Below are 72089 nucleotides of genomic sequence, written 5' to 3'. Positions count from 1 at the left end.
CAGATGACACCACCTTTATGGCAGAAAGTGAAGAAGAACTAAAGAGCCTCTTGATGAAAGTGAAAGAGGAGAATGAAAAAGTTGGCTTAAAACTCAACATTCAGAAAAATAAGATACTGGCATCTGGTCCCATCACTTCATGGCAAATAGATGAGAAAACAGTGGAAACAGTGGCAGAATTTTTTGGGGGGGGCTCCAAAATCACTGCAGATGGTGACTGCAGCCATGAAATTAAAAGACACTTACTCCTTGGAAGGAAAGTTATGACTAACCTAGGCAGCATATTCAAAAGCAGAGACATTACTTTGCCAACAAAGGTCCCTCTAGTCAAGGCTATGGTTTCCCTAGTGGTTGTGTATGGATGTGAGAGTTGGGCTATAAAGAAAGCTGAGCGGTGAAGAATTGATGCTTTTGGAGTGTGGTGTTGGAGAATACTCATGAGAGTCCCTTGGACTGCAAAGAAATTCAATCATTCCATCCTAAAGTAGATCAGTTGTGGGTATTCATTGGAAGGACTGATGTTGAAGCTGAAACTCCAATACTTTGGCCACATGATGTGAAGACCTGATGCATTGGAAAAAACCCTGATGCAGGGAGGGATTGGGGGCAGGAGGAGAAGGGGACAACAGAAAATGAGATGGTTGGATGGCGTCACCGACTAGAAGGACATGGGTTTGGGTGAACTCCGAGAGTTGGTGATGGACAGGGAGTCCTGTTGTGCTGCGATTCATGGGGTCACTAAGAGTCAGACATGACTGAGCAACTGAACTGAACTGAACCCCCAAAGTTACAATTTCTTCTTAATTTAAGATTCAGTATTTGCCTTCCAATTTAAATCAGGCAAAAATATAACCAAATATTTCACCATGGCAGGTTTACCATTTTTTTTTTTTTATTTTTTAGGATAACCATTCTTCGAGACTCACTATTATTATCCTTGCTGCCAAACATTCATCTGTGCAGTGAATTAAACACTTTCTTCTGACATCATGCCACTGCACACAAGAAGGTGAAATAGACGTAACCAGGTAGTAAGATATGGGGATAGTATAAGCTGGATACAAGGGAAGCTTGAGTTAAACAAAGAACAAACGTGGTGATAAGACACCCCCATATGAAAAGGTTCCAACAGGATTTGTTAATTAATTAAATTGTAGGAAAAGGAAAGAGAGATGTTAAGTGACTTTTGGGTTTTTCTTTGGCACCTCAAAGGACTGTCAATTACAATAATGGGGAAGATTGGAAGAACAGTGAGAGCTAAAGGTGTGGAAAAATACAGAGAGCTTTCTGGAGTTCTCAATTTTGGCAACTGAACAGATAGTTCAATTAAGTAAAGATAGAAGTTGAGATCTCAAGAGAGAATTGAAATGTAGGCACATAAATTTGAAAGTTATGACCAATAGGGATCTCTTTAAGGCCATGTGCCTTTATGAGACCTTGAAGGAAAAGAAGTATAGGTGGAGGAGGGTAGTAAACCAATTCTCAAACCTAGTCCTTCAAAATTATTAGTTCTATCAGAGAAAAATGATATATGAAAAAAGAAGCTATAATAAATTGTCATTGGAATAGTAGGAAAATAGAGTGTTGAGAAATGTTATTATCTTTGTTTTATTTTCTCAGCATAGCTGTACCAGAATATACAATGAAGAGGAAAATCCCTTTCTTATTCAGCACAATAAGGTATTTTCCAGTAGTTGTGAGATTTTAAATTTGTCATAATTCTCCTGTAACAAAAAATTTGCAATTCCTGTAAAAGACTAATTGCTATCCATTTCTACTAAATAGAAAATTATTTGAAAATGAATTGTGGGACTTCCTTGGTGGGCTAGTGGTGCAAAGTACACCTTGCAGGGAACCTGGGCTCCATCCATGGTCCCCATCCATGGTCCGGGAAGACCACACATGCCACTGCACAACTGAGCTCAGGTAGCATGACTACTGAGCCCTTGCTCTAGAGCCTGTGAGCCACAACAACTGAAGCCCGAGTGCCCAAAAACCCGTGCTCCACAACTAAAGAGTAGCCTTAGCTTCTCTCACCTAGAGAAAGACTGTGGACAGCAACAAAGACCGAGCGCATCTAACAGATAAATAAATAAACATTTTTAAAAACTGAATTGAGGAATATGTAGGAGTACATTTGACCAGAATGAAAAGCTTCACTAAATTTAAATTTTGGAAAGATAAAACAATAGAGGCAATCAAGGGAAATTTTATAAGGTAAAATTTGTTTTTATAGTTATGTATAATTTCATGATAAATTTTTCAATTATGATGTAGTGTGATGTCTGAAGTAAAGGGTTAGCTACTCAGTCGTGTCCAACTCTGCGATCCATGACTCCTCTGTCCATGAAATTCTCCAGGCTAGAATACTGGAATGGGTTGTCATTCTCTTATCCAGAGGATATTTCCAACCTAGGGCTCGAGCCTGGATCTCTCAGATTGCAGGAGACTTCTTTACTGTTTGAGCCATGATGATATAGCATAGAGCTTCTAAATACTCAAAAATTGCAATGTGCATACGTACTCAGAAACTACAAGGCTTTAGGTAAATACCGATATCATAAGGGTTTATAATATGTTGGGAGAATAAATCCAATGGTATTACAGTACACACAATATGCAAGTATTAATAACAAATATATATGTGTGAAGGTTTCCCTGGTGGCTCAGTGGTAAAAAATCTGCCTATCAATGCAGAAGATGAGGGTTGAATCCCTGGGTTGGGAAGATCCCCTGGGGGAAGAAATGGCAACCCACTCCAGTATTCTTGCCTGGGAAATCCCATGGACAGAGGACCCTGGCGGGCTGCCACCCATGGGGTCACAAAAAGAGTCAGACGTGACTGAGTGACTAACCAAAACAAAGCACACCACATGTATGTACACATACATGTATGTGTACACATATATATACACATACATATATAAGCGTATGTGTGCACATCCATTTGTGCATACATGCACATGCATACACCCGGAGTTTCACTTCTCTTTGTGTGATCTGTCTTGCCACAACTTCAAAACCCAGATGAAAAGTCCTGTCTTAGTTTTATGACTTTCCTTCCTCTGCTGATGATGCACATTTTTTTTCTTTCCTGTTCCCTTTAGAATCCGGCTATCTATGGTACAAATATGCTTCGAGGTAGTAAATGCAACCGATTGTTCTCTATTAATTCATTAGCTAGATAATGTGTTACATCTCCAAGGAAATGTAATGCCTAGCTCTCTATATACATCTCCTGTAAAAAGCCCACAGGGAGAAGCACTAATGCTGGAAATTTAGAAAGATCCAACTGGGAGTTAATTTATTCAGGGGAGACTTTCTTAGAGTCCTTAAATCTCATTAATAGAGCAGCTGCCTACCCTAATAATGCATAAATCAATCCCATATGCTAAAAGTTGCTCAAGGAATGGGAATATTTTCAGTTCAATTTCTTCTAAGAGTGATAGCAAACAAAATGCCTCTTGTCATTTGGGTGATAGCACTTTTTCCACTACTAAAGTTTTAATAAATAGAATTAGGCTTGAAATTTAAATGATTAGGCAAATTTGTAAATAAGATCACTACTTTTATAGTTATGCACAATAATCTATGCATAATGTTTTATGTGGGAAATATTAAATGAAAAATAAAAACATACTTAATTCATTTTTGTTTAATAGATAATGTGTGACCAGTCTCATGGTCACAAGATTTACATATAGTAATTACTTTCCATGAAAAATGGCTGGATCCCAGGAAGATAGCTATATTAATATTCTTGTTTGGCTGTTTAAATTCTCTATTGCCAGAATTTCAAAACTTATTAATCATCACTATGCAAATGACCACTCATCTGAGTTCAGTGTATTTTTTTCAAATTGTGGCTGGACCATCTATTTATGTTGCTCACCAGGAACTTTACACAATATGGATAAAACGTATCATGTTTATTAAATTCATTTTAAAATCAGTTTTGTTCTTTTGCTATACCAGTCAAAGTTATTCATTGTTAATTTTTTATTCTACTTTCTTGGTCATGTTCTATACCCAGGCTGTTCTTAAATCAGATTGAAATTATGGTTCAAATACTTATTATCCATCTTTCCTCTCCCTTCTATTTCAATTACAATTTTCTATGTACTCTACATGCATATTCCCTACTGGCATGTTTTGTCAATCAGGTCTGCCTTTCATACTGTAGTCTGTAACATAATCAAATGTGAGCTATTAGATCAACATTTTCCAAATCTAAAAATAGAAGTGTATATGTAAATCCTGTTTAATAATTAAGATAATTAACACAGTACTAGAAGGAAAAGATGTATGAAGTCACTTGGATATGCATCATGAAGGGGCATCTATCTTGGCCACTACTTTATACCATATAAAAAATTAATTCAAGATGGATTTAGATCTAGATGTGAAAAGTAAACAACAATAACTTAGATAAAAATAGATTTTTGGGGCCTTGGAGTGGGCCAAGCTTTCTTAGAAAACAAAAAGTACTAACCTAAAGAGAAAAAATATGATAATGTGGATTGTGTTAAGATTAAAGCTTCTATTTCTGAAAAGACATAATTAAAAGAGTACAAACCAAGTCATGATATTAGAGATAATGATACTGTGCATAACTTCAATAAAGTATGTTCATTCTGTACAAAGAATTTCAACACATGGGTATGAAAAAAGAAAGGATAATATGTACTTGGACAAAAGACGAGGGATTGACAACTTTATGAAGAAAAGACAAACTGATATACTACTACCCACTCAATTGAATAGCAAAATGAAAAAGAAATGCCAAGTTTGGTGAGGTGGTGGGAGAGCTGGAATCCCCTGTGATGGTGGGAGAGTACACTGATACAAGTACATTGGGAAGGTCATTGCATGTACCTAATGAAACAGAATATATGATCAGAAATTTCACACTGAAGTTTACATCTTCCAGAAAAAAAAAAAAAGATATGTTTACCATAAGACATAGCATAATAGTCATGCTGCTGCTAAGTCGCTTCAGTCATGTCCGACTCTGTGCGACCCCATAGATGGAAGCCCACCAGGCTCCCCCGTCCCTGGGATTCTCTAGGCAAGAACACTGGAGTGGGCCGCCATTTCCTTTTCCAATGCTTGAAAGGGAAAAGTGAAAGTGAAGTCACTCAGTCGTGTCCGACTCTTAGCGACCCCATGGACTGCAGCCTCCCAGGCTCCGCCATCCATGGGATTTTCCAGGCAAGAGTACTGGAGCGGGGTGCCATTGCCTTCTCCATATAATAGTCATAGTGGTCCAAATAAGTAATTTGCCCAAATGCTCAACAGTGAAATAAGAAAGTATGCTATTTCCATGAGGGAATACTTTATGGCAATCAAAATAAATTCTACTAATGATATAGAAATACAGCCAGATATCTCAAATATAATACTGAACAAAAGAACCAGACACATAAGAGAAAATTAATATGATTTCATTTAGGTAAATAACAAAATCAATATATGCATACAGTGGAGCATTAATCAGCCATGAAAGGGTATGAAATTCTGAGACATGCCCTGAAATATGGATGAGCCCTGAAAATATTAGACTAAGTGCAATGAACCAGACAGAAAAGGACAGATATTGTATGACTGTACCTATATGAAATATCTAAACTAATAAAATACATAGAGATAGCAAATAGATTAGAAGCTACCAGAGGCTGAGGGGAAATGCAGAATGAAAAGTATTTGCTAAATGGCACAGAGTTCTATCTGGTGTGATGAAAACTTTTGGGAAATGAACATGAGTGATGGTTGCACAACATTGCAAATACATTTAGCACCATTCAATTGTATTTTGTAATGTAGTTAAAATAGCAAATCTCATGCCATATATATATATATAAATATCATTCAGTATTTATATATATACACATGTATATTTTACAATAAAATAATTTAAAAAGAAAAGAATAATTAAAAAAATATTGATGCTTTTGAACTGTGACATTGGAGAAGACTCTTGAGAGTCCCTTGGACTGTAAGGAGATCAAACCAGTCAATCGTTAAGGAAATAAGTCCTGAATATTCATAGGAAGGACTGATGCTGAAGCTGAAGCTCCAATACTTTAGCCACCTGATGTGAAGAACTGAATCATGGAAAAAAAACCTGATGCTGGGAAAGATTGAAGGCAGGAGGAGAAGGGGATGACAGAGGATGAGATGTTGGATGGCAGCACAGACTCGATGGATATGAGTTTGAGCAAGCTCTAGGAGTTGGTGATGGACAGGGAAGCCTGGCCTGCCGCAGTCCAGGGGTCCCAAATAGTCGGACACGACTGAGTAACTGAACTGATGCTAAGATTTAACTACCAAATGTTCATTATGAAATGTTGTTAAAAGTAATACCACTGTTTTGTTTTACAAATTAGATGCACATCTTAATAACAGAAAGATTTATACCAGAATATTTCTCAGGGAGTGAATTTTATTTCCTTTGATCATTTATCATATTTTCTCCATTTTCTACAACGCAAAGGTGTATTACTTTTCTATGCAAAAAATAACAAAAGTTTTAGAGTCAAACAAGTAAACAAATTTTATGCCCATAAATGTGTGCCTAGTTTATCCATGGAACTAGATAATGAGCGAAAGAAAGCATAAGAAGTGATATATTAAAAAAAAAAGTGTTATATTGATTTTGCTTTTTGATGGGTATTGGTCATGCAGGGATATTTATTTCGAACCATACACTTATGTATTTTTATGTATGCAGACTGCACTTAAATAATATTTTTAAAATAAGTAGGTTATTCTCTGTTAATTTAATAAGGGACATTCATAAATAATGAAATGGTTCTAATTACATTTTAGATATATTGTTTCCTTTTGTAATAAGCAGCCTTTTCATTTTTCAAAGGAAATACTCTCTAAAAGCATCTTTGCTCATCTTTCTGAACTTATTTTCATGGCAGCAAGGGAGACGCAGACTCAGAGAACAGAATTGTGAACACATGGGGGAATGAGAGGAAGAGACAAATTAAAAGAATAATATTGAAACATATATATTACCATGTACAAAATAGAAAGCCAGTGGAAATTTTCTATATGGTGCAGAGAGCTCAAAACCAGTGCTCTATGACAACCTAGGGGAGTGGATTGGGGTGGGAAGTCAAGTGAGGTTCAAGAGGGAGGGGTCATGCATACGCCTATGGCTGATCCATGTTGATATATGGCAGACTAACACAATACTGTAAAGCAATTATCCTTCAATTAAAAATTTTTTAAATGGTAATATTTATGTATATTTTGCAGAATGTTAAGTATCGTCAATAACCTGACTTTTGTGGTCATTCAATAAATACTGATTGAATGAGAAAAATCTTTTTTCATCTTTTAAACAGAAAGTTCTCTTAAATACTGTGTGTCTCATTTTACTCCCTTCTCTCTGCTTGTCTATATAATTTAAAAAGTTCTGACATATGATGGGCAGATACTGCATCAGTTTCAAGATATAAAGGCTGAAGATTTGCTCCCATTACTGGACTCTCACATAAAAAAAAAAAAGAAGTTAGAGCTTAACCTCCAATAGCAGAAAGAGACAAAAATTCAGGTTAGTTATAAAAAAGCAAAGCTTTGTATGTTAAGAGAGATGACAGAGGCAAAGTGTATTGGTACATTAGCAGGAAAGCTTTTCTAAAAAGTACTAAGCTACAGTTTGAAAGTTAATAATTAGATGTCATGCAAAGAGTATGATGAGAGTGGGGTGGGAACATCTGGATAAAGATACTTCACATGGTCAAGTGTGACAAGAAAAGAAAATCAGCTAGAAGACAGTTACATAAGAGGTGGGTCAAGGGTAAGGCAGGAAACCAGTTTAGGTCTCATTGAAGAGTGTGATTTGTCTGGAAGATCTTTAAGATTTTAAGAAAGATTAATAATAATAATAATTAAGACATATTATTAATAGAGGAGGGCATGGCAACCCACTCCAGTATTCTGCCTGGAGAATCCCATGAACAGAAGAGCCTGGTAGGCTACAGTCCATTGGGTCCGACAAAGGGTTGGACATGACTGAAGTGACTTGTCATGCACCATTCACATATTAATAATAATAGTAATACACACACTAACATTTTTAGAAGATGTCTCAGAATAATGTATTGAGAACAGATGTAAATGGACAAGTGCAGATCATGGAGAATTAATCAGAAAACATTGTGCCTATGTAGTTTTAAAAACGACAAAAAAAAAGAAAACATTGTGCCTATGTAGCTAACACTGATTGATGTCATTGACTTTGGTAGTGTGGATCAGAGAAATATGTATGCTCTTAACGTATTCTTAAGTATATATGTGTTTAAGGTATTTGGGGTGAGGTTAAATGAATAGAAATTAGTAACAAAATAGATGTTTGATAAATTGTAAGTTGATGGCATGGGAAGATAGCTGATAATGGAAGACCAAGGAAGGAACAGATGTGACGGTCAAAAGTTTAATAATAATTAAAAAAAAAATCGTAGTTAAATCAGCACCTCTCTAAAGACTTGTGAATGCTTGTCATGCATCTAAACAGAGATGTCAAATATGAAGTTGGCTGTATACATAGGATATGCAGAAAAATATTGAGTTTATATCTACATCTATCTATCTATGGAATTATACACAATTTTAAAGAACATGGTCTGGATGATATAATCTAAGAAAGACAGCAGAGAGATAAAAGTAGAGGGCTCACAAGCCAAAGTGTATAAACAGCAAAACAAAAATACAAACAAACCAGAAACTAAAAACATTCATTGGTCAAGGAGAGACAGGAAAACAAGAAAAAGAGAAGTGACTAGAGAGGTAAAACTCACATTGAAGAGTACTGTTGTCATAGAAACTAAAAAAAAAAAAAAAACAAAAAAAACACTGTGGTTCAAGATAGAGCTAATGGCCCTCTGCTGTGAAAACTCTAAAGAAGTCAAGGAAAAGGACTATGAAAAGCAAAACAGAAACTTCCTCTGCTGTTTTCATGGATGGTTAAGTGTGCACATTACATCTCAGAGACAGCAACCCCAAATCCATACCTAAAACAAACAAAACACATGGTCCCCTTGTCTAGTTATGTGTAGTCGTTCAATCAATGCAACTCAGAGTCTTCTGTCATACTTCACAAACCAACTTTACTATGACTTTTGTAATGCTGATCTCCAAAGATATGTGACCACTTATGCACACTTGAAAGGGCTTCCCAGGTGGCTCAGTGAATAAAGAATTTGCTTGCAATGCAGGAGATGCAGGTTTGATCCCCGGATTGGGAAGATGACCTGGAGGAGGGCATGTCAACCCACTCCAATATTCTTGCAGGGAGAATAGCATGAATAGAGGAACCTGTCAGACTACAGTCCATAGGGTCACAAAGAATTGGACCCAACTGAAGTGATTAAGCACACACAAGCATGCAGATATAATAATAATGTGAATATTTTCTTTTTTAAAAAATCATGAACAGAATTCTTATAAATCTGGTAATTTCAGTAGCCTTACCACTGCTACTTTAAATAAAGACTGTATTTGGTACCAGGTTGTTACTATGCTAAAGCCTTTGACTGTGTGGGTCACAAGAAACTGTAGAAAATTCTTTTTTTTTTTTTTATTTTTAAACATTACATAATTGTGGAATACCAGATCATCTTACCTGCCTTCTGAGAAACCAGTATACAGGTCAAGAAGCAACAGTTAGAACTGGACAGGAAAGAATGGACTGGTTCCAAACTGGGAAAAGAGTATGTCAAGACTGTATATTGTCACCCTGCTTATTTAACTTATATGCAGAGTACATCATGTTAAATGCCAGGCTGGATGAAGCACAAGCTGGAATCAAGACTGCCAGGAGAAATATCAATAACCTCAGATATGCAGATGACCACCCTTATGGCAAAAAGTGAAGAAGAACTGAAGAGCCTCTAATGTAAGTGAGAGAGTGAAAAAGTTGGCTTAAAGCTCAATATTCAAGAAAACTAATATGCGATCCGGTCATCTCACTTCATAGCAAGTAGAAGGGGAAACAATGGAAAGAGTGACAAACTTTATATTCTTGGTTTCCAAAATCACTGCAGATGGTGACTGCAGCCATGAAATTAAAAGACACTTGCTCCTTGGGAGAAAAGCTATAACAAACTTAGATAGCACGCTATAAAGCAGAGATATGACTTTGCCAACAAAGGTCCGTCTAGGTAAAGCTATGGTTTTTCTGGTAGTCTTGTATGGTTGTGCGAGTCAGACTGTAAAGAAAGCTGTGCACTGAAGAACTGATGCTTTTGAACTGTGGTGTTGGAGAAGACTCTTGAGAATCCTTTTGACTGCAAGGAGATCAAGTCAGTCAATCCTAAAGAAAATCAACCCAGAATTTTCACTGGAAAGACTGATACTGAAGCTGAAACTCTAATACTTTGGCCACATGATATGAAGAGCTGACTCACTGAAAAAGACTCTGCTTCTGGGAAAGGTTGAAAACAGGAGAAAAAGGGAACGACAGAGGATGAGATTATTGGATGCCATCACCAACTCAATGGACATGAGTCTGAGCAAACTCTGGGAGATGATGATGGAAAGGGAAGCCTAGCATACTGCAATCCATGGGGGCATAAAGAGTTGACATGACTGAGTGACTGAACAAGTCTTATTACTATTCTGATCTTTCTCTGTAAGTAAATCTGCCTGGTGTCCTTTCTGCCAATAATTTTTCATCTTCATTGACAGTTATGCAGAGTCTTCCAAAATGCCCAGGTGGACTCATCTATCAGAGTTGATTAAACTCTGCTTTTTCAGCAAGGCCACTTAAGGTGGCTTGCTCCAGGACTGTGTGATTCAGGTGGACTTCTTGGGAGAGCATAGCTATGAACTGGCTATGGAACTATTCTAATGTGACCCCTTCTTTAAATTGAGCCATTCTATTTAGAATTAATGTGAATATTTATATCCAAGAAGCACTAAGCTAATATTTAGTGATTGCAAACTGAAAACATACAACAATACAGTTTTACAGAATGCCTTTGACTGGCTTTCAAATAATTTGAAGTATAATAATTGGCAAAATTGAACATTTTCATATTCATTGGCATAAAACATTTTATTGAATAAACATTTCATTATGTGCCAAAAATATTAATAAGAGAAATCTGCTTTTAATTTTTTTTAATTTTAGTAATGGTACTTTGCTCTGTTGGGTTAAAAATATTGTGACACTTTCTTCTACAAAAATTACTATTCACTGCTCCTAAATATTTTTTGCTTTCCGTTATGTATTTAAAAAATTCAGTCTTAAAATTAATATTCAAAAACATATTGCAGACTGTGAGGCAATAGTTTCTGTTCTCTCTTGCAAAAATATATGCTGCATTTTGGGTTTTAAAGGTGTGAAAATAAAAATAGTCTAAAATCTTCTCTAAGAAGTGAATATGTAGCAAGTAATAGTCTTGAAGTTAAATAGATATTTTCTAACCATCATGTAAACATCGTTGTTTGTGATGGGAAGTCTTTTTCCAACTTTCAAACGTAAAAAGAAAACAATATTCTCTGATAATAATTTATTGTTATTTCCTTCCGTGTTTCAAAGTATTTTCGGAAAGTAGTCCCTTTCTTCCTCTCTTTTTGCTAAACTGCAAAATAACTCCCAGAAAAACAAAATAAATGCCAATTACCCAACATTATCAGTGGTCTAGAACCCTAAGCCTGCTAAATAAAGTGTTTTTTCTCTGGCTATGCTGATCCTAGTCTAATTATAAATACATACATACATTTATACACACACTTACATACATATATACATACACATATACATAATGTTTTAGTCATTATTCCCAAAATATTGTATTAAAGAAACATCATCCTCATCTTGATAGGAGAAAAAGCCCCTTAAAATATCCCCTTAAAATGGATTTAATATATTTTGAGATGAAAAGTGTCCTTAAGTTTCAAGCATGATCTGCATGGGAATCTACTTACTGTTACTGAAATTTCATAATAATAGACTATGAGATTTAGTACATCACACTTCTTTCTTGTAAAATATAAAATGAAATTGTACAATATAAATGAGAAATATCAGATTTCATTGGTTATAAAGCTTTGCTTGTATAAGGCAATACTAATATTAACTTTAAAAATAATAATAAAGTATTCAGATGGAGGAAAATCTGTGGGAGAGGAAGATGATACATAAAACATTATTCTCTTTTCTTTAAATGATTCTTCAATATAAGAAAATTATTTTCTGAGACATTTTTAATAGATCTGTGCACCTACTTTTAAGAAATGCTATTTGCGTGTTATTGGGTAGATTTTAGAAGACACCAAGCTTATATTAATCTTAAACCTAACTTTTTAATCTAAGAACACCAGCATCACAAAACAAATGTGGCTTCTCATTTACTAATTTCAAGAAATGACCCTCCTCATACAGTGAGCACGTTATGGCTGCATATATTTCTATGTACATGTGCAAAAGGAGGAGAAAACATTCAAACTTTTGAAACACAAGCAGTAGCAACAAAAGCTTCAGCTACTTCTACTTTCAGGTATATGGATTATGAGCTGCAGCATGTCATTTGAAACACCCTGTGTGATTTGTTAGGGCCATCATGGCTTGTAACTACCAGAAAGTTAATGTTCCAATTTCCTGTGGTTTAAAACCACCTTAAAGTTGTCAGATATCAAATGGTTCACCTGATTCAGTGAGTTACTGGCATTTAAAACCTTCACTGTGAGTTCAAAACTAGTCTTGTACTTAACATTGATGTCTTTTTAAAATTTTACTCTGAATTGAACACCACAGAAGCAACTAATCTCGCTATTTAATAGTTAATTTATTTCTATCTATTACACCAGGAATACGAGATAAATTTGTCTTGTGAAGGCTGTACATCCATTAAAAATTGTATAAAGTGCAAACGTCTAATAGTGGCTGATGATGACAAGCGCATTATTGCACTGCTGGTCAGAGAAATTACGAAACAGGATTTCATACATGAGTTCTGTGTGAGCTGCTTAGAGATTCAGATGTCTCTGCTTGATGACTCTGCACTGCAGAATTTTCTCTGTCCAAAACTACAGAGCGCTAATGTGTGAACTTAAGATTTTTAATGAAAATGTATTTGGGAGGCTCCAGCTTCCATGAGAAAGAATTCAAAGACCTCACTTATTGATCAGAGCAATTGTCAGTACTGGTGACTCGACCAATACTAGTGATAAACATGGGCTCCCCTGATGTTTCAGTGGTAAAGAATTTGACTACCAATGCATGAGACATGGGTTCAATCTCTAGGCCAGGAAGATCCCTCAGAGTAGGAAATGGCACCCCACTCCAGTATTCCTGCCAGGAAAATTCTGTGGACAGAGGAGCCTGGTGGGTTACACTCTCTGGGGTCAAAAAGAGTCTGACATGAGTAAGTGACTGAGCACAACATAGCTATAATAATTCGATATTTCCTTACTAACATGCCAGGCATTATACAGCTTAAAAACATTATCTCATTCAATTCTTCATACAGTTCTACAGATAGGTTTTATTATGTTATCACTTTATAGATAAGGAAAATAAGGCTTAAAAATTAAGTAGCATTCCAGTGGTCACACATCTGATAAATTGTGTTTTCGTATTACAGTTACACTTTGTTTCCTCTAAAATAAATTGACTGTGCTTGCTGTACTTCTCAGAACACCATATTAAGATCTAATCTATTTATCTATTTTATTAATTACCAGACAGACTTCTATAGCATGTATCTTCAAACACAGCAAGTGACTTAGTCATAAAAGATTTAAGGCTATTTTTATATTGGAGTAAAACTCAGTAATAAAATATTATATAGAAAAAAGCTTGGATTTAAACATTACAAAGTTGAATGAACAGAATACCTGAATATGCATAGTAGAATGTTTAGGTAGAATGTGTACATACATCAACTACCCTATTTTTTTTTAGTCTACCCTGAATTTGAAACATATATGCACTCGGATGGACATTTATAAATTCTTCCACACTTATTGTACCTCTAATATGTTATAATCATATTCTGTGATTTTTTGATACATTTGAGGCATAAATATCGTATAATAAAAATTTAGACCACTTAAGAATGTTACAGCATCCTAGAGAGGATAGGTTTCATGTACACTCTATAGAAACCACATGTGTAGCAATTATCTTTAGATCTATATGTATATTTATAGATCATGCAAATTATCTGAACTGAATGAGTCTTTCAAAAATCATATATTGAACTGTTACTGCCCAAGGTGATGGTGTTAGAAAGTGGAGCCGTTGGGGGTTAATGAGGTCATGAGGATGGAGGCTTCATGAATGGAATTGTAAAAGACACCCCAGAGAGCTCCCTCATCCCTTCCCTATGTGAGGATATGATAAGAAAATGGCAGCATGTAACCAGAAAGAGGGCATTCACCAGAAACTGACCACACTGGTATCTGGAGTTTGCACTTTAAGCCTCCAGAATTATGAGAAGCAAATTTCTGCTCTTTACAAGTGATCCAGACAATGGTACTTTGCACCCAGAATGGCCAAAGTTGATGTCTATGTATACACAGATATACTACTTCCACAGTAACCTATTTACTGAGTTTCAGTTCAAGACATGAGACCCCATGGAATATACATTCCTTGGGATTTTCCAGGCCAGAATACTGAAGTGGGTAACCTTTCCCTTCTCCAGGTGATCTTCCCAACCCAGGGATAAAACCTAGGTCTCCGGCATTGCAGGCAGATTCTTTACCAGCTGAGCCACAGAGGAAGCCCAAGACATGTGCTAGTGATGCATTATTTACAGTTAAATCACATGATTCAACTTGGTTCAACCATACTCTGTCTTTTCCTTCTGGGAATTTTGAGTTGATCTTGACATGAATGGGAAGCATTTGAAGATGAGCCAGTACCTAGAAGAATACAGACATGAATTTCTTTCCCACAGAGTTTTTAATGTCCTTTCTGAAAAGTGTATCTAATAAAATGCATCTATATTATTTGAAGGCTTTCCTATTCTCTATCATTCTACTACTTTCTTTTCTTTTCTGGAAGCCATATTTTCTGCTATTTAAACCCCAAATATTCCACTGACACAACATACCGTAGAACACAATTTTACTGTTTTCACTTAAATATTCCTCAAATTCCTTTAATTAACATTTATTAAACACTCATATAGGCAAAACTACCAAATAGAAATCCATTAATTAAATCCATTAATTGAGCTTAAATCCATTCATTGAGAGACCTGAGACTAAAATGAAAGAAGCTTATACCAACAAACATGTTAATTAGGTTAACAGGCAATTACTAAGCCCCTATTTTGTGCCAGTTGTATATTTAACCTATACTTTTGTGATAAAGCAATTTATTTATAGAATAGATACTTTGCATTAAGGGATGTTCTGGAGATCAATGATTATGAAGTTAGTTTATGCAGGTATAAATTTATTAAGCTTTCAGTTAAAAAATACATTATTTCAACAGGTATTCATTATCTATTGTATAGCCCAGAATTTTAAATGTAGCTTATGAGAAAAGCAGACTGCAACTCATTTATTAAAGTATGCATTTAGTGTTTTATGGAAAAGAACATTTCTTCCATAATTCTATATAATGTACACCACAGCAAAGTATAGAAACTGTATATCTATTACTTTTTATCTCTATAATTATATACATTTTGACTTTGTTGTTTTGCATGATCAGAGTTAAAGGGAAGTGAGGTCTGCTTGCAGCATTGAGACAAATCTTAAAGTGGGAGCAAATAAAAAGCAGCATGCACAGTTAAACAAACCTCATTTTGAGGTTATCATGGTACTTCCCTGTCCCTGAAGTCCTGAAATCCACACTTCTAGGGGGAAGGGAATGCGAGGCAGCCACCAGGCACCACTTTTCCATTCAAGGATTTGCTCTGAGGAAGACGGGAAGCTGAGAAGCTGAGCAATAACCTTAAGTTGAGAGACTGACACACTTAGCAGAGTGTTAGAAGTCGCCAAGGAGTGATGACAGGGTACAAAGTAGAACTCAAGGCCAACCTGGGAGGAGGGTGCAGGATTACACATCAAAATAGAGGCTGGGACACTGAACCGGAAATAGGCCAGCACTCATAGTTATTAAAACTGACTTTAGACCAAGGTAGTCTCACTTCAGGTTATCCACTACTGCTTAATTCTCTCAGAGCAGACATTTTTGGAGAAAAGTAAATCAGAGTTTTAAACTGTCATGCAATGTTTCACACATAATTTCTGGATCTTATGCAAAAATAATCAGGCACGCAAAAAGAAAATAACTAAAAGGAAACCAAAGGGAGGAAAAAAAACAGAAACAGAAATATCATAGTAAAACTGCCAAAAACCAAGACAAAGCAGAAAATTATAAAGGCAGCCAGAAAATAATTTAAAAGAAGCCAGAAAAAAAGGTGTATTGGCTTCAAAGAAAGACTTGCCAAAGAAACAATAGTAGCCAGCAGACAATGGACTGACATCTTTGAAATGCCTACCTAGAATTCAATATTCTGTGAAAATGTCATTCATAAATGAAGACAAAGTAAATTTTCAGAAAGACACAATTGGGAGAACGCAGCTGTGTATGATTGTGATTAAAAGAAATGCTACAGGAATATTTTCTTGTACTGAAAACACTCAAAGAAAGAACCATGGAGATAAAAGAGAAATGTCATAAGTAAATATGAAGGTAGATCAAATGAATTTTAGCTAAAGAAGTATTTATGTTTTGTGTAACTTTATATATACTATATATGCATATAATACATTAAATACATATACATGTGTGCATCAAGAGAGAGAAAAAAGATTAAAGTGTATGTACACAATAAAACAAAAGGTATGGGGAAATAATTGGATACAAATATTCTACCAATTCTAAGAATCTTACATTTTTATGGTGTGGAAACATTCTAATTTCATTTTATGTTTAATGAGTCAAGGGTAACTAAAATTTTAGATGAACAATCAATTAAAACAAAACAAACAATAACTCAAATTATTAACATCTATTTTTATCATATGCCATGGTAGCACTTGCGATTTTATCTGGATTTCTTTTTCATTCTCTACCTTTTACAATGTTAATCATTTTCCCACATTGCTTATTCCAGAATATTCTCATTCTAGAACTATCTGACACTGATGTAAAAGTTGACATTTTTTTTAGACTTCTACAATGATATGTTTCACAAGAAACCCCACATTTCAATGGCTTACAAAAATAAGTATTTATTTTTCCTACTTACAGGTAAATAGTGGCTTAAGGTATACCTCATAAGTCACATATTCTGCAATTTACAGCTACATGGGTTACAGTCTTTTCAAGGTACATGGCAGAAAGGTAAAAGATGAAAGAGTAAAATTAGAGCTACAAAAGCACATTGTAAGTAGAGGCACCTGTCACATCTCCTAACATCTTATTATTTGCCACACTAAGCATGTGGCCATGCCCTCTTCAATGTGGTTCTGCTTTAAGATCTGCATTATCTTCAGGAGGCACTTTAAAGTCCCAGGGAAAGGATGCAAATATATAATGTTATTTTAAAAAGGGAGTAGTTGATTCAGTTTGCTATACGGCAGAAACTAACACAAGATTGTAAAGCAACTCTACTCCAATAAAAATTAATGAAAAAAGAAAGGAGCGAAGAGACAATAATACAATCAATCATACAGTTCAAACTCGCATGTACACTTGATTCCTTGTTACTTTATTGAGAAATCATACCCAGGATTTCACAGTCTAGGTACTATAACTCAATATATTCAAGTAGTTAGCATTTTATCTTCCATTAAAGCCACATACCATTTTATCACAGCTGTTTTCTTGTTCCCTTTGCCCGTTAATATATGCTTGTTCAGGACAAGCTCTCAACATATGTATATGTGTATAATTTATATATAAATTTGTATAAGGTGCATACATTCAAAAACTGAGTTGAATATGTGACTCACAATAAGTATTAATTTAATATTTGCTGAAGGAAGGAATGTAAAAATCCTGGGTTTCTACCTCAATATGAACATCTGTAGAAACCTGCACTCTAATGTAACATTTTCCTTTTCTTAACTTACAGAAATATCTATACTATGAGACACATTTGCTATCTTAAATTTAGGTGAAAACACTGAAAGTCTGAGCAGGCAATCCAAACATATAAAATAAAAAAAATAACATCCAAAATTAGGAAGATATAGATTTTCTTATAATGAATTATCTCATTATACTTATCATAGCTTATAGGGATGTTTGAAGAAAATTATAATATACTATTATGAACATACAGGCTTCCCAGGTGGTGCAGTGGTAAAGAATCACCTGCCAATGCAGGAGACACAAGAAATGTGGGTTCAATCCCTGCCTTGGAAAGATTCCCTGGAGCAGGAAATACCCGACTCCAATATTCTTGCCTGGAAAATTCCATGGGGAGAGGAGACTGGTAGACTACTGTCCATGGGGCCAAAAAGAGTCAGACATGACTGAGTGACTGAGCACACACACCCAGAGAAAGTAAATAGTTAAGAAACAAATAGTTAACGTTTTAAACTGTGTCTTTAAATACTTTGTCATAATGACTGAATGAAGTTCACAAAAGAAGACTGGAGAAGGAAATGGCAACCCACTCCAGTATTTTTGCTTGGGAAATCCCATGAACAGAGAATTGTGAGCTGCAGTCATGGGGTTGCAGAGTCAGAAACAACTGAACAACTAAGCGCACACACACACACACACACACACACAAATGTCATGTACATATAGTTTCCCTGCGTTACAAATAAAAGCCTAAAAGCTCTCATTAGAAGACTAACAATATAAAGTAATAAAATTAACATGTCTGCGGTTAGAAAAGTAAAAATTTTGAAATATTTTGTAATCTGCTGGAATTGCTTTAGCATATCTATGAACCCAGAATTTTTTAATTAAGGAGTGAAATTCTTTACAAATGAAACTTTATTTACCACAATAATCTAATCCTGTACATTGCATTTTTTAGGTAAAATATTTTCTTTATCTTTTAGCTTATTTTCTTCTGTTGTCATTACCATTTGACCCAGAGAGTACCTAGATACATGTTTACATACAATTGATTATTTCTCTCAAAGATCTATATGCTTTAAGAAGTGAAGTCTGTGTCAACGTTCAATAATTTATTTCTTTATATTTGAGTAACTTTCAAATTTAATAATTGTCTTGAAAACATGGTGAATATAAACAAAATCAAATCAGATCAGATCAGTCGCTCAGTTGTGTCTGACTCTTTGCGACCCCATGAATCGCAGCACGCCAGGCCTCCCTGTCCATCACCAACTTCCAGAGTTCACTCACACTCACGTCCATCGAGTCAGTGATGCCATCCAGCCATCTCATCCTCTGTCATCCCCTTCTCCTCCTGCCCCCAATCCCTCCCAGCATCAGAGTCTTTTCCAATGAGTCAACTCTTCACATGAGGTGGCCAAAATACTGGAGTTTCAGCTTTAGCATCATTCCTTCCAAAGAAATCCCAGGGCTGATCTCCTTCAGAATGGACTGGTTGGATCTCCTTGCATCATATTTCTTTAAGGAATGTATAGAACCTTCAGTTTATATTTATATACTTCTGAGATTGATAATTAACATCCAACTCTTATGCTATTAGGCTCTCCTTTAGACTCCTACTCTCATTAGAGCAGGGAATAGTTATGTTTGGTGCATCCTTAAAGACTAGCACTGAGAAAGGGGCATAGCAGGGACCCAATAAATATTTCAAAGAGGATTACATTTGGCTGCTTTTCCAACATGAATTTTAAAAATTCCTGAAACTACATATTGGGAATTCTTAGGTGTCAAATGAATTTTATAATTCATAGAATTAACAACATAAAACTATTACACATATCTTCCTTACCTATTTTCATTTTATGAAAAATTTGAATATATTTTTGAATTTTTACCATATGCATATTTTGTTGCAGCTGCCAATGATGTGGCAGATCATTTTTGAGTTTGGTGGTAGTGAGGTCACTGAATGACCAATCAGAATAGTCCTGAACTTGACACCCTAATTACAGAAATCAGATCTGAATAAGAGCAAACAGATATTTTTAACACATATAACTAGAAAAAGCTGAGCTTTCATGATTCATAAATAGCTCTTCAAATTGATTAGAACAGTAAAAACTGTCTAACACAAAATGAGAAAAGAGTGTGAAAAATAAGTTTATATACATGGAAACCTGAAATTTTAATAAACAAATAAAATTTTTTCATCAGTAATCATCAAAATGTCAACTAAATGAGATATCATCCCATATCAGATACACAAAAACTTCAAGTCAGTCAAAAGAATATCTTTGTGAGCTGTAGCAATGTCAACTCTCATATACTGATTGAAGCATAAATGTATATAATTTTGGTGGCCATCAGCAATATGTAGTAAAGATGAATTTCTGCAGAATTTTTATATAGAAAATCCATATATATATATATAAAAACATGGATTTCTGATATTCAAATTGTCCATGTATCAAATTCTGCAATAATTAAAATGTGGAAAAAACTTAAAATTCATCACCTACAGAATTGAAGAGTGTGTTGAACTTTTTATACAAAGGTGACATAAAGCCATTCAAAGGAATAAACAAAAGCTCTTTATATGAACATGGATACATAAAACATGATAAAGAGAGAAAGGAAATTGATCAATGAACACACTTTTTATATCAAGTTGAAACTTTTTTGTGGATAAGCTCACATAAATGATCTATATTAAAACACTCATGAAAACCATACATCAGACACTGAGAATCGTTCTTGAGTTCTGTGTTCTATGAGAGGTGAAAGGCATTGGAAAGAATAGGAGAAGCCTACTGTCTCTATAATTGTTCAACAATCAGTTGAATAATCAGTAGGACATATGTTGAGAGCTTCAATTCAATAAAGTTATGTTGGATAGTCAGTATTACATACTTTTGTCAGATAATTTGAATAATAATCCTTTCCCGATTTGGAACCAGTCAGTTGTCCCAGATCCAGTTCTAACTGTTGCTTCTTGACAGGCAAACAGATTTCTCAGGAGAAATAGAGGGAATAGAGGAAAGAAATAGAGAATAACAATAGAATGGGAAAGACTAGACAGCTCTTCAAGAAAATTAGAGATACCAAGGGAACATTTCATGCAAAGGTGGGCACAATAAAGGAACAACATGGTATGGATCTAACAGAAGCATAAGATATTAAGAAGAAGTGGCAAAAATACACTGAACTATACAAAAAAGATCTCATGACCCAGATAACCATGATGGTGTGATCACTCACCTAGAGCCAGACATCCTGGACTAAGAAGTCAAGTGGGCCTTAAGAAGCATCACTATGAACAAAGCTAGTGGAGGTGATGGAATTCCAGTTGGGCTATTTCAAATCCTAAAAGATGATGCTGTGAAAGTGCTGCACTCAATATGACAGCCAGTTTGTAAAACTCAGCAGTGATCACAAGATTGGAAAAAGTCAGCTTTCATTCCAATCCCAAAGAAAGGCAATGCCAAAGAATGTTCAGACTACCACACTATTGCACTCATCTCACACACGCTAGCAAAGTAATACTCAAAATTCTCCAAGCCAGGCTTCAACAGTACATGAACTGTGAGCTTCCAGATGTTCAAGCTTGTTTTAGAAAAGGCAGAGGAACCAGAGATCAAATTTCCATCTGTTAGATCATTGAAAAAGCAAGAGAGTTCCAGAAAAACATCTACTTCTGCTTTATTGACTATGCAACCACCTTTGACTGTGTGGATCACAACAAACTGTGAGAAAGCATCCATACATGCCTACTGGGAAAAACATAGCTTTGACTATATGGACCTTTGCCAGCAAAGTGATATCTCTGAATATAACCATATAATACCATCATACCCACAATCACCACCATCACCAGCAACAAACAACAGCAACAAAGGTTTCAATAATTTCAAGATAAAAGCTACAAGAAATTTTAAAATGCAGCCCCAGGACCCATAAGTGGGGTTCGAGGGGTGGAGTGAGGTCAACAACACGGAAACCTCTTGGCCTCAACAGTATGAAATGAAAAGCAGTGACAAAGGGGAGGATGGAGAAGATGGTAAAAATCCGACGCTGGTGCTCCATAGTGCAGGTACAAGCACAGAAATTCCCAGTGAGCCCCGACAGCTAACTCAAGATTTTATCTTCACTTCATCCTTCTTGCCACCAGCTGAGTAGTTCCCAGTTCCCTTGAAAACAGTTTTTTTCTGCCTGTGCTTTCTAGTTCTAATCTCTGTCTCTCTTTGTCTCTCTTTCTTTCCCAAGACTTCAATATTGTCTATCCTCTATCAACTGAACTTTAATAGGAACTTATAATTCATGTACAAGACTTATCATCCTCTCTCCAACTACAATTTTCAAGAATTTAAAGCAACTATTTCATTACCTTTATGTGGCAGAGTAAAAACATTCATAATCTATCAATCCTTATATTTTCATGTTGTATAGCATTATAAATTGTATTTATTCATATCTATAATTCAATAATTAGCAGATTTTCACTTTTGCTACTGAGAATTTGGAAATGTTATATTAGTTTTTCTGTGTTTGAGCAATATTAAATATAAACATGTTTTCTTTTAATTTCTTAGCTCAGTGCTTAACAAAAGTGCCCCATGGTGTTTCTTCGAGAGTGTTTTGACTTTTAACCTTCCCACTAGCTGTATAAGTGGTTGATCAGAAACGTCTGCTGTTTACTTGAGACTTGTAATTTCATAATGAGATTTCTTGGACCTCATGCTAGAGTGTGTAAATCAGAATCTTTGAAGAATACATTTTCTTTTGCTGCATTTTAAAGCGGCATCCTCAAAGATCCCTGTGCACACTGAGGTGTGAGACAATTGTTTTAAGTCTTGAATTTAAATTTTTATTATATCCTATTTATACCATCAAAATTATATTCACAAACTTGTATTGATTATGCACCTTGCCAGTCTGCCACATTCACTGAGATAGTCACATAATTTGCTATTACTAGGACTATAAATGTAATTTTCTCAACATTTTGAAGAGATAATATTTTCAAGCAGATTGCTCTTTCCTGGGCTTCCTCAATTTTCATAATATTCTTATTATACTAAGGTGGCAAGAATTTCAAATAGCTTTTCAGATGTGACTTCAATTACTTGTCACCTATGTGGCTTTCAGTAACTTTTCAACAAAGTAGATTTACTGTTGCACTTTTTAAAAATCTGTCATCAAATGAGTTTGATTATATTTATTGTTTTTTTAAAGAAAATAAAGACGACAGTGGCCTTTAACTAGTATTATGTCAATACTACTTTATACATACAATTCCTAAACAGCCTATTAGAATCATAGCAGAGAAGATGCAGTATTTAGAAAATAATTGCTCTAAATAGCTTGCAAAAAGAGCAAGGGAAATTGTAAAATAATATGTAAACATTAACTCTATCGTACTGTGTGTGTATGTGTTTTAATTATTTGTACAAATCTTTTAAATATTCAGAAGGTAATAACAAAATGTTATGACAATAACTAACAAAAATATGCAAAGCTTCTACCAAATGAAAAATATTTAAGTATTAAAAAGTATCTATTTTTTCAGTATTGAAATATATATATATTAAATTTATATGAATTTTACAGTTATTCTCTTCAGGCAATATAATAATTTTGTTTCCGAGCATATAATATCAATATACCAAATGATATTTCAAATTTGAACGCCTAAAGAAGTCATTTAAAGTTTGTGTCCTTGTGGTAGTCAGGTGAGGTACATTTTGCTTCACTGGTCCATCCTTGGCTAGAGTGCCCGTCTTGGTATTAAATCCCTTCTCTTCTCTAATTACACACTTTACCATGTTTCTCATCCACTTATAATTAAAACATGATCCAGATAACACTCTTTTGTTTAAAGCCATTCCAATAATTTTCACACATGCCCAGAATAACATAAAATGGACTCCTTGTCTCAGTTTAAAAATTCCCACATGAATCTAAAAATCACTGACTTATCTAATTCATCTTTCTTCACTTACTCACTTATTGTGATATTAGTCTCACAGAAAATTTTCCTATTCTCTTCTCAAAATTCATTTATTTCTGCCTTAGAGCTTCCACATTAGATTTTCTTCTTTAAAAGGTATTAGTGCATTCCATGAACTGACTTTCACATCACTATCTTCCTTATCATTCACGTATCAGGTTAAATGACATCTCTGTTATGAAGGCTTCCTTCCCCATCTTTTACTTGTTACTTCCTACTCCATTATTAGCATACCATCTAATGATTTTTGCTGCTGTCATTTCTCAGTCACTAATTTATGTCCAACTCTATGAGACCCCATGGACTCCAGCTTGCCAGGCTTCCCTGTCCTCTACCATCTCCAGGAGTCTGGTCAAATTCATATCCCTTAACTTGGAAATGCTATTGAATCATTTCATCCTCTGCTGCCCCTTCTTCCCTTTTCCTTCAATCTTTCCCAGAAGTTCAAGGAACCCTCAAGAGTCTTCACCAGCACCATGGTTTAAAAGCATCAATTCTTTGGCTTCAACCTTTTTTTTGGTCAAACTTTCATATCTGCACATGACTACTGGAAAAATATATAGATTTTACTATACAGACCTTTGTTGACAAAGTGATGTTCCTGTTTTTAATACAAGTCTAGTTTTGTCATGAATTTTCTGCAAGGAGCAAGGGTCTTTTAATTTTGTGGCTGCAGTCACCATCCACGAACCCAAGAAAATAAAATATGACACTGCTTCCACTTTTTTCCACTTCTATCTGCCATGAAGTGATGGAACCGGATGCCACGATCTTACTTTTTTTTTTTTAAATGTTGAGTTTCAAGCCACCATTTTCATTCTCCTCTTTCACCCTCATCAAGAGGCTTTTTAGTTCCTCTTCACTTATGACATTAGAGTGATATCATCTGCATATCTGAGGTTATTGATATTTCTCCCCACAATCTTAATTCCAGCTTGTGATTTATCCAGCCTGACAATTCACATAATGTAATTAGTTAAATACCTTACCTTAATTAGTTAAGTTAAATAGTTACCCTGCTATTTAACTTTTCACATAAGTTAAATAGCAGGGTAACATTATCAGTTTTGATGTACTCCTTTTCCAATTTGGAATCAGTTCCTTGGTCCATGTCCAGTTCTAACTGTTACTCCTTCACCTACATACAGGTTTCTCAGTAGACAGGTAAAATTGTCTGGTATTCCCATTTGTCTAAGAATTTTCCATGGTTTGTTGTGATCTACAAAGTCAAAGGCTTTAGCATAGTCAATGAAGCAGAAGTAGGTTTTTTTCTGGAATTCTCTTACTTTTTCTATGATCCAACGGATGTTGGCAATTTGATCTCTGATTCCTTTGCCTTTTCTAAATCCAGCTTGAACATCTAGAAGTTCTCAATTCACATAGTTTTGAAACCTAGCTTGGAGAATTTTCAGCATTACCTTGCTAGCATGTGAATCTATAAGTCTATCACTGCAGAAAGTAAGATCTATTAAAAAATAAAAAAAAAAAAAAACACTCCACCTGTCTCCTTGACCTTCATATTCCTGGACCCTTCAATAATGTAGGATTAATAAAGATTCTGAATAAATAAACAATTATTTAGATTTCCATTCTCACCTCAAATATTCATAAATAGTCATAATATAAATATTTATAAGCACAGACATGTATATATTAATTGAGCTATCAATAGATACACAGGTTTGTTAAGAAATTGATCCATTTCAATGCCAAAAAGCATGAACTGCTTTTGTGGGTACATGTAAAATATCATGTATGAAACGAGTTGCCAGTCCAGGTTCTATGCATGATACTGGATGCTTGGGGCTGGTGCACTGGGACTACCCAGAGGGATGGAATGGGGAGGGAGGAGGGAGGGGGGTTCGGGATGGGGAACACATGTATACCTGTGCTGGATTCATTTTGATATTTGGCAAAACTAATACAGTTATGTAAAGTTTAAAAATAAAATAAAATTAAAAAAAAAAAAAGAATCTTTGGAAGTCAGAATACACAGGAGGTTAGTGTGGTAGGACAAATTTCTAAATGGGTCATTCAAAGATCCCCCATCCTAATCCCCATAATGTGTGAATGTGGTATTACTCCTATGATCATGTTTTTGATGTTATATTACATAGCCCATCACAAAACAGGAAGATATGCAGGGTGGGCCCATTGTCATAATCTGAGCCCTTAAAAAGAGTAACTTTCTTCTGATGGGGCAGAAGACAGTATTAGAGAAACTGGAAACACAGGAGAATTTCCAGGTACCATTACTGGGTATGAAGATGGAGAGGGCCAATTCAATGAATGTGAGTGACCTCTCAAAGTTGAGAATAACCACTGCTGATATCCTAAGAGGCAATGGGGGCCTCAGTCCTAAATCTCACAGAGCATCATTCTGCCAACCACCTGTGTGAGTGTGGAAGCTGATTCTCACTCAGAGCTCTCAGAAAGAACATGATGTAGCCACTACTTTAGACTTGTGAGACCCTAGACTGAGCACCCAGTCAAATCTACTCAGACTTCTGAATTAGAGAAATGTCAGTGGATCGAGAGATGTTTTCTAAGTGACTAGAAATGCTCCTTGGAATAGACCACTAGAAAATAATACAGTCAAATCTAAGGAAGAAACCACTCTCCAGGAGAATCAGCCTCCACACTCATACAGGTGGTTGGCAGTTGTTCATATAGGATCACGAGGGTGCCCTGGGGAAACTATCAGTATTTATCTAGGGCATTGAATATGGAGCATCAAAGATGTTTGGCCTTATTTTATTAAAAAAAAAATTTTGTTTGGGTATAGCTGATTTACAATGTTGAGTTAGTTTCTGTTGTACAGGAATGTTAGTCAGTTATACATATACATATATTCACTCTTTTTAGATCCTTTTACCATGCAAGTCATTATAGTTCCTATGAGTTCCTTGTGCTATACAGTAGCCCTGACTATTTATTTTATATATTGTAATGTGTATATGTCAAGCACTGTCTGACTTTATTTTAGCCCCTATTACTATTGCTAAAGCAGCAGACTCCAGATAACACATGCCCTGTTCTTGAGAAACCAATATAAAATTGAGATAAAAAGGGAATCTGGGCCTTTAAATAGCTGAAAACTAGCAAGAAAATTAATGTACCCATATCAAAAGAACAATTAGTCACACAGATATTCCTCTCGTGAACATGGCGTACCTCTGCTTTTGTAAATGGAAAACAGACAGTAAGTTGAACAATGTAAAAGTCAGTGACACATATAAAACCATGAATCAGTAAGGAAGCAATCACCTTGAAAGAGAAGCAGTGATTCCCCCTTTGCATGCTCAGAGAACTAAGATTAAAGGAAACATCAATTGTGTGCTTGTCTTTAATAAATTATATCTTTAGAAGCATACTAAAGAGTATTGCATCCATGAAAGTGTAACAGGTTGTAAGAAAGATAACTAATTAGAAATAACACATCACAAATGATTGCCAGGATCAAAGAGAAAAAAAAAAAAAAAAGACAGCATATAGACTGACAGGCAGACTGTTCTCAGAGACAAGATGAAGCAACGATAATGTGATGCCAAGCCAAATTATGCTAAAACCACAAGATAGCACATAAAAGCAGCAGATGGAGAGAATTCACAGGAGAGCTAGGAAGGAGAGGGGTGAAGTGGGGTGTATTGCCTTGTGGGAGACTTTGTGGGTGCAGTCTTGGAGACTGCGTGATCAAACTTTGATAATTGCATGGTAGTACCCACCCACAGAAGCTTCTCCATGCATGTATCTGGAAAATGCTTCACTTGGCATGGATACAAGTCACTAAGAGCCAGTATCATTCTCCTGAAATACCTTATTTCCCTAGAGCTGGAAAAGTTGCAAGGTGAAGTTTCTTTGAAATTTTACAGTGAGGATGAGGAGCAGCTAAATCATTATCACTTCCCAATTAGTCTAGAAAAATTCCTTGGCCACTATGTAATTCTTTTCACAATTATCCTTCGCATGATGGGTATTTGGTCACTGCAGAATGTGCTAGAAGACATCAATGCCTTTCCCTTAGTTTTGAGAGGAGTCTTCCTGGGTGAGCATTCTTACCAATGGCCTCCCACACAAATTGATATCTTCTCCATGATGAATGGGCTTCCCAGATGGCTCAGTAGTAAAGAATCTGTCTGCCAAAGCAGGAGATGCAGGAGACGTGGGTTCAATCCCTGTGTTGGGAAGATCTCCTCGAGTAAGAAATGGCAACCCGCTCCAGGATTCTTATCTGGAAAATTCCATGGACAGAGGACTCTGTCATGCTACAGTCCTTGGGGCTTCAAAGAGTCAAACATGACTAAGCATACATGCTGTGATGAATATTGGGTATGTTTGATATAAAATTTTGTTTTCTGAAATTTATTTTCAGGTGTCAGTTCAGTCACTCAGTCACGTTTGACTCTTCACAAACCCAAGGACTACGGCATGCCAGGCTTCCCTGTCCATCACCAGCTCCCTAAGCTTGCTCAAACTCATGCATTGTCAGTGATCCCATCCAAACATTTCATCCTGTGTCATCCCCTTCTCCTTCTGCCTTCAATCTTTCCCAGCATCAGGGTCTTTCCAATGAGTCAATTCTTTGCATTAGGTGACCAAAGTGTTGGAGCTTCAGCTTCTGCATCGGTTCTTCCAATGAATATTCAGTACTGATTTCCTTTAGAATTGAATGGTTTGATATTTTTGCTGTCTAAGGGACTCTCAAAAGTCTTCTCCAACAAAACAGTTTGAAATCATAAATTTTTCTATATATTTTCAGATATACCCTAGTAAAAACTTTGAGGTAGCTGTTTTAGTTTTAACTGCGATGTAATAAAATTTAATGCATTTCCAGTCAACTCAGCTATTAAGCTTGTCATGTATCTATCAATCCCTTTTCTTGTATGAACTAAATTAACTGAAGACTAAAAGGCCCATTGTAGGTAAGAGTATCCTGCTAAAGCCTTTTTTTTTTTTTTTTGGTAATAGATGAACATCTCTTCGAACAAACATAACTATAACCTGTGATTAAAAATATAATAGAGAGAAGTAAGGATTTAAATTTACCAAATACAGATCTCTGAAAAAATTATTACAGGACATACTCCAGGAAAATAAGATAAAACATGTGAAAGATAAATCAGGGGAATTCATGAAATATAGGGAATGGCTTTGAACAGACCAATTAAATTCAGTTCAGTCACTTAGTCATGTTCAACTCTTTGTGACCCCATGGACTGCAGCATACAAGAATTTTCCTCCATCACCAAATCCCAGAGCTTGCTCAAACTCCTGTTCATCGTGTCCATGATGCCATCCAATCTTCTCATCCTCTGTCATTCCGTTCTCCTCCTGCCTTCAATCTTTCCCAACATCAAGATCTTTTCCAATAAGTCAGTTCTTTGCATCACTGGGACAAAGTATTGGAGCTTCAGCTTCAACATCAGTCCTTCCAATGAATATTCAGGACTGATTTCCTTAGAATTGACTTGTATGATTTCCTTGCAGTCCAAGGGACTCTAAAGAGTCTTCTCCAACACCACAGTTCAAAAGCATCAAAATCTTTGGCACTTGGCTTTATTTATAGTCCAAATCTCACATCCATACATGACTACTGGAAAGACCATAGCTTTGAGTAGATGGACTTTTGTCGGCAAAGTAATATCTCTGTTTTTAGTATGTTATCTAGGTTGGCCAGCTTTTCTTTCAAGGAGTAAGAATCTTTTAATTTCATGACTGTAGTTACCATCTGCAGTGATTTTGGAACCCAAGAAAATAAAGTCTGTCACTGTTTCCATTGTTTCTCCATCTATTTTCCATGGAGTGATGGGACTGGATGCCATGATCTTAGATTTTGAATGCTGAGTTTTAAGCCAGCTTTTTCACTCTCCTCTTTCACTTTCATCAAGAGGCTCTTTAGTTCGTTTTCACTTTCTGCCATAAGTGTTGTATCATCTGGGTATCTGAGGTTATTTATATTTCTCCTGCCAATCTTGACAGAAGCTTGTGCTTCACCCAGCCTGGCATTTCACATGATGTACTCTGCATATAAGTTGAATAACCAGGTTGACAATACACAGCCTTGATGTACTCCTTTCCCAATTTGGAACCAGTCTGTTATTCTATGTCCAATTCTAACTGCTGCTTCTTGACCTCCATACAGATTTCTCAGGAGGCAGGTCAGGTGGTCTGGTATTCACATCTCTTGAAGAATTTTCCACAGTTTGTTATGATCCACAGCACTAAATATTCCCTTGATATGTCTAATTTTCTTGAAGAGATCTCTAGCCTTTCCCATTCTATTGTTTTCCTCTATTTTTTATTTCTTTCATTGATTACTGAGGAAGGCTTTCTTATCTCTCCTTGTTATTCTTTGGAACGCTGAATTCAAGTGGGTATATATTTCCTTTTCTCCTTTGCCTTTAGCTTCTCTTATTTTCTCAGATATTTGTAAGGCTTCCTCAGACAACCATTTTGCCTTTTTGCATTTCTTTTTCTTGGGATGTTCTTGATCACTGCCTCCTTAAAATGCCACGAACCTCTGTCCATAGTTCTTCGAGCACTCTGTTTATCTGATCTAGTCCCTTGAATCCATTTGTCACTTCAACTGTATAATTGTAAGGGATTTGATTTAGGTCATATCTGAATGGTCTGTTAGCCTTTGCCCTGCTTTGTTTTGTACTCCAAGGCCGAATTGCTTCTTACTCCACATATCTCTTGACTTCCTACTTTTGCATTCCAGTCCCTATGATTAAAATGACATCTTTTTGGTGTGTTAGTTCTAGAAGGTCTTATAGGTCTTCATTGAACAGTTCAATTTTAGCTTCTTCAGCATTACTGGTAGGGGCATAAACTTGAATTACTGTGATATTGAATAGTTTGCCTTGGAAGCTAACAAAGATCATTCTGAACTTTTTTATATTGCATCCAAGTACTGCATTTTGAACTCTTATTGACTATAATGGCTAATCTTTTTCTTCTAAGGGATTCTTGCCCATCTAAGGGATTCTTGCCCATGGTAGTAGATATAATGGTCATCTGAGTTAAATTCACCCATTTCAGTCCATTTTAGTTCACTGATTCCTAAAATGTCACTCTTGCCATCTCCTGTTTGACCATTTCTAATTTACCTTGATTCAGGGACCTAACTTTCCAGGTTCCTATGCAATATTGCTGTTTACAGCATCAGATTTTACTTCCATCACCAGTCACATCCACAACTGGGTGTTATTTTTGCTTTGGCTCCGTGTTTTCATTCTTTCTGGAGTTATTTCTCCACTCTTCTCTGATAGGCAGCATATTAGGCACCTACCAATATGGGGAGTTCATGTTTCAGTGTCATATCTTTTTGCCTTTTCATACTGTTCATGGGATTCTCAAGGCAAGAATATTGAAGTGGGTACATGATTCCCTGGAGAAGGGATAGGTTACCCACTCCAGTATTTCTGGGCTTCCCTGGTGGCTCAGATGGTAAAGAATCTACCTCCAATGAGGGAGCTCTAGGTTTGATCACTGGTTGGGAAGATCCCCTGGAGGATGGCATGGCAACCCACTCCATGATTCTTGCCTGGAGAATCCCTATGAACAGAGGAGCCTGGTGGAGTTGCAAAGTGTTGGACATAACTGAGTGACTAAGCACAAAACAGCATGTATTGTTCAGTGAATTAAAAAATCTTCATAAACATATAAATAACATGACCATATTATTATTATAATTCTGTAATATATGTGTGTCTGTATGTGTAGATATAGGTGCTTACAGATAGGTTCATTGATATAGGAAAAAAATCTAGACATGTATGTAGCAAATTATGATCTGTGGATGTCATTGACCATAAAATTAAATATTAAAGAGTGCTTAGGTACATATTTTAAAATTTTTAATTTTATGCATTATAAAAAGTTATAGCTCAATTTTTATGTAATATATTTTAATTTTATTATTCTACTATAGTTAATATTTTTAAAAATGTGGAGAGCAATTCTTTAAAAATACATATCAGATTATATGGCTTATAACAAAAAGAATTATATCTCTGCTTGTTTCATCTGCTTCTCCACTTGGAAGAGAAAAATAAAGTTTTGTATGGTGATTGTCTGTTGTGGCTGTTTAAACTATGTAGAAGTTTAGAGAAGAAAGTTATAATGAGGAAAAAGAAAAAAGAGAAAAGGAGTAGATTTGGCTAACAAAGGATAATATTTTCTTTAAAAGAAAATTTAATTTAGGAGTTTAAAGCTTCACATCAAATATAGAACTTAAAGTATAAAACACTAAGTATCCACTAACTTGGAGAAAAATACATATATACCTTAGTTAGATCAGACAGTAGCCCATGAATCTCTTGGGATCAGAAGAAACTCTAAAATGAGTTAAAGATTATATTTAAGTTGCACATAGAGTTATTGAATAAAGCAGGCCATATGCAAAATATATACATATTTTGAAACATATTTTTCAATTACTTAGCATAATAGCATTTGAGAATAAAATATAAATTGAAATGAATAAAAAAACTAAATGTTGGCCAAATTAGCCTTTCACTAGTTCAAAGAATCTATTCACTTTGTATTTTAAGTAAAATAATTAAATTAGCTTGTTTCAAAAACTGACCTTCCAATATGCTAAGGTTGACTTTGTGTGTGTTTACACTTCCTAAATCACTAAAACTATAATTTATTGCAAGATATTTATGTATAAAGAGCCAAATTGTTATGGGATTCCTTCATTTGATGCCAAGCAAAATACTTAGCCAGCATACAAATGTAGGTAATTTGTAGTGCTCTGATGAAAGCTTTCACCACCACTCTACAGAGAATTGTTTTCCTGTTTTAGAGGAGAAAACTTAATTCCTGCTTCTTACTGGAATACCTTTCAGAAATGAAAATTTTTTTTGAGATGTACTATAGATTTTTTCTTGATTTAACATAAAAAGTATTAGATTAATACACTTGACTGAAATATATATATATCTTTACATATCATATATAATATATATTAATATTATGTGAATAATCTCTCCTATATACATTATATATAAAATATGTACTTATATGAGAGAGAAGGATTTTGTCAAATCAAATAACTGACACCTGGACATAGCTTGTTAAAAAATGTTTTAGCAGGAAGACCATTACGACTATCTATCCTCATAACTTACACATTTATTTAGAAACAGTGCAAAATTTAGTTTATTCTTTTTAGTGCTGTTCCTTTAGTTGATCACTGTAATCTCACCTTCATTTCTGAGTCTGCTTCTGGAACTTCCAGATCACTTTGAGAGTTCACCTCAGAGTTTGATGTCATCCGTTCTCACAAACCAAACTGTCCTGCCACTCTCCTCTGATGTCTGTAAGTCTTATGTTTAATGGATTTTGATACTAAGCTTGTTATTATATCTCTGAGAGGAACCACATATTCCTATTTATTCTATTCATTTTTATTTTGAATAATAGTCATACTAGTTATAGCATATAGTTATAGTTGTTGCTTTAGCTTACTCACTATAAGATTTATTTATTTATTTTTTCTAACTGAATCTTGATTTTCTTTAAAGCACTCATCAGACATGTATTGTTTTTACTTGCTGTAGCATCTCATTCAGTAGAAACAGAAGGATATATAAATGCCTTTTAAAATTGCAATTCAGATTTCTTTAGTTGCAATTCAGATTCTTTTATTATGACTTTACTGTGGGTGCCATAATCCCCCCAGAAGAAGAAGTAACTAATTTCATATTTTTAAGTAATGATTTTAATAATGAATTTTGTTTTTGCTAGTATTGCCAGTTGAATTTAAACAGTCTAATGTCTGTCACTAGTTTTTGTGTCATCGATACTCATTTATTTAAGTTTTGATTTTGAAATTAATTCAGATTTACAAAAGAAGCAAAAATATTACAAAGAGTCTCCCCTATTCTTTGTCCATGTTCTTCAAAGTTTAACATGCTATACAACCAATTATGAACTCTTGGAAAATAAATTAATACAGTATCACCTGAGAATTGATGCTTTTGAACTGTGGTGTTGGAGAAGACTCTTGAGAGTTCCTTGGACTGCAAGGAGATCAAACCAGTCAATCCTAAAGGAAATAAATCCTGAATACTTTGGGATTAGAAAAGACACTGATGTTGGTAAAGATTGAAGGCAGGAGGAGAAGGGGACAACAGAGGATGAGATGGTTGAATGGAATCACTGACTCAATGGATATGAGTTTGCTCAAGCTAGGGGAGATGGTGAAGGATAGGGAAAACTGGCAGTGCTGCAGTCCATGGGGTGGCAAAGAGTCAGACATGACTGTGTGACTGAACAATATCTAATCTTCCAAGATTAATTTAATTGACCAATACTTTCCCTTTGAGACAGCTCGGGAGTTGGTGATGGACAAGGAAGCCTGGCTTGCTTCAGTCCATGGGGTCGCAAAGAGTCTGACATGACTGAGTGACCAAACTGAACTGAACTGAATTTCTCTTTTCTGCTTCTGTATCTGCTTCAGGATCAAATAAAGCATTTAGTTATTATGTCTCCTTAAGAGAATTCCACTGCAATCCCTTATCATTTCTTTGCTCTTCATGACCTTACATCTTTTGAATAGTATTGGTCAGGTATGTTGCAAAATGCTTTCTAAACTTTATGTTATGTATTTTTAGTAAGAATAACAGAAGATAGAAGTAATGGTGTACCTTTCTTTCATAAACTATATCAACAAAGAGATAATGTCAATATGAGCCATTACTAGTTATATTTATCTTGTATGCATGGTTAAGTTGATATAGGACAGATTTTGCAATGGCGAAGTTACATTTTACCTTTATAATTAATAAATACCCTATGGCAAACAACTTTTAAGAGTATACAAGCATACTGTTTTTTGTTATACTTGTGATAACTAATTTTGGAAACCATTGATCTCATGCTGTTTTTTTTTTTTTTCCTATTTTATTAAACAAAATAGTATTTTATCTTTCTTCACTGGATCACTTGAAAATAAGACTATCACTTTGGCATGTTTATATCTGTACATTTGTATCATCTGATAAAAAATCAATAGACTGGACCAATATGTCCAAGATCAATGAGACAGAGGGTACAGCTTATGATTTTAGACAACTGCATACAGCATGTCTTATAGGGACATGTTGAGAACTTGCTTAAAATATACAATGAAGAATCTTAATGAGAAAGAAAAATGAAGGTTAGTATCCATATGTTATGAAAGAAAAAAATAATAGTTTACTATATTATTTCTATTATTTTTTTCTTTCATACCAAGAGATGGCAGGAGTGAATATTGACATTCTAGGAATCAGCGAACTGAAATGGACTGGAAAGGGTGAATTTAACTCAGATAACCATTATATCTACTACTGTGGGCAGGAATCCCTCAGAAGAAATGGAGTAGCCATCATGGTCAACAAAAGAGTCCGAAATGCAGTACTTGGATGCAATCTCAAAAACGACAGAATGATCTCTGTTTGTTTCCAAGGCAAACCATTCAATATCACAGTAATCCAAGTCTATGCCCCAACCAGTAATGATGAAGAAGCTGAAGTTGAATGGTTCTATGAAGACCTACAAGATCTTTTGGAAGTAACACCCCAAAAAGATATCTTTTTCATTATAGGGGACTGGAATGCAAAAGTAGGAAGTCAAGAAACACCTGGATTAACAGGCAAATTTGGCCTTGGAATACAGAATGAAGCAGGGCAAAGACTAATAGAGTTTTGCCAAGAAAGTGCACTGATCATAACAAACACCCTCTTCCAACAACACAAGAGAAGACTCTATACATGGACATGACCAGATGGTCAACACCGAAATGAGATTGATTATATTCTTTGCAGCCAAAGATGGAGAAGCTCTATACAGTCAGCAAAAACAAGACCAGGAGCTGACTGTGGCTCAGACCATGAACTCCTTATTGCCAAATTCAGACTTAAATTGAAGAAAGTAGAGAAAACCACTAGACCATGCAGGTATGACCTAAATCAAATCCCTTATGATTATACACTGGAAGTGAGCAATAGATTTAAGGGCCTAGATCTGATAGATAGAGTGCCTGATGAACTATGGAATGAGGTTCGTGACATTGTACAGGAGACAGGGATCAAGACTATCCCCATGGAAAATAAATGCAAAAAAGCAAAATGGCTGTCTGGGGAGGCCTTACAAATAGCTGTGAAAAGAAGAGAAGCGAAAAGCAAAGGAGCAAAGGAAAGATATAAGCATCTGAATGCAGAGTTCCAAAGAATAGCAAGAAGAGATAAGAAAGCCTTCCTCAGCGATCAATGCAAAGAAATAGAGGAAAACAACAGAATGGGAAAGACTAGAGATCTCTTCAAGAAAATTAGAGATACCAAGGGAATATTTCATGCAAAGATGGGCTCAATAAAGGACAGAAATGGTATGGACCTAACAGAAGCAGAAGATATTAAGAAGAAGTGGCAAGAATACACAGAAGAACTGTACAAAAAAGATCTTCATGACCCAGATAATTACGATGGTGTGATCACTCACATTCAGCTAGAGCCAGACATCCTGGAATATGAAGTCACGTGGGCCTTAGAAAGCATCACTATGAACAAAGCTAGTGGAGGTGATGGAATTCCAGTTGAGCTATTCCAAATCCTGAAAGATGATGCTGTGAAAGTGCTGCACTCAATATGCCAGCAAATTTTGAAAACTCAGTAGTGGCCACAGGACTGGAAAAGGTCAGTTTTCATTCCAATCCTAAAGAAAGGCAATGCCAAAGAATGCTCAAACTACCTCACAATTGCAGTCATCTCACATGCTAGTAAAGTAATGCTCAAAATTCTCCAAGCCAGGCTTCAGCAATATGTGAACTGAACTTTCTGATTTTCAAGCTGGTTTTAGAAAAGGCAGAGGAACCAGAGATCAAATTGCCAACATCCTCTGGATCATGGGAAAAGCAAGAGAGTCCCAGAAAAACATCTATTTCTGCTTTATTGACTATGCCAAAGCCTTTGACTGTGTGGATCACAATAAACTGTGTAAAATTCTGAAAGAGATGGGAATACCAGACCACCTGACCTGCCTCTTGAGAAATTTGTATGCAGGTCAGGAAGCAATAGTTAGAACTGGACATGGAACAACAGACTGGTTCCAAGTAGGAAAAGGAGTTCGTCAAGGCTGTATATTGTCACCCTGTTTATTTAACTTATATGCAGAGTACATCATGAGAAACACTGGACTGGAAGAAACACAGGCTGGAATCAAGATTGCCAGGAGAAATATCAATAACCTCAGATATGCAGATGACACCACCCTTATGGAAGAAAGTGAAGAGGAACTCAAAAACCTCTTGATGAAAGTGAAAGAGGAGAGTGAAAAAGTTGGCTTAAAGCTCAGCATTCAGAAAATGAAGATCATGGCATCCACTCCCATCACTTCATGGGAAATAGATGGGGAAACAATGGAAACAGTGTCAGACTTTATTTTTCTGGCCTCCAAAATCACTGCAGATGGTGACTGCAGCCATGAAATTAAAAGACACTTACTCCTTGGAAAGAAAGTTATGACCAACCTAGATAGCATATTCAAAAGCAGAGACATTACTTTGCCAACAAATGTCCATCTAGTCAAGGCTATGGTTTTTCCAGTGGTCATGTATGGATGTGAGAGTTGGACTGTGAAGAAAGCTGAGTGCCGAAGAATTGATGCTTTTGAACTGTGGTGTTGGAGAAGACTCTCGAGAGTCCTTTGGACTGAAAGGAGATCCAACCAGTCCATTCTGAAGGAGATCAGCCCTGGGATTTCTTTGGAAGGAATGATGCTAAATCTGAAACTCCAGTACTTTGGCCACCTCGTGCAAAGAGTTGACTCATTGGAAAAGACTCTGATGCTGGGAGGGATTGGGCACAAGAGAAGAAGGGGACGAGAGAGGATGAGATGGCTGGATGGCATCACTGACTCGATGGGCATGAGTCTGAGTGAACTCCGGGAGTTGGTGATGGACAGGGAGGCCTGGCGTGCTGTGATTCATGGGGTCGAAAAGAGTCGGACATGACTAAGCGACTGATCTGATCTGATCTGATATTATTTCTGGGGCTTCTAAATGGCTCAGTGGTAAAGAATCTGCCTGCCCTTGTAGGCAACACAGGAGACATGGGTTGTTCCCTTGGCTGGTAAGATTCCCAAGAAGAGAATATGGCAATACCACTCCTGTATTCTTGCAGGGATAATCCCATGGACAGAATAGCCTGCTGGATTACAGTTCACTGGGTCAAGAAGTTGGCCATGACTGAAAAACTCAGCATGCATGCACATTATTTCTCCTGCCCTATGGAACATTAAAAAAACAAATTACCTTATAAAGAGAATAATGACTTAGAAATGTCTATGGAAAATAAGATGTTCCATAGTTTTTATTCCAGAATTTGTTTCTAATAATGAATATAAAATTTATCTATTTTTATATTTAAAATGACAAGATGCCAAATTCTGTGTATAGTTCAACAATATTATAAAACAAAAAGTTTTTAAATTGATCTGAAATGTTAAGTTCTGGAATTATGTTTATGGCTATAATCAAACATTAAAGAAGTATGACAATATAGCTGAAACTTAGTAGAGCAGCTGAAAATTACCCAGTACACATATACCCTCAGTAATAATGATATTCTTCTAGACAGTAATTCAAATTGCAGATGTTAAATTTCTCATACTCATGAAATGAATATCAACATACAATTTGGTCATTTTAATTACCATTAATTTTTTCATTAATATTCCATCTTATTGAAAGCAACTAAGGAAGTTAAGATGCACTTGGCTCCCTTATGCTCATTGGGAATATGATCCATATTTTGCCCTTTTACTCAAAACTTAAGGAAATTATTGGGGTCATTTCCTAAATGATTCAAGTCGAGAAAAGTAAAAGAGGAGACATCAGAAGCAGTGTACAAGGAATGCCTAGCTTTTACAAATTATTCATATCTCTGTTTTCAAGCCGGAAGAACTCTTGGCATCTCATTTCATGTCAGTGGCTTGAAGCAACAGCATAGACACACATGAGGGACATACTTTTCAATAAGTTGTGTTTCATCACGCAGTTAAAGCCTGCTTTGCCAGCATAGACAGGTGGTTCTTGGCCACACCCTGACTGTGTTTTCTCTGTGAAGGGTTAGGACTTAGTGTTGTAAAGTAAGTTCATCTATTCTGTAAGACAGCAAATCCCATAGATAACAGACTAAATAAAGGTTGCATATGGAACAGAATTAAGATGGATTAGAATAAAATGGATAATGGATGAAATTCATATAAGAGAGAATAGATAATTAATTATGTTATTTTAAACATTTGACATTTTGAAACAAGGAATTTCACAGGTTGTGTCCATGAAATATATTTCTATAATTGTGTAGTAGGTTGAATAGTGTCCCCCCCAAACTCATGTCCACCCAGAACTCCATAATGTCACTTTATTTGGAAATAGATTCTTTGCAGAGGTATTTAGTTAAGGATTTTGAGGTGAAATCATCTTGGATTTAATATGGGCCCTAAGTCCAAAGAGTTGGACATGATTTAGTGAATGAACAACAACAACAGCAGCAACTAAATCCAATGATGGGTGTCCCTACAAGAAGAAAAAAGTACAAAACATGACAAACAGAAGACAATTTGAAAAAGGAGACAGAGATTGGGTATTGGAGCTATGTTACCACAAGCCAAGGAATACCTGGGATCACCACAAGCTAGGAGAGGCAAAGATTCTTCCCTAGAGGCTTGAGAAGTAGCATGGGACTGCTGATATCTTAATTTTGGACCTACAGCCTCCAGTGATGTGAGAGAAGAAATTCATTTTATTTTAGACCACTCAGATCTTGGTGCTTTTTTACAAAGAAACTGATGCTGAATTTGGTACTGAATGTGGGGCACTGCTGTAACAAATGCCTGAAAATGTGGAAATAACTTTGTATTTGAGCAAAGAGTAGAAGCCGGACAAACTTGGAGGCATTTGAGAGAAATAACTTAGATTGCTTACCAAAGTCAATTAGCAGAAATATGAATGTTAAAGGTGATATTGACAAGAGTTTGTTTGTTGTGGGAAACGTGGTAGAAAATACCTCTATTATCTTAGAGAATATATATCTCTCTCACCCCATGAAGAGAAAACAGAATGCTCATGGAAAATAAATGAGCTTCTGCTGAGATCTCAAAAGAAAGTGAGAATCATGTTATTTGAAACTTGAGGAAAGGAGATACTTATTATTACAAAATGGCAGACAACTTGGCTGAAGTGGGTTCTACTATTGGATGGAACACAGAAATTGTAAGCAATGAACCTAGAAATATAGTTAAGGAGATTTCCAAGCAAAATGTTAGAGATATGGCTTGATTTCCTTTTGCTGTCATATGTTTGTGGTCTTGGGACCCTAGGTGGAGGTTTTAATAATTTTAATGTAAATTGATAAAAAGATGTATAAAGGCCAAGTCTATGGTGACTAATAAAGACAATAATATAACTATTTAAAATATAGACAGCCAAGTTATTAGAATTTAGAATAGGTTTTCTTTACTCTTAGATGAATGCTAAATGAATTAACAGATAAAAAATTTCTGAAAATTACTTTTTACTTTGTCATGAAGAAAGGATTTTGTTAGTGTGAGTTTTGTTAATAAGATTTACAAACCTTCAGCATGAATTGTAAAGATTCTTTTTTCTTCAATACACTACATATAGCACTTGCTTCAGCACCACATATACTAAAATACACTACATATTTAAGAGGCTGAAGAAATTATTTGAGAGATAGTTATCCATATGTAGAATGTGAGTTGGAGTTCATTTGCAATATTCTCACCTGTTTGGGTACCATAATGCTGGAATAAAGATATGCCCATGCCCTTAACTAAAACAAATACGTGTGAACATGGAATTCACAACTATTATTTTCCAAACCATCTAGAATGCAAAGCATACTATTTGAACTAAGACATGTACCTCTACCATTTCTCAACTTGCTTAGTTATTATATGTTAACTAGGAAGAAAATATCCATGTGCAAAACCAAATAAAAAATATAAGCAGTATTTTGGCAACAATCAAACAATACAGAAAAATTACTTTTACATATTGGTTTGAATTAACATATTTATTTTGTTTCCTCCATAAATTGAACCATCATAAGAGTTATAAAGTCTCAAAATACATGAATCACTTATTTAAATACTTTTTCAGTTAATTATCATTTGAGCTTACTAAATTGTTTGCTCATATTTCTTTCTCTTATTCTTCCTTTTGGTAAAATACATGTTTAATCATTCAGTCTGGGAGGAAATTGAGGCCATAAATATCTTTGATTTTGTTTTAATATGTCTCAAATATCTTTATTTCATCATTACTTGAGAATTTGAGTTTAGTTGCTTTTGGATTTCCCATTGGACAAGTCTTAAAACTCATTATTTTATTAATCCCTATCATTTACTGTTCTGGATTACAAATCTGTTACTGCAACATACATAATCTGTATATATGTATTGCAATGTAGCACTTTCTTCTATTTTTTGGTATTATTTTAGTTTAGAATTTATATTCAATTAAATTCAACTTTTGTTTAAAATTTTTCATTAAGGATAGATGGATCTCAAATCTGGAAAGAGAGACAGCTAGTTGCTCACCAAAGCCTGTTTTATTTTTCTCAATGATACATTGTACAGTGCATTTCCCATACCTGACATCAAATGTAGCCATGTGTCTGATACGGTCAATCGGCAATGTACAGAAAATACACCCACAACTTGCAGGCCTCAGCCATCAAACCTTCCCACATTAATTACTTTACTATATTGCCTTCTGTCAGCTTAGTGGATGTGGACAGTGAATTTCCATGCCATGTGTTGAAGAATGGCCAAGACCCAGAATAAAAAAATCCTTAATTTCTGAATCATCACTAGGACAGTAAAACTGTTTTAAACGTTGTGTGCCAGAAAAATAAATTCCTTGGTTTTAACCACTAAACATTTTGCTGTTTGTGGAACTGGCTGACACTACTGAGTACAGTTCTTTCCAACAGCTAGAACGTAATGATTGACTGAACAGGAAGGGAATTTCCTCAGATGTGTTTAACTCACAAGTTGTCTGGAAGTTGCAAGTGCACATATGCTACTATAGAAGTGACATTTTTAAAAATTTAAAATTTTTTTTAAAAACTAAAATTAAAACTAGTGCTGATAATTAAATACAGACATTATAATGTGAGTGATGATTTTTACTATAATTTAAAAAAAATACCAATATTAGGGTATTTCTATTTGCTATCCAACAGTTACTTTGTATCCATTATACCTTTACCGCCGTGTATATGTGGTGATTCATCTGTTAATCTCACCTTTAAAACTAATAAGGATTTTGCATATGGAACATATCAGCATAAGTACCTCACTTTCCTAAAAAGGGAATCTATTCTTTTTTTATTCTCACATACTTAGACAGGTAAAACAGCATTATTAGCAGAGATACAAATAACAGAAATATTAACAAGTGACAGTATGCAATGGAGAGAATTCTTGGAGTTTTTTGTTTGTTCGTTTTCTTTATTTGTTTGGACTTTACTAAAAATTATGTTCCAGCTCACTTCTATCTAGGTGGTGATACATGAAATGCTCACAGCATTGGAATGTCTGCAGAAGTAACATGGATTATTCAAGGTCAAGTGAGTTAAAAGCAAGTGTTTCTTTTCTTCTCTGTTCTTTTTCATCAGCCACTTTCCTGTAGTGGAAGATGATGCCTAAGAACATAGCAAAATCTTCAAATAAGAAAACTTTTAGCCTCCTGAATTATTGCTCTGAGCAGTAATCTTCTGGCTCCTCCCAGTACTTACCTGCACAGGACTGCAACACAAGCAAGAAATAAAACCTTTCTTAGCGAACACACTGAGATTCTTAGAATGTGCTTATTTTAGTGCCTAGAATAACTTGCCAATCGATTACACAGTGCCTTGTTATGACGTGATCATTCAAAGGATAATACTGAATGCTCTATGACTTTTTAAAAATTAAAATATAATGAAAACAGAAAAGTTACAGTTTTATAGAAAAAATTACATGTATGTATGGGAAGAACTGATATTGGATATAAAGCAGAAAATGAGACTAGACTTAATAGTTGAAAATTGTAGAAAAGGGAAACATCTTTCAGATTTTGCCTATAAAATGACTAAAAATGATTTAATCACATTATGTAGGGAGAGAAAGACACAAGATCAAAGAGAAAGAAACAATCCATCACAGAAAACTAAGTAAATATTTCATACAAAACACCAGAGAGCATAAAGTCAAATTTACAAGGTGCAATAAGGAGAGCTCCTGGGTTGCTGGACACTTCAAGATGCTGGATAGGCAGGCAGTGTGTTTGCAGAGGACACTGAACTCTTGCCCCTTCCCCAGTACCTCCTCTTACATATCCCTTCCATTAGGCTGTTCCTGAGTTGAAGACTTTGTAATAAACCATGAAGTTGGTCAAAGAACCAGGGCTGCAACCACAAGTGCCAGGAGCAAGGATGATTGCTAAGCAAAACACTATTTCAATAAGGCTCACAGCTGTACTACTCTGATTTCCAGGGTAGGATGCATCTTATGGGCAAATATTCTAACAGTTGGACAGTAGTTGACTTGGACTTCATGGGGAAGACAAAAATAAGCTTTATGGGGAAGACCTCTGCATGCTTGCCTGGGGTGCATCATCACATTATTGGGCATTTTCTTAATTATGGATAAACAGGAAAAATCCATTCCACTTGAGCTATATATTTCCAAGGATGCCATGCCAAGAATGCAAACATGCATGACAAGGGGATGGCATATCAGTGTGACCTCAAAGCTTCTTTTTCTTACAGGATCTTCAAAAAAGACAGAGATCTTATGCTCGTGCCTCACTGCACTTCTTCTAAAAGAGACATGACTCCAGAAGTGCCTCTGAGGTTCCCTTCAGCATCCTGGAACATGCCAAGAAGGAACGAGCCATGTTGAATTAGACTTGGTGGTTTGTAATTGCTCAAGCCTTTGCTAACACTGTTGACTCCTTGATTCCTAAACTTGCTTTCAAGTCTTTCTTTTTTTTTTATTTTTTGACTGAGAATTCATGGATGTCATCTTCCTCTTGAAAAATTCAAACCATGGCGATAGCAAGGTGGGGGAAATGAAACCAATATTCCATGTGGGTGGTGCGGAATTCAGTTAGGTTTAAACCAGTGAAATTTAGAAAGCACCCTTGAAGTTGGTAGCTGAGCGTTCCCAGTTAATGACTAGAGCTGGAGATATTCTTCAGACCCAAAGCAAAGCTGGGATTCTACTCTTACTTTGCAAATCCAGTGAAAAGCTGGAGAGCTCCGTATCTAATCTTCCTCTATCTCAGTGCATGCCTGATCTATACGCATCTCACTCATGAGCCCATATTTGGGATAAGATTCCTATAACTGCACATGAGATAGTAGGCCTGTCCTGGGCAGAACATTCTATCATTCACATGAAGGAAATGTGTGTTTGCCTTTCTTGTCATGTGCCCTTGCCTTTCTGGATGGGATTCCCTGATAGCTTAGGTTGGATTCCTGGGTGGGAAATATCTGCTGACGAGATAGGCTACCCACTCCAGCATTCTTGGGCTTCCCTTGTGGCTCAGCTGGTAAAGAATCTGCCTGCAATGTTTGAAACCTGGGTTTGATCCCTGGGTTGGGGAAATTCCCTGGAGAAGGGAAAGGCTACCCACTCCAGTATTCTGTCCTGGAGAATTCCAATAACTATATATATAGTTCATGGGGTCACAAAGAGTTGGACAGGACTGAGTGACTTTCACTTGCACTTTCACTTGCCCTACTGATAGAGATTTGCTTGATTTGTTTATATTGGATCTACTCTGAAGACTAATTTGGTTTTGTTTGTGTGAAGTACTTTCTGGCTTTTTTTGTCTCCCAAGGAACTGAGAAGTTAAGAGAAAAAAAAGAGAATATAAAGGATAGGGTCAGAAGTGATATTTCAACCCATAAAGACAGAAAAATTTATTTTAATCTCACAAAAAATAAATGTATCATTAATAAAAGGATAAACAGAAAAAAATTAACAAAAAGTTAATTTTTTATTTAACAAAGAAGATTTTAAATATGTTGATTTAATTAAAAAAGGAATGTTTACTTAAACAAACATATTACAAAATCAAGTAAATAGGTGTTTGATAAAATGTTTTTAGATGTTAAAATAATTTTAAATAGTTAAAAAAATTTAAGTAGCAAAATCATCAATATAAAATTGCAAATTCACTGTCAGCAAAATAATAAAAGTAAAGTTTTTTTGGGAAAAATGATACAGATCTGAATGAATTTCTAAAGCTAGTAACTATAATATTATGATAGAAAATAGGTTGAAATGAGCTTTTTATTTATTTTTTTAATTTTATTTTATTTTTTAAACTTTACATAATTGTATTAGTTTTGCCAAATATCAAAATGAATCCGCCACAGGTATACATGTGTTCCCCATCCTGAACCCTCCCCCCTCCTCCTTCCCCACACCATCCCTCTGGGTCGTCCCAGTGCACCAGCCCCAAGCATCCAGTATCGTGCATCGAACCTGGACTGGCAACTCGTTTCATACATGATATTTTACATGTTTCAATGCCATTCTCCCAAATCTTCCCACCCTCTCCCTCTCTCACAGAGTCCATAAGACTGATCTATACATCAGTGTCTCTTTTGCTGTCTCGTACACAGGGTTGTTGTTACCATCTTTCTAAATTCCATATATATGCATTAGTATACTGTATTGGTGTTTTTCTTTCTGGCTTACTTCACTCTGTATAATAGGCTCCAGTTTCATCCACCTCATTAGAACTGATTCAAATGTATTCTTTTTAATGGCTGAGTAATACTCCATTGTGTATATGTACCACAGCTTTCTTATCCATTCATCTGCTGATGGACATCTAGGTTGCTTCCATGTCCTGGCTATTATAAACAGTGTTGCGATGAACATTGGGGTACACGTGTCTCTTTCCCTTCTGGTTTCCTCAGTGTGTGTGCCCAGCAGTGGGATTGCTGGATCATAAGGCAGTTCTATTTCCAGTTTTTTAAGGAATCTCCACACTGTTCTCCATAGTGGCTGTACTAGTTTGCATTCCCACCAACAGTGTAAGAGGGTTCCCTTTTCTCCACACCCTCTCCAGCATTTATTACTTGTAGACTTTTGGATTGCAGCCATTCTGACTGGTGTGAAATGGTAGCTCATAGTGGTTTTGATTTGCATTTCTCTGATAATGAGTGATGTTGAGCATCTTTTCATGTGTTTGTGAGCCATCTGTATGTCTTCTTTGGAGAAATGTCTATTTAGTTCTTTGGCCCATTTTTTGATTGGGTCATTTATTTTTCTGGAGTTGAGCTGTAGGAGTTGCTTGTATATTCTCGAGATTAGTTGTTTGTCAGTTGCTTCATTTGCTATTATCTTCTCCCATTCTGAAGGCTGTCTTTTCACCTTGCTAATAGTTTCCTTTGATGTGCAGAAGCTTTTAAGGTTAATTAGGTCCCATTTGTTTATTTTTGCTTTTATTTCCAATATTCTGGGAGGTGGGTCATAGAGGGTCCTGCTGTGATGTATGTCAGAGAGTGTTTTGCCTAAATGAGCTTTTTAAAATAATAGCAACAGAAAAATAAAAAGAGTTATATTTTTATAGATTTATGTGATTGATCTAAAAAATATGTACTACTTCTATGAAAAAAATAATAAAAACTTCTATAAGACAAAATGGAAGCATATTTCATGTACCTTTATGGAAAACCCAAAATAAAGCATATAAGTTCTACCCTGTTAATATATGTTAACAAATCTTGACAAAAGTAATCTTAAAAAGCTTGCACCAATTCTGTAATTTCTTCAGTCATTTAACACAACTACCCACAACCATGAACAATCTGGAAAACAATTGTCAGTTCACTCTTTAAAAAGGCACTTAAATAATAGTTTAAATTTCTACAGTAAGGATCAGTGATGGATCCATGCCAGATGCACTCACATTTCTTTAAGATGTAAAGAAACTTTATTAAAATATTTCTTTCAGCTGCCAGTCATTTACTAGTGCTTCTAGAATCTAAAGGACTTCCCTGGTGACTTTTCCTCAGACGGTAAAGCGTCTGTCTACAAGGCGGGAGACCCGGGTTCGACCCCTGGGTTGGGGAAGATCTCCTGGAGAAGGAAATGGCAACCCACTCCAGTATTCTTGCCTGGAAAATCCCATGGATGAAGGAGCCTGGTGGGCTACAGTCCATGGGGTCTCAAAGAGTCGGACACGACTGAGCAACTTCACTAGAATCCAAACCCAATCTCTGTTCCCAGAGTTCCAGAAGAAAACACTTAGTTTCCTACATTTTTACCAAAATATCAGCTGAAAATATTGAAAAGCACTGACAAAGGTCCAAGTTAAATTAAATATGGTATGGATAAGATTGAGCTTAGCATACAAAATGAAACAGATGACAATAAAAATGATCGATTCATTTAAATTAATAAAAACCAAAGACAACAATCAGCAATCCATTACAAATAAAACAAAACAAAACAAAAAGACTGGAGGAAAAATTCAACAAAGTTTAATAAGCAGAAACTAAAAATAAGGAACAGAACAACTAGGTATTTAGAAATAGCAAAATTATTTGTAATCTTTTCTGAACAGAGAAATATTAAGAAAACTAGTATGCAAATAAAAAGGCATTCATACAATTTATATATTTTTCCATCAAATTGGTAAAATGTTAAAATAGTTTAATGACAACACAGAATATGTTTATATATGCAGAAAAGAGTCACTCTTCGTAGAAGAAAAAGTGAAAATATATAAATCATTATGGAAAGCTGTATCAAATCTCTTAGATTAAAATGATTACATTAATTGAGGAATCAGTGCCACTCATCGTTAAGAAAATTATGAGAAATACATAGAGTTGAGACAGTAGTTTTATTAAAATAAAATTCTAAGTTTCAGATAAATTAGCTTAAGTATTCTATAGTTGGAGATTAGGTAAATACTACATCTGCAGCCATATAATAATATACCTTGCAGTAACTACAAATTATTATTTAATACAGTGCATAATATGTGAGTAATCCTTTGATTAATATTAAGTTAGAAGGATAATGAAATACTACATATAGATATCAATATGTGGAATATCATTTGTTTATATAGTAGTTCACATAATGCAAGTTAATAATAGTAGATACATATCACTAGACACACGTATAGAGAAATAAAGTATGATCACAGAGTTATGAGAGAGTAATTGATATGATCTTTTTGGTTATACTTATCCCAATCAATGAGGAAAGCATGGCAACCCTCTCCAGTATTCTTGCCTGGAGAATCCCATGTACAGAGAAGCCTGGAGAGCTAAAGTCCGTAGGGTCACAAAGAGTTGGACACAACTAGAGTGATTTGACATGCACACACACACATCCCAATCATTATTATGCTTAATGTGAAAGTGAAGTCACTTGGTCGTGTCTGACTCTTTGAGACCCTATGGACTGTAGCCTACCAGGCTTCTCCGTTCATGGGATTTTCCTTCTCCAGGGGATCTTCCCGACCCAGGGACTGAACCCAGGTCTCACTCATTGAGGGCAGACACTTTATCCTCTGAGCCACCAGGGAAGCCCTTATTATGCTTAAAATTAGTGCTATTATTTTGTTTAATATTCAATTTTAGGATGATTTTCCAAGGAAAAGAAGCATACAATGAAAAAATATGTTTCTCATATGGCTTTATCAGAGATCAGATCAGATCAGTCGCTCAGTCCTGTCTGACTCCTTGTGACCCCATGAATCGCAGCATGCCAGGCCTCCCTGTCCATCACCAACTCCCGGAGTTCACTCAGACTCACGTCCATTGAGTCAGTGATGCCATCCAGCCATCTCATCCTCTGTTGTCCCCTTCTCCTCCTGCCCCCAGTCCCTCCCAGCATCAGAGTCTTTTCCAATGAGTCAACTCTTCACATGAGGTGGCCAAAGTACTGGAGTTTCGGCTTTAGCATCATTCCTTCCAAAGAAATCCCAGGGCTGATCTCCTTCAGAATGGACTGGTTGGATCTCCTTGCAGTCCAAGGGACTCTCAAGAGTCTTCTCCAACACCACAGTTCAAAAGCATCAATTCTTCGGTGCTCAGCCTTCTTCACAGTCCAACTCTCACATCCATACATGACCACAGGAAAAGCCATAACCTTGACTAGATGGACCTTTGTTGGCAAAGTAATGTCTCTGCTTTTGAATATGCTCTCTAGGTTGTTCATAACTTTCCTTCCAAGGAGTAAGTGTCTTTTAATTTCATGGCTGCAGTCACCATCTGTAGTGATTTTGGAGCCCAGAAAAATAAAGTCTGACACTGTTTCCACTGTTTCCCCATCTATTTCCCATGAAGTGATGGGACCAGATGCCATGATCTTCATTTTCTGAATGTTGAGCTTTAAGCCAACTATAACATCAATTTCCAAAGTAAAACATGAATTAATTAAATCATCATGGTAAGAGAAATGCTACATTATAGTCCAACCTTAAAATACATAGCAAATTGAAAAACATTCAGACTGATTTTACAAATATTTTAATAAAAGAAATTCTCATTATATAAAGTCATGTGCAAAATTAGGATTGAAAATTATGAATAATTGTCCATACATGTTGTCATTGTTCAGTCACAAAGTCATATCTGAATCTTTTTGACCTCATGAACTGTAGAATACCAGGCTTCCCTGTCCTTCAGTATCTCCTGGAGTTTGCTCAAACTCATCTCCATTGAGTTGATGATGCCATCCAACCATCTCATCCTTTATCACCCCTTTGGCCTCCTGCTCTCTATCTTTCCCTGCATCAGAGTCTTTTCCAGTGAATTGGCTCTTCCAGAAGTTGACCAAAATATTAGAGCTTCAGCTTCAGCACCAGTCCTTCCAATGAATATTTAACGTTGGTTTCTTTTAGGATTGACTAGTTTGAGCTCCTCACTGTCCAAGGGACTCTAAATAGTCTTCTTCAGTACCATAATTCAAAAGCATCAATTTTTCCAGCACTCAGCCTTCTTTATGGTCCAGCTCTCACATCTATACCTGACTACTGGAAAAAGCATAGCTTTGACTCTAGGGACTTTTATGGCAAAGTGATGTCTCTGCTGTCTAATACACTGTTTAGGTTTGCCACAGCTTTTTTTCCAAGGAGCAAGTGTCTTTTAATTTTGTGGCTTCAGTCACCTTCTGCAGTGATTGTTTTGTCCAGGAAAATAAAATCTGTCACCATTTCCATGGTTTCCCTTTCTATTTGACATGAAGTGATGGGACTGTATGCCATGATCTTCGTTCCTTTGAATGTTGAGCTTTAAGCCAGTTTTTTCACTCTCCTCTTTCACCTTCATCAAGAGGCTCTTTAGTTCCTCTTAATTTTCTGCCATAAAAGTGGTATCTTCTGCCTGTCTGAGATGGTTGATATTTCTCCAGGCAATATTGATTTCAGCTTATAAGTTGTCCAGCCCAGCATTTCACATGATGTACTCTGCGTAGAGGGGCTTCCCACATGGTTGAGATGGTAAAGAATCTGCCATCAGTGCAGGGGTCCCTGGTTTGATCCCTGGGGTGGGACGATCCCCTGGAGAAGGGAATGGCTACCCACTCCAGTATTCTTTCCTAGAGAATACCATGTAGAGAGCTACCTGGCAGGCTACAGTCCATGGGGTCGCAAATAATCAGATATGCCTGAAGCAAATGAGCACAAGAGCATGTACTCTGCATAGAAGTTAAATAAGTAGGGTGACAATATACAGCCTTGACATACTCTTTTTCCAATTTTGAACCAGTCCATTGTTTCATGTCTGGTTCTAACATTGTTTTCTTGTCCTTGTCAGGTTTCTCAGGAGACAGATAAGGTGGTCTGCTATTCCCATCTCTTTAAGAATTTTCTACAGTTTGTTGTGATCCAGACAAAGGTTTTAATTTAGTCAATAAAGCAGGAGTAGATTTGTTGTTTGGAATTATCTTGCTTTATCTTTGACCTAATTGATGTTGTCAAATTAATCTCTTTTCTCCGTTCTTTCTAAATCCAGCTTGTACATCTGGAAGATATTGGTTCACATACTGTTGAAGAATAGCTTGAAGGATTTTAAGCACCACCTGTATGGCATATGAAATGAATGCTATTGTGAGGTAGTTTGAACTTTGCTTCTTTGATAGTTTCTTTGTCATTTCCTTTCTTTAAGATTGGAATGAAAAGTGACATTTTCTAATAATGTATACATTGTTGAGTTTTCCAAATTTGCTGGCAGCTTGAGTGCAACACTTTAAAGGCATTATCTTTTAGGATTTGAAATAACTCAGTTGTATTTCAATAACAGTTAGCTGCTTATTCATAGTAATGCTTTCTAAAGCCTACTGACTTCACAATCCAGGATGTCTGGCTCTAAGTAAGTGACTACACCATAGTTGTTATTCGGTTCATTAAGATCCTCTTTTTTTTGTACGGTTCTGGGTATTCTTGCCACCTTTTCTTAACCACTTATGATTCTGTTAAGTTCTTGCCCTTTTTTTTTTTACTGTTCTGATCTTTGCATAAAATGTTGCCTTTGTATCTCTAGTTTTCTTGAAGAAGTCTCTAGTCTCTGCCATTCTATGTTTTCCTCTACTTATTTGCATTACTCACTTAAGAAGGCTTTCTAATCTCTGTTACTCTTTAGAACTCCACATTCAGTTGGGTATATCTTTCCTTTTCTTCTTTGCCTTCCTCTTTTCTTCTTTTCCCAGCTCTTTGTAAGTCCTCCTCACACAACCATTCTGCCTTCTTGCATTTCTTTTTCTTGGGGATGGTTTTGTTCACTGCCTCCTGTACAATGTGATGAATCTCCATCCACAGTTCTCAGGAACTCTATCAAATCTAACCCCTAGAATTCATTTGTGCCTTCCATTGTATAGTCATAAGGGATTTGATTTATGTCACATCTGAATGGTCCAGGGGTTTTCCCTACTTCGCTCAATTTAAGTCTGTATTTTGCAATAAAGAGCTCATGATCTGAGCCACAGTAATCTCCCAGTCTTGTTTTTGTTGACTGTATAGAGCTTCTCCATTTTGGCTGCAAAGAATATAATCAATCTGATTTCTATATTGATCATCTGGTGATGTTCATGTGTAGAGTCTTCTCTTGCCTTGTTGGAAGAGGGTTTATGCTATGACCAGTGTGTGTTCTTGGCAATCTTTGTTACTTTTGGCCTGCTTCATTTTTCACTCCAGGGCCAAATTTGCCTCTTACTCCAGGTATCTCTTGACTTCCTACTTTTGTATTCTAGACTCCAATGATTAAAAGGACACCCTTTGGGGATGCTAGTTCTAGATCTTGTAGGTCTTCATAAAACAGTTCAACTTCAGCTTTTTCAGCGTTACTGGTCGGGGCATAGACTTGGATTACTTTGATGTTGAATGGTTTGCGTTGGAAACCAACTGACATCATTCTGTCATTTTTGAGACTGCACCCAAGTACTGCACTTTAGACTCTTTTATTGACTATGAGGGCTGGCTACTCCATTTCTTCTAAGTGATTCTTGTCATTTGTAGTAGATATGATGGTCATCTGAATTAAATTTTCCCATTGTCTATAATAGAGTATATAAAATAATTGGAAACAAATAGATTAAAATAGAAAAGTTTCATTTTATTAGTGAAATTTAGGGTCCTTTAAAATATATTTGTTCAAATTAATTAGACTCACTTGACCTTAACTTCATAGCTAAAAATTATTAAATTTATTTTTCTCTACAGGTTAATAAATTCTGTTTTTGACACTGATGAAGATAAAAGATGACATATTAAATTTATTTTTCAATACCATTATTAACTTACTCAAAAGTAGAGAGCTTTGAAAGCAAATCAATTTAAATGACATATTTGAAGGTTAAGGGATACATATATTGGATAATCTTATTTATTCATTTTTAGCTCTTCTGGATCTTCCCTGCTGTACGTGGGCTTTCTCCAGTTGCTGTGAGTGGCTACTCTTTAGTTGCAATGTGCAGGCTTCTAATTGTGTTGGTTTCTCTTGTGGAGCACAGGCTCTAGGTGCATGGCCTTCAGGTGTTGTAGCATACAGGCTCAACAGTTGCAACAGATTGGACAATTCTTGATCTTTCAGTAAGTTAATAATTTTAATGTGCTCAAACATTATTTGTTCATCATTAATTAACATACTGGTTTATAGTTATAGACTGCTATTAAATTTATAATGTTCCAATATGTTTCACTATGCTCCCCACATGCTAAACAAAGCTTTGTCACCTATACATTTGTTAAAACTCTTAGAAGTTGAGTAAAATTACTGTACAACTTTAACAAAACAAATTTCAAAAATAAGAAAGCACTTGTATAGACATTTCTCCAAAGAATATATAAAAATGACCAACAGATAGAGGAAAAGATTCTCCACATCACTAATCATCAGTTCAGTTCAGTTCAGTCGCCCAGTCATGTCTGACTCTTTGCGACCCCATGAACCGCAGCACCCCAGGCCTCCATGTCCATCACCAACTCCTGGAGTCCACGGAAACCCATGTCCATTGAGTCGGTGATGACATCCAACCATCTCATCCTCTGTCATCCCCTTCTCCTCCTGCCCTCAATCTTTCCCAGCATCAGGGTCTTTTCCAATGAGTCAGCTCTTCACATCAGGTGGCCAAAGTATTGGAGTTTCAGCTTCAGCATCAGTCCATCCAATGAACACCCAGGACTGATCTCCTTTGAATGGACTGGTTGGATCTCCTTGCAGTCCAAGGGACTCTCAAGAGTCTCCTCCAACACCACAGTTCAAAAGCATTAATTCTTCTGTTCTCATCTTTCTTTATAGTCCAACTCTCACATCCATACATGACCACTGGAAAAACCATAGCCTTGACTAGATGGATCTTTGTTGACAAAGTAATGTCTCTGCTTTTTAATATGCTGTCTATGTTGATCATAACTTTCCCTCCAAGGAGTAAGTGTCTTTTAATTTCATGGCTGCAATCACCATCTGTAGTGATTTTGGAGCCCAGAAAAATAATCAGGGAAGTGCAAATAAAAACCACAAGGTATCTCCTCACATCTGTTTAAAAGGGCTCTCACCAAGAAAACAAAAAGACAAGAAGTTTTGGTGAAGATATGGATTAATTGAAACTATTGTGCCCTGCTGGTGGAAATGTCAACTGGGATAAGAACATTGGAAAATATTATGAAGGCTCCTTGGATATTAAAAATAGAGGTACTCTATTATGTTAAGTGAAATAAGACAGCCACAGAAAGATAGATACTGCTTAAGATGTGTACTGATTCCACTTACATGAGATAGCCAAAGTAGTCAAATCTCAAAGAAGAATGTGATTACCAAGATTGTGAAAAATTAAAGTGAAAGTATTTCAGTCATGTCCAACTCTTCGTGACCCCATGGACTATACAGTTCCTGGAATTCTTCAGACCAGAATACTGGATTGGCTACCCTTTCCCTTCTCCAGGGGATCTTCTCAATCCAGGGATCAAACCCAGATCTCCCGCATTGCATGTGGATTCTTTACCAGCTGAGCCACAAGGGAAGCCCTAACAAGAGTGTGTGGAGGGGAAATTTGGAGTTGTTACAAAAAGGGTATATGTTTGATTCATGCAAGATGAATAAATTCTAGAGATCAGCTGTACAGTACTGTGCTCATAGGTAGCAATACTGTAATGTAGTGAATACTCTTAGGATTTGTTAACAAGGTAGACTTCATGTATATGCTTTTTACCACAATAAAAAGGAAAAAAGAGGGAGAGGAGAAGGAAAGTCATTTAAGAAGTTGTATTAAAACACCCTCTATAAAGAAAATCTCTCTCTCTGGATTGTTAGTCCAATATTATTATCAAAAGAAATATCTTGTCCTCATCCCTAATTTAGTTAATTATGGTTCATGTGCATTTATTCTAATTGGATTCTTCAAAATAACCTTCACATCCTTATTCTTATACAATTTTTTTTTTCCCCTCAGTTGTTAGCAGGCTTTCCTGATAACTGCTACATTAAAATTGTGGGGATTGTAGGGTTTGGTTTTGGTTGATTTTTCTGATAACTGTTGCTTGAACCTAAAAGCATTTTTTTCATTATTTTTTCTTTACCATTCAACTGATATTTTTCATATAGCTTCACTGAACTTGAGATGAAATCTAGTGTTCCTTTTGCTTGGCAAATGTAAATGTTTTATCTCTTTTCTGGTGGATGACCTAGTTAAATTGTTAGTTTTTTACAGAAGCATACAAATAATTTGTCAAAATAAATAGGTTTTGCATTCCAAATAGATTAATTAACATATCACCCACAAAAGTGTTTTTTTTTTTAATTTGTGTTTTGGCATTTCTATTGTTTCAATTTGAGAATATTATTTTAATACTACTAATTTAGTATATATACATATAAAATTTTATTTAAATAATTAATATTTTATCAAACCAAGATATAGAGCAGAAAACTAAAAAAAACCTGTTAACCAGCTAATACATCATTAAGATTTTTATAAATGTTATGACGTATTTAATCTTTACATAATAAACTCAAGTTACTTTAGAGGAAATCCTAATTTTTTCTATGTAACAGTATTACCCACTAAAATGAAATAAAAATATTGAAGTTAGGGCTTCATAATTAATTTCAGAGATGGATTTTTTTAAATTATTTTTCAGTTTTAATAATACGCAAATAACACATTGATGGGTACACATATTACAAAATACAACACAACAAGTGTTTGATTTTGCATTTGTAAGACTTGGCCACAAAACATAATTTCAGTACTTTGTATTTTTAATTAAAATATTATTAGGTATAATTTCCAGATGAAATATACACATTTTAGGTGTATACTTTGGTAGAGTATAAAAACATATAACCTTGGAAATATATCTTAATAATGATTATAAAACATTTATATAGTCCCATAAAGTTTTTTTTTTCCCCTAATTATCCTCATCCCTCATATTCCATTCTTCAGGTTTATGCAAACATTGCTCTGCTTTTTCTGAATAAAGATTAGTTTCATTTGTTCTAAAACTTTGTATACATAAAATCTTAGGATTACAATGGCTTCTTTTACTCAGCAGGCTATTTTTGAGATTCATCTTTGCTGTCATGTTTATTAGAAGGTCATTCTTTCATATTATCAAGTTGTATTCCTATGTATATATCACAATGTTTAGTCATTCACTTACAGAATATTGTATTGTTTCTGGTTTTGAACTTTTTACAAATAAAATTACTATGAACATTGTATAAATTATTACATATGTACTTTGAACATATGTACAAATTATTTTCTGTGTATCAGTTTAATTTTCTTTTGGCTATGTATCTAGAAGTTAAATTTTGTCATCATATGGGCAGTGTATATTTAAGTTTATATGAAAATCACAAACTATTTTACGTTCTTACCAGCAATGCCTGGGAGATGAAGTCGCTGCCCATTCTCATCAAAACTCAGCAAATCTTGATATTAGCATTCTAGTGATTGGGTTATGTAGTATTTCATTGTACTTTTAATTTGCATTTCCTTGATGATTATTAATGTTGTATCTTTTCGTGGGATTATGGAATACCCAAATATCTTTTGGGGAAAGTATTTGTTCTTTTTAATTACTGGAGTGTTGACATTCATTCAAAGCTGAGGAAGACTTCTAAAGTATGTGCCCAAGTCCTTCATCTAAAAACATATGTCAACTATTTTGCCTACATTTGAGGCTTACTTTTCATTTTTAAAAGGTGTCTTACAATAAAGGTGGAATAAGTGTAGATAAACTGTGTCACAGTTTTGAATGCCTAATGCTTTTATAGTCTAGCTAGAAAATCTTCTCCTAACCAAAAGTCACAAAGTATTTTTCTATTGATTGGTGCTAAAAGCAATCACAATTTTGCATCTTTGAAAATCACTGTTCGATATTGGAATACATTCTTACATGTGGATATGTTATACATCAGTTTAATGCACATTTCTTGCTTTATGTTTTTGGTTAATGGTTTATTACTTGCTATGTATTTTATATTTATTTTAGACTAGAGAAATTATGTTAGACAAAAAGTAAATTTGAGCAATTTTCCTATTCAAGTTCAAAATGAGTCACAAAGCAGCGGAGATAACTTGCATCATCAACAATGCACTTGGCCCAGGGACCGTTAATGAACATAGAGTGCACTGGTGGTTCGAGAAGTTTTGCAAAGGAGACAAGAGCCCTGAAGATGACGAGCGCAGTGGCTGGCCATCAGAAGTTGACAATGACCAAAAGAGGATTATAAAAGCTGATCCTCTTACAACTATGTGAGAAGTTGTCAAAGAGCTCAGCACTGAGCATTCTATGGTCTTTCAACCTTTGAAGCAGATAGCAAAGCTGAAAAAGCTTGATAAGTGTGTGCCTCATGAGCTGACCAAAAACAACAACAACTGTCATTTTAAACTGTCATATTCTCTTATTGTATGCAACAGCAATGAACGATTTCTCTATCAGGTTGTGATGTGTGAAGAAAAGTTGGTTTTATACAACAACCAGCGATGAAGAACTCAGTGGTTGGACCAAGAAGAAACTCAAAAGCACTTGCCAAAGCCAAACTTGCACCAAAAAAAAGTCATGGTCAGTGTTTGGTGGTTTTATGCTGGTTTGATCTACTACAGTTTTCTGAATCCTGGCGAAACCATAACATCTGAGAAGTATGTTCAGCAAATCGATGAGATGCACTGAAAACTGCAATGCCTTGCAGCTGACATTGGTCAACACAAATGGTCCAGTTCTTCTCCATGACAATGCTCAACTGCATGTTGCACAACTACTGCTTCAAGTTGAACAAATTGGGCTATGAAGTTTTAACTCCTCTGTTTTGCCACATTCACTTGACCTCTCACCAACAAACTACCACTTCTTCAAGCGTTTTGACAACTTTTGTCAGAGAAAATGGTTCCGCAATATACAGGAGGCAAAAATGCTTTCCAAGAGTTCACTGAATCCCAAAGCACGGATTTTTTATGCTATAGGAATAACAAACATTTTTGATTGGCAAAACTGTGTTGATTGTCACTGTTCCTATTTTGATTAATAAAGATGTGAGCCTAGTTAACTTATATGAAGAGTACATCATGAGAAACGCTGGACTGGAAGAAACACAAGCTGGAATCAAGATTGCCGGGAGAAATATCAATAACCTCAGATATGCAGATGACACCACCCTTATGGCAGAAAGTGAAGAGAAACTCAAAAGCCTTGTGATGAAAGTGAAAGTGGAGAGTGAAAAAGTAGGCTTAAAGCTCAACATTCAGAAAATGAAGATCATGGCCTCTGGTCCCATCATTTCATGGGAAATAGATGGGGAAACAGTGGAAACAGTGTCAGACGTTATTTTTCTGGGCTCTAAAATCACTGCAGATGGTGACTGCAGCCATGAAATTAAAAGATGCTTACTCCTTGGAAGGAAAGTCATGACCATCCTAGACAGCCTATTAAAAAGCAGAGACATTACTTTGCCAACAAAGGTCCGTCTAGTCAAGGCTATGGTTTTTCCAGTAGTCATGTATGGATGTGAAGAAAGCTGAGCACCGAAGAATTGATGCTTTTGAACTGTGGTGCTGCAGAAGACTCTTGCGAGTCCCTTGGACTGCAAGGAGATCTAACCAGTCCATCCTAAAGGAGATCCGTCCTGAGTGTTCATAGGAAGGACGGATGCTGAAGCTGAAACTCCAGTACTTTGGCCACCTCATGTGAAGAGTTGACTCATTGGAAAAGATCCTGATTCTGGGAGGAATTGGGGGCAGGAGGAGAAAGGGACGCCAGAGGATGAGATGGCTGGATGGCATCACTGACTCAATGGACATGAGTTTGGGTAAACTCCAGGAGTTGGATGGACAGGGAGGCCTGGCGTGCTGCGATTCATGGGGTCACAAAGAGTCAGACATGACTGAGTGATGAAACTGAACTGAACTGAGCCTAGTTATAATGATTTAAAATTCATGGTCTAAAACCACAATCACTTTTTCACCAACCTAATACTTTCCTTTTTCATGGAGACCTTTCTTATGTTTTCCTGTGATTATCTCAATATTTCTGTATTTATGGTCTCTATATTCCATACTACTTATCTTTATGTGTATTCTTATACAAATCCTACTTTATTTAGATGATTGTATCATAATAAAGTTTTAACTGGTGTATTTTTTTTGTATAATTTGTGTCTAATTTGAAAAAAAATTTTTGGTATGTAATATGCTTTACATATAACTATAAACTTATTGCTGGAGTGTCAATTTCTCTAGCAAAAAACTGCTGTGGCTTTGCTTAAAATTTCATTGAATCTATATTAATTATATTTTACTATTAAATATGACCTTAGAGCTAAGATTTATCCATTTTAAGGAATTTAGCTTATATTCCTAGATTTCTGAGAGCTGTTTTTTTTTTTAATTTTTTTAAATTTAGTGGTAATCAAAGCTATGGTTTTTCCAGTAGTCATGTATAAAGAGAGAGAGTTGGACTATAAAATCATGTTTGGACTATAAAGAGAGAGAGTTGGACTATAAAGAAGGCTGAGCACCAAAGAATTGATGCTTTTGAACTGTGGTATTGGAGAAGATTCTTGAGAGTCCCTTGGACACCAAAGATATCAGTCCTAAAGGAAATCAGTCATGACTATTCATTGGAAGGACTGATACTGAAGCTGAAACTCCAATATTTTGGTCACCTAATGTGAAGAATCGACTCACTGGAAAAGACCCTGATGCTGGGAAAGAATGAAGGCAGGAGGAGAAAGGGACGACAGATGGTTGGATGGCATCACAAACTCAAAGGACGTGACTTTGAGCAAGCTCTAGGCATTGATAATGGACAGAGAGGCCTGGGATGCTACAGTCCATGAGGTCACAAAGAGTCAGACACGACTGAGTGATTGAAGTGAACTGAACTGAAATTTATTTAAAAATTAACAACACTTTGAGGGAATAATTTGGATTCTCTTCTTTCTTTGACTAACACAATGAAATTCATGAAAGCATAAAAAAGTTAAGCCAACTTCATTTTTTTCAGAATAAACCATAGTTGTTTATTTTGGCGATATTGGAAATAAAGAGCTCAAATCTCCTTCAGGAAGACATGCCTCAGAGAGCTGGGTCAATTAACAGTCTTGGATGGCACTTCTCTGAATGATATTGTCAAGCTTACCCTTGACTCTTCTAAGCTCATGAGTAAGCACCTGTGTGCCGCGTGCTCAGTTGCTCAGTTGTGTCTCTTTGCAACCTCACGAAATGCAGCCCACCAGGCTCCTCTGTCCATAGGATTTTCCAGGCAAGAATACAGCAGTGGGTTGCCATTTCCTTCTCCAGTTGATGTTCCTGACCCTAGGGATCAAATTCTCATCTCCTGCATCTCCTGTATGGGCAGGTAGATTCTTTACTACTGTGTTACTTGGTAAGCTTGCTTACTTACATACATCTTACTACAAGATGCAGAATTCATTTCATGGACAACTCTTACTCTAAAGAAAACGTGTAAGAGTGATGCTGTGATCTGGGTTCTTATTATCCAATTCTTCCTTCTTTCTCGTCTTTGATAGACTGACCACTGCCTTAAGAATTTGCCTGCCTACTCCTTTTTCCTTCTTTGAATTCCTGGTGGGCTATTTTTCTGAATAAACATTGTTCATAATAATATCATACATATTTAATATTATATATATATATATATATATATATATACACACATACATACTGTGGGACTTCCTGGATGGTTCAGGAGTAAAGACTCTGCAGTGCAAGAGATGCAGGAGATGCAGGTTTGATCCCTGGGTGGAGAAGAACCCATAAAGTAAGAAATGGCAAAGCACTCCAGTATTCTTGCCTAGGAAACCCTATGGACAAAAGAGTTACAATCCAAAGCATCACAAAGAGCAGTACATGACTTAGCAACTGAGCAACTTAGCAACTGAGTATCATTATATAAAATCCATAAATATATACATATATGCTGTATTTAATTTAACTAGTATTTTAAGTATTTAAGACTTTTATATCTATATTAACTTAGTATGTTTATCTGAAGATTTTGCTTTGTAAAAAAAATCTGTCAAATTTTTACTGAAGTGTTATGCTATATATGCTATAAATATATTTTTTTTCTGAAAGAATTTGTGCAGAATAAGTGTTTATTGGTTCTTTAAATGTTGTTGTTTATGCTGTTATGCTGTGCTCAGTTTTGTCTCTCTCTTTGTGACACTCTGAACTGTAGCAGCCAGGTTCCTCTGTCCATAAGATTTCCCAGGCAAGAATATTGGAGTGGCCTGCCAGTTTCTTCTCTAGGGGATCTACTCAACCCAGGGATCAAACTCACATCTCCTGTGTCTCCTACATTGCAGGTGGATTCTTTACCAACTGAGTCATCAAGGAATAGAATTCACCAGAAAGACATTTGAGCACAGAGTGTTCTTTATGAGAAAGTTTTAAATGCAGACTAAATTATTCAATATATACTGGTATACTCAGATGATTTTTATTTCTTTTTGTGTTAGGTTGTGTGGCCTGTATTACTAACAAGTGTGTACACTATGTTGACATAAATTTGCCATATCTTCTGGTTTTTTTCAGTGGTTTTAGGACTTATGCTTATGTTGTTTCTTCCTTGTTTGGTCTACTACTTTATCAATTTTATGTGTTTATAACTTCTTTAAAATTAATTAGGCCATTGTATCTCTTATGTTGTCTCATGATATTTACTCTTTGGGTATACACATTTTTTTAACAGTAACTTAGGGTTTAGGACAGGTGTTTTTAATTTAACACAGTCTGCCTACAATTCATACTTTAACACTTCACGTATAATGTAAGAAATTTTAAAAAAACAGATACTTTAATGTCCTTATTACTCTGTGCTATTGTTCCTTCTTATTTAAAACAGTCTCATAATTATTTTTGGGTTTTATGCATTTATTTTTATTTATTTATGGTTTTGGTCTTTGCATGTCTTATGTTTTATTATAAGTTGAAAACAAAGCTGCTATATCATTGAGAGTAAATTTTGTTGCTTTCCCTTAGAGAAATGTTGAAAATGTTTTGCATGTATATGAGATAATTGTAGATGTCTAATGTTTTCAAGGATTACTTTTAAGCATTATTAGGAGAGATCTAAAATAAGTTTCTCTATAGGTAAATTTAGTACTAGAGATAAGATAAGACTTTTCTGGAATCTTATCTTAATCTCTCTGGTTTCAACAAAACCAGAGAGATTATTTCTCAGCCCTGTTCAGTATTCAGCAAATTGCTGGATGTCATTCTTATTTACCTTACTCTTCTCTAATACTCTAGTTCTCACATTCTAGCCACCTGAACCTTAACAAACTAATATATTATCCTCTAAAAAACAGCAAGACTGCTGTTCTATTTGTGTTTTTTTCTGCATTGTTCATAGTCTGGAAACTGTTTTCATGCAGAAACCTGAAGCAATCTAGAGGTAAGCTTGCTTGTCTGTCAGGAATTACAGTCTTGTGGTATCCATATCCCAATACCTGTAAACAGTAATTTTATGTATTTCTTTCAGTCATGTAGTAATTTACAAAGGGGCATGAAACCAGTACATATTATTTTAAAATCCAGAAGTAGAATTCCTGAATTATCTGTTTTCTTTATTTTTTTTTTTATAATTTTAATACCAATGAGACAACCACATAAACTAGTTTATTAATGTAGAAGGAAATGGCACCCCACTCCAGTACTCTTGCCTGGAAAATCCCATGGACGGAGGGGCCTGGTGGGCTGCAGTCCATGAGGTCGCTAGGAGTTGGACACGACTGAGCAACTTCACTGTATTTTTTCACTTTCATGCATTGGAGAAGGAAATGGCAACCCACTCCAGTGTTTTGTTTGGAGAATCCCAGGGACGGGGGAGCCTGCGGGCTGCCATCCATGGGGTCGCACAGAGTCAGACAGGACTGAAGCGACTTAGCAGTAGCAGCAGTAGATTATTAATGCTGCTGCTGCTGCTGCTGCTAAGTCACTTCAGTCGTGTCCAACTCTGTGCGAGCCCACAGACGGCAGCCCACCAGGCTCCCCCATCCCTGGGATTCTCCAGGCAAGAACACTGGAGTGGGTTGCCATTTCCTTCTCCAATGCATGAAAGTGAAAAGTGAAAGTGAAGTCGTTCAGTCGTGTCCAACTCTGCGACCCCATGGACTGCAGCCTACCAGGCTCCTCCACCTGTGGGATTTTCCAGGCACGAGTACTGGAGTGGGTGGCATTGCCTTCTCCAGGTTTATTAATAACGCATCATAAAATTTAAAAATCCATCCGAGTCAGAAGATAGGACCTTTGCAAACAAGCCAGATGCCTTCAGATGCCCCTTCCCAATCACAGATCTTTTCTCTCTCCAATAGTAATCATGATTCTGGTTTTTTGCTTTGTGTTTCCTTAATTTATGGGCTTCCCTGGTGGCTCAGACAGTAAAGAGTCTACCTGCGATGCTGGAGATCTGGGTTCATTTCCGGAGTCTAGAAGATCCCCTGGAGAAGGGAATGGCAACCCACTCCAGTATTCTTGCTGGTGAATTCCATGGGTAGAGGAGCCCGGCAGGCTACAGTTCATGGTTTTGCAAAGAGTTGGACAGGACTGAGTGACTAATAATTTCACATTTTAAATTAACATTTTTGATCAGACTCCTGTTATCATAATTCATTAAATGGATTACAAAATGTAGAAGAAAGTGGTAACATTAACTTAAACCCCTCCCCAAATAAGCAATCACTATGAAATATATTAAAATATCAGTAGTGAGGCTAAAAAACAACTAATGCTGAAAACCTGTAATTATTTTCTTTATATAGTTTTCTTTTTCATTTGCTTTATTCACCCAATCTGCTTAAATACAATTCTGTAAGTATTTCCAAGAAGAAGAAAAAATTCCAGTGAAATATATGTGATAAACTAAGGCATGTCTCTGCAGCGACCCTCTCCCATGCCCTCCAGACTATGTTTTGTAAGCTACAAAATTAATCTCCATCGAGCATCTGCATTCACAAAGATTGCCAATCACCCCCAATCAAATGAGGATGCATGCATTGCTTCCCACCATCAGCCTCACTTTGCTTTCCATTCTCTCATTTATACTTATGTCCAGTTTCTCTCAGCCTTTATGCACTGTCCTCTCACTGCCGGCTTTTATTTAAGCGAGCTTTTCCTTGGCATCCAGGACTCAAATTATATGCTGTCTTCTCCAGGATAGTCAGAGGCCCTCTTGACACATAATATTCTGAATGTACATCTACTATGGAGGAAAGTCACCAGTTAACATTTCTGTACCTGACCCGGAGATTGAACCCAGGTCTCCACCATTGCAGGCAGATTCCTTACCTTCTGAGCCTCCAGGACATTCTTCTATACCTGGCATTGCAGTGTAAGTCCCCTGATGAAAGGATCATATTTTACTTATTACTGTATCCAAATAGTCTGAAATACAATACACTGTTGATAAATCATTCTTCATTCAATACAAAAAGTACTTTTGGATTAACAGTTACTATTAAGCAGGGACCCTACAGTTGTCAATATTTTTATCTTCATTTGCTTAGCTCGCTCTTTTTTTAAACTTTTTATTTTATATTAGAGTATAGCCAATTAACAATGTTGTAATAGTTTCAGATAGACAGCAAAGGAACTTAGCCATACATATGCATGTATCCATTCTTCCCTGAACTCCCCTCCCATCCTGTTAGCTCGTTCTTTTTACTTCAAGACCCCTCTGCCCTTCCACTCCTCCCACATGAAGTAAGTAGTGTGCTTACGATGCACAATCCTATTCAGTTCACACCCATAACTCTCTCCCAACCCAGTTTTCTCTGTTTGTGCTTCAAAGCACAACTGTAATAGATGCTGTTTATACCAAATTCTAAGAATTATTTCTAAAAATGCATTCCTCTAACGACTGAGGATTTATATTGGCACCACACATTCAAATTTCAACAGGCATTTGCCATTCTATAGAAAATACAAAGTGACATTCAAGTATACTCTGAGTTTGGATAATACACTTATCCTGGGTGCTAGATAGAATAAAAAATAAAAATAATGTGTATTCATCTGTAAAAGTCATCTTTTCTATATAAATGATAATATAGCCATCACAACACTTTGTAGGTAAAAATCCAACGTAACAATTTTATGTGTCTTGAGTATGAAAATAGGGAAGTATTATTTCCTGGACAAAATCCAGACTGAACAAAACAAAGAACACTTTTTCACACAGTGATTCACCAGAATGTAACCTTTCAAAAATTTTCTACTAAGAAAATACCCTACAGAGTGTATTGCAAAATAGCATGTCCCAGTATACAGCCAGAAGCAAGACTTATAGTGGGAAAGAGATTCATGCATTCTAATGAGCACATTATTAACACTGGCTTGGATTTCTTTCTGTGTCATTTCACTCAATCATCAGAGGACATCCTTGTAGCTCACTGAACAACTTAAGGAGAGATTAACATTTTCACCTTTTTGAATGAATTATCTGTACAACATGAATCATATACTAAGGAAGGAGAGTAATGGAAACCAAAGCAAAGATGTTTAAAATAATTCAAAAATCTAAGGACAAATCAATCTTATTTGTTCTCATTGGCTTAATGTACCATGCTGCTGTGTGCTGTGCTCAGCTCAGTTGCTCAGTCATTTCTGACTCTTTGTGACCCTATGGACTGTAGCCTGCCAGGCTCCTCTGTCCATGGGATTTTCCAGGCAAGAATACTGGAGAGAGTTGCCATTTCCTCCTCCAGGGGCTCTTCTCAATGCAATGATAAAACCCGCATCTCCTGCATTGGCAGGCATATTCTTTACCACCCTGCCACCTGGGAAGCTCCAATATACCATGCATTTTATCCTAAAGAAAATAATACATATTGTTCTAAAATGAGCTTCTCAATGTTGACCCCAAACAACATGGTTTTTGCATCTCTCAAGGTCTCGGATGTTAGGCTTTTCAACATCTCCCAGAATCTTCTGCTATGGTGGGACAGAGGTTTCCAGTTGGGCTGAACTATTAGGACACATTTCTATTCTTACCATTTCACTATTTTACATTATATTTTGTGTGATGTAAAATTTACACCATTGTTGGTTCATTATTACATGCATATGATTTATAAACAAATAAAAATATTCAAAGTAAATATGACTATTGCTATAAATGTATATACGTCTGTGAAATATTAGAATATCTCTGCTGAAGAAGATACCATTATGAACATACAACTATACTTTATAATTTGCAAACTCTCCCACCTGGTAAAAATCTACTTAGCTAATTCTTCCAAGTCTAAGCAAGAAACTCAAAGAGCACTGAGTCATAATTGCCTATAGTAAGATGTACTGTTTACCTGGTCTGCCCTAGCTTGATATCAAAATCTTAAGGTAATGTTTATATTGACTTGAATATGATTATTCATTCAACAATTCTTTATAAATAACCCACTTTGGATAAAGAATAATGTAATGCACTGAACATACAGCAGTAGATAAGACTGTCCTTACCCACCTGGGGCTTAATAATTATACTTGGTGAATGCTTAGGCTTGTAGATTTCTGAATAAAACAGAGGTTTAGGTGAGGGCACTTCATACTTTGTAATCTAAAGATAAGTATTGTTGTTCAGTCACTAAGTTGTGTCCGATTCTCTGAAATTCCATGGACTGCAGCATACCAGGCTTCCCCGTCATTCAGTATCTCCTGGAGTTTGCTCAAACTCATGTCCACTGAGTCAATGATGCCATCCATCCATTTCATCCTCTGTCACTCCTTTCTCCTGCTTCAATCTTTCCCAGCATCAGGGTCTTTTCCAATGAGTCAGCTCTTTGCATCAGGTGGCCAAAGTATTGGAGTTTCAGCATCAGTCCTTCCAATGAATATTCAAGGTTGATTCGCTTTAGGATTGACTGGTTTCATCTCCTTGCAGCCCAAGGGACTCTCAAGAGTCTTCTCCAGCATCACAATTCGAAAGAATCTAACTAAGAAATACTAGTATAAAATATAATAGTTAGGCCAAGGCCTAAGTTCTACCCCTGGTCAGGGAACTAAGATCCAGAAGCTGTCCAACATGGCCAAAATATGAAAATATATATATATATATATATATATATATTTACTGAATATTCAGTAGATTTCTAATAGATTTCAATACCATTTGTACCCAGTGACATTATACAAGTACATTTTAAAAAAGCCAATGTTTAGCTAGATCCCAGAACTGAAAAAGACCTGAATTTTAATTTCAACTTTTAACATTTATTTTATATTGGAGTATAAGTGATAAATAATGTTAATTTCAAGTGTACATCAAAGTGACTCAGTTATACGTATACATGTGTCTGTTCTTTTTCAAATTATTTTCCCATATAAGTTGCATAATTTTGAACAGAGACCCTTGTGCTATAGAGTAGGTCTTTGTTGTTTTTCCACTTTAAGTATAGCATGTACACATGTTGTGAATTTAGTTTTATAATAAGTGTGTGATGTCAGTGAGAAAGTAAAATGTGTGGTCATAAGTCACTTAGCATTTTGCATCCATCATTATTTCAGCATGACTTAACCTGAAATAAGTAATGTAAAAATGATATTATGTTTTAATTAAATTTATAGTATCATTTCTGCAGGTTAAGATTCATGTTTGCAGCATGTAAATATAATGGTAAAAATTTTCAGTACTAGATCTCAATGACTGATTTTGATAGGGGACTATGACAGGATCATTTTTATATTTGACATCAATCCTTCTGACTGCTCTGATGAAGGGATGGGACAAGGACAAGAGTCTTAAGTAGTGACATCTGTTAAGAAGTCAATCCAAATGAGTGATGATCAGTGCTTGTACCGGATATATTAGAAATAAGGATAAATTAGAAACACATTGTACAAAAAGAGTGAACAAGGACTACCTTTGTATCTTGCAAATTTTCCTCTGTCAATATTTCCTAAAGTAAGGTCCCCATATCTATAGGCTCAATGCACTGCTAGTGAATATATTTTTGCTCAGTTTTCTATTCCTGAATTATACCACTGGTTTCCCCAGGTGGCGCCAGTGGTAAAGAATCTGCCTACCAAGGCAGAATACATAAAAGACATGGGTTCAATCCCTGGGTTGAGAAGGTCCCCTGGAGAAGGAAATGGCAACCCACTCCAGTATTCTTGCCTGGGAAATCCCATAGACAGAGGATCCTGGTGGGCCACAGTCCATGGGGTCACAAAGATATGGATATGATTGAGCACACATGCACACAAATTGAAACTGTGAAGAGAAGGGTAGACATCCAGCCATTCCAGGGTCTGCTTTTTATTATTAATAACGTGGGTTATTTTTGTGTGTATACAGTCCTGGGGAATACTACAATATTTACTTTAGTTGCTTACTATGCTGTCTCTTATTAGTATAAATACTGCCAAGCATGACTTACACAGCAATGGATATCTTAGTGCACTTGAGTGTCTGAGACCTGTCTTCAAATTTAAAACGTATCCAAATTTCATGCAGATTTTTCTAGCCAAGCCTTTGTTTAGTTTTGTTTTCTTTAATTAATTTTTAATCAGCAAAACTTAAGCACTGTGGTGAGTTGGTGGGGCGAAATTGGAGAATGGATTCTATTTTCGGAAGCTTGAATGCTAACTCTTACAAGCCATTTTGTATGTGAGACTGAATGTGAAATAGAACTTAGAATTTATTGACATTGTATGTTTCAATCCCTACTGAAGATTAAGATAGTTATCAGATTGAGTCTTTTAAATAGGGAGTTTTGCATCCAATGAAATCGTTTATCTATCTCTCAAAATTAAATACTCTGTTCAACAGATAAACTTCCAAAAGATGTCTCTAATAACAGCAAAGTAAAAGCTGATGGTGTGTATTCACGTTTCCATGTAAAATTTGGTCTTACCAAAGCACTTGATTTCTTCATTTAATTTGCTACCAGCAGTGTTCTACATGCCTTGGTGCATATTAATGCAATTTATTTGCTCCTGTTAGTAGCATGTTTTCTTAAATAAATCACTTTGCTATTGTAGCATTATTTTCTCATTGAAATATTTAATTGGCTGGACATATTGCTTCAATAATTATCAGACTGTCATTTCTTTAAGAAGGAATGGGAAGGCTTGAAAATAATTCGATTTACCAATAATTATGCTACAAACACATTTCCCAACGAGGGCAGTAATTAAATCCCTGCTAACCAATAAGATGGTTTTGCAGAATGAATGAATCGCTTTCTTAAGTATTTTAATTGGTTCACTAAAAATATGCTGAATGAGGAAAAGAGTAAGGGTTATCCTAAATATCATAAGGGGTTTCTTTGCATTGATTCATCTTCCCAACCCAAGGATTGAATCCGCATCTCCAGGGTCTCCTGCACTGGGAACAAGATTCATTACTACTGAGCCATCACCAAACCAGGGCTCAAACCGGGTCTCCTGCATTGGGAGTGTGGTCTTAGCCACTGGACCACCAGGGAAGTCCAACGTTCTTTTCATTCTACACTTCTTCTTTTTCTATGTAGATAAGTCATTTAAAAAATAATAACCCATAATTTGATTTACTTTTCTAAATTATAGAAATTTCTTGAAATTAATGTATTTTTGAAAATAGCAATTTCTATCAAAATTTAGAGTCTCTAACAAAAATATATATCCTCATATTTTATTAATAAAACATCTATGGAAGATTTAACATAAGCCAAGGGCTGTGTGAACAAGGAACAGTCGTGTTGCCCATTTCCAGATCTGGGCATAAACATTTTTAATGAGTGCTACAGACTTTTTTCCCCAGAAATAATAAGCATAATTTTTAAATAAGAATATATGATGTTTATATAAATTACTTATTTAAAAAATCTGATGTAAATTATGTCTCATTAAACCATTTAGGTAGTTGTAATTCCAAGAATGTGAATAAAATGCTAATGTTCAGTCATTAGTAAAATAAGAAAGGAAAAATTACCACATAAGAAACATATGGGATCAAAATCTTTCCAACAGAAATAAAAGATAAACATAACACAAGATGTCAATAACCACAGCTTTTTAAAAATAATCTAATTCAAAATTATAAGATAGAAAATTGTGCTCTTTCTTCAAAACACAGGTTTTACTCAGTATTAATGTTTGTAGGAGGTGGCATTCAGATGAAGCATTAAATTGAAGTTCCATCTGCCTGAATTTAGAAGTTATTAACAATGTTAAAATGCCTTAATACTCTGGTTTAGAAAAAGAGGGTGTATACACCTGTGTCCTGTCTGACATTGCTTTTTTGCCAAAATGAAATTATGGATGAATTGTCACTAATAGAAATGTTCACTGCAAAAAATAGAATGCTGCTGAGTGCACCAAGGCATTCACCACTGCCTATCAGAAATGTAAAATATCACTCTAGAAAATGCCATTTTAATGTAGCATAAAATAATGCAATTTAATCTCTAAGCAGGTGTGACACTAATAGGAAGTGAGTATAGTTACTCCTCAATCTCATTCAGTCAGCAATCTCTATAATATTTACTTTATTATGAATTTGTTATTTTATTACATCAACTGACTCATTCATTTATAAGGCTTGCCTTTTCATTTCCCTATAAACTGTACATTATATTTGCAATTAAGAGAAAAAGTATTTGATGAATAAGGCTTTCTCATGCATTAAACTGTTGAAATGGCAAATAAGAATATACTGTACCAGATGGTGAAAGATGGTCAGCCGAAAGTAAAGCTTTCTCTGAGTTAGATTAAGAATGTAATTCCTGATAGGGGGCTATATACTTAACTAGCTGTCCAATACTATATTTTAATACAGAAACTTTATGATTGGTTACATATTTTATTTAAAATTGAGACTATTTCCATGTGTTTCAGTACATCTTTTATCATACCAAGATGCTAAAATGTATTTATAACTGAAATTTTTGTCACCTAGCTAATATAAAATTGTGGTTTAAATTTTACAGATGTCAACTCTATCATGGATAAATCACAGTTATACATCATATTTTCTTTACCAATATTTGCTGTTTTTAAAATACAAATGAATTTTATGTATTTATGTCACTGACAAATGATTTCCTGAGTTTTTAAAATGAAAATTCAGATGCAAGTTTATGAAACAATGGATATGAACTCAAATATATTCTGAATTATACCCTTTCAAAATGTATTTATATTTTCCAATAAATGTACCCATACTTTAAAATAGAAATACTCTTTAAAAACTTATATATCTATGACATATATATGTGTATATATATACACATACATATTTATTTTTGCCCATACATATGTATTTTTGATACAAGTAAAGACAGATGAAGATTACATAGAATTTTTAAAAAGATACCATCTATAAAACTTAGATCAAATCTAACATAAAATAAAAACATCAATATAGATAATTTGAAAGTTAAAAGGATATCCAACTGCATACTCCTCTTAATGAGCAATTTTTAATATCATAAAAATGAATGTATTGGATAAGTATTTTCCTTTTATTCCTGACACTATACTTCTCTATATCAGTCTTTGGGAGGTGACTGTCTATCAAATGTCTTGTATTTTTGTATGTTCCATCTCACATGCTAGTAAAGTAATGCTCAAAATTCTCCAAGCCAGGCTTCAGCAATACATGAACCATGAATTTCCAGATGTTCAAGCTGGTTTTAGAAAAGGCAGAGAAACCAGAGATCAAATTGCCAACAACCGCTGGATCATGGAAAAAGCAAGAGAGTTCCAGAAAACCATCTATTTCTGCTTTATTGACTATACCAAAGCCTTTGACTGTGTGGATCACAATAAATTGTGGAAAATTCTGAAAGAGGTGGGAACACCAGACCACCTGACCTGCCTCTTGAGAAACCTATATGCAGGTCAGGAAGCAACAGTTAGAACTGGAATTGGAACAACGACTGGTTCCAAATAGGAAAAGGAGTATGTCAAAGCTGTATATTGTCACCCTGCTTATTTAACTTCTATGCAGTGTATATCATGAGAAACACTGGGCTGGAAGAAGCACAAGCTGGAATCAAGATTGCCAGGAGAAAT

The sequence above is a fragment of the Bubalus kerabau genome, chromosome 18 (genome assembly GCF_029407905.1).
Source record: "Bubalus kerabau isolate K-KA32 ecotype Philippines breed swamp buffalo chromosome 18, PCC_UOA_SB_1v2, whole genome shotgun sequence".
NCBI classification, from domain to species: domain Eukaryota; kingdom Metazoa; phylum Chordata; class Mammalia; order Artiodactyla; family Bovidae; genus Bubalus; species Bubalus kerabau.
This window is presented reverse-complemented; position numbering follows the sequence as displayed.